The 60,801-nt window shown below is 41.0% G+C and overlaps 3 protein-coding genes across 3 annotated transcripts; all 3 read left to right on the top strand.

Annotated features, from left to right (window-relative positions):
• The first annotated feature begins 1,879 nt into the window (after positions 1-1,879).
• Positions 1,880-15,857, top strand: LOC127556762 (zinc finger protein ZFP2-like). Its single transcript, XM_051990173.1, has 3 exons — positions 1,880-2,430; positions 7,065-7,191; positions 13,039-15,857. Exons 1-3 carry the CDS (start codon positions 2,398-2,400, stop codon positions 15,018-15,020), a joined length of 2,142 nt encoding a protein of 713 aa, XP_051846133.1. The 5' UTR covers positions 1,880-2,397; the 3' UTR covers positions 15,021-15,857.
• Positions 15,858-24,198: 8,341 nt separating this feature from the next.
• Positions 24,199-52,668, top strand: LOC127556755 (zinc finger protein 665-like). The gene is made up of 3 exons (XM_051990166.1): positions 24,199-24,364; positions 45,173-45,299; positions 47,399-52,668. The coding sequence occupies exons 1-3, from the start codon at positions 24,332-24,334 to the stop codon at positions 49,537-49,539; spliced, it is 2,301 nt and encodes a 766-aa protein (XP_051846126.1). The 5' UTR covers positions 24,199-24,331; the 3' UTR covers positions 49,540-52,668.
• Positions 29,429-32,019, top strand: LOC127556759 (zinc finger protein 260-like). The gene has a single exon (XM_051990169.1). The coding sequence runs from the start codon at positions 29,462-29,464 to the stop codon at positions 31,691-31,693; it is 2,232 nt and encodes a 743-aa protein (XP_051846129.1). The 5' UTR covers positions 29,429-29,461; the 3' UTR covers positions 31,694-32,019.
• Positions 52,669-60,801: the final 8,133 nt, after the last annotated feature.

Here is a 60,801-nt window from a genome sequence, read left to right as displayed (position 1 = left end):
GGTCTGGTCATCGGCCTTGGCAGGGCTAGAGCTGGAGCCCAGCAGCTCTCTGCCTGTGGAGTCCACCAAGCTCCCTTCAGCTCCACCAGGTGTGAGGTCAGTACGGGAGGCTTGTCTGCCCATCCCGGGTGGCCGGGGGTCATCACCACATCACCACAGACCTTGCTGGAGAGAAGCACAAAGGGATGACCGCCCCAGCCCCCAACCCAGTGAAAATCAAGCTCCTTCCCCCACCTGAGGACAAATCCCCCTTTCTGCCTCTCCTGCTCTTTCCAGCACATGGGGATCAGGAAGCGGGGCCTGCTGAAGCACAAATGGATCTAAATGGACTCCTCCTGGTTTGGGGGTTTTGTCTTTTCCCCCCAAAACTCGTGACAAGATAATTTCATCCCCTTCTCCCACAAGAGATCAGATCATCGAGCTTTATGGAGAGGGACCCCACACGACACGGTCGGACCCGCCAAGGGCGGGATTTGCGGGAGATTCGCAGTTAGCCAGAAATCTCCCTCCCTGGCTCCCCCAAGCGGGAGGGGCCGATACAGCCTCTTAGCCCCGGATCTTCCGCGCTGAGGAAAGGACTTTGCTCCTAAAAGCGCCGGCGCGGACGTGAAAAGTAAAAACACGTGGGGGTTTTACCCCCTTCTCAACGGGGCTGAAGGAGGCGCTTAAAGGGGGGCCAGAGACCCGTGTTTCAGGGGGACAGCTTGGAGGGAGGCTCACTCCCCCCCACGGACGGAGGGATGAGCGGCTGCCCCGGGGGAAATGTCCAAAGGAACAGAAACGGCATCAAACCCGCGGCGGGGCCTCTCCCTGTGCCCCCTCACCGAAGGGGGAGAGGGGGAAGGGCGCAGGTCCCGTGGCCCCTTCCGGGAGAAGGGGGACCGAGCCCTCATTTGGAATTATGCAAATGATGGAACACAGAACTTCCACATGCACTTTTTCATCAGGAGTTTCCCATCACATCCGGGTCTCTTGTAGGGAACCCCCCCACCCACCCATTCCATCCCCAGCTCATCCCAAAGGTTTGGGAACCTCCTGGAAAGAAGGAGGGACGGAGCCAGGAATAAAAGGAATCGGGATAGTCTTCACTGCGTCAAAGAAGGTCTCGTAGGGACGTCACTCCCGCCTCCGCCCCTGGGCTGCTGTGCCCCAGGGCATGCCGGGAGTCCCTTGGGGGGGGGGGCAGGCGCTGCTTTCTGGGTCTCGGGTTTATTTCTGTTCTTCCTTCTGCGCTGGGAGAATGGGGGAGGGGAGTAGGGCAGGAGGGCTTCTTGCGCAAGCGCGTGCTGGGACTTCTCGCTTCCTTCTTGAGGCGCTTCCCCTTCCGCACCATTCGGGGTGGTCTTATGGTAGAGTGGAAATCCGGTGCGGGGGTGCAGGCTCCGAGTGGGGGGGGGGTGTAAGAGACGGGAGCTGGCGGAGAAGTTTTGCAGAAGCGCAGTAGGTGAAGTGGGGGCGTGTAACTGAGCTGCGTGCTTGCGCGGGGGGAGGGGGGGTGTGCCTGAGTGCACGTGGGCGGGGCTGCACTGGGGCCTTAGCCCTGAGTGATTTCACCTGCTTGGGGTGAGATGGGGGCGGGGCGTGCTTGTGCATCCATGTGGCTTGGGGGGGGAGGGGGAGGCACTGCAGAGTGTTTCTTGGGGAGCCCATCTGACCGCCACTGAGGCCCCAGTATTGCTTGTCGCCTCACCGGCCGCCAGTGGGGCTTTGCACACTTTGGGGAATGGTGATGATTCTGTAGCTTTATGCCATTTGCCTCAGTTTCCTCCAGTGCAAAAAGGGGTTGAGAGCAGCCCGTCCCCCCCCCCCATTTGTCCCTTCTGTAAAGCAGTAATTACAGGGCCTGGTATCCAGCAAGCTCCCTACATGCAGCTCTTAGTGCAAACTGCCCAGTCCTTGGGTTTGCCTGGAGCACTGTGGGGTGCTGGTGGTTTACTGATAGGAGGGGGAGGGGGGCTCCCATCCAGCTCCGCTCCTTGACTGATTTCCCTCCTGGTGGTTTTGGGACATCTGTCATCATTTCTGGTGCCTTTGGCAGGTGTGAGTTCCATGTTACAGATGGAGAAACTGAGGCTTGGCCAGGGTCACACTGGCCTTCCAGAGTTTCAGATGAAGGCTTTGTGATCTTGACCCCATGGGGGTCATGCTCCCCGAGCGACCCCTCCCTTCAGTGTGCAGAAGATCTTAGTGCCCAGAACTGGGGGTCCTAGGAGGGTCTCCCTGCCCCCACAGGTGACCTCTCTCGGTCTCCTCGTGGGGAGCAGCCTCTCCCCACCGTCCCTGCTCTCAGGACTCTCTCTCTCTCATTGTGGGCAGGTCACACCAGCCTAGGCAGAGAATCTTCAGACTCTCTTCTGCACCCCAGCTGGCAGAGGACCCAAGCAGGGAACCAGAGACATGGCCCCTGGCAGCCAGAGCCCCTCAGCCCAGGTGAGTGCGGCCCCTGCCCAGAACTGAGCAGCCTCAGCACAGGTTAAAGTCCAAGAGAGCCCAGGAAGCTTCCTCCTGTCAGAGGGAGGGTGCCCTGACAGGGCTGGCATCGACCTCCTGGCGCTGCCCATTTCCTGCCCCCTCAGGCGGCTCCCAGGGCTCTCTGAGTCCCCAGTCACCTTTGCCAAGACTTGGATCAAGTCAATAAATGTTTAGAAATTGGCTCCTCTGGGCCAAGCTCCGGGCGAACCCCTGGGGATGCAGAGGAAGGTAAAGAAAAAAACCAGATCTGCCCTCACGGAGCTCCTGGGGGAGAAAACACCTCATGAGCTGTGTCCACACCTGCGCTGGACAGTGTAGATGGGAGCTACTCTCCGACGGAAGGGTCAGCCGTTTGGGGGCAGGAAAAGCTGTTACAGAAAGGGAGAATTTAGCTGAGATGTGAAGGAAGCAGGAGGGGAGGGAGGAGGCCGGTGCCAACAGGACAGAAGCCAGTGAAAAGGCCCAGGGTCAGGCTATGGTTCCCATAGCCAATTATAAAGAAGTTTTAACTGAGACCAGGTTAGGAGCCAGATACAAAAAGATACATTTGCTTGTTTGTTTTAAATGATTATCTATTACTTGTCATGACAATTTGTAGCTTTCGTCTTCATAAGATTTTAAGATGTAAATTTTTCTCCATCCCTTGCTCTTCTTTCTTCCTAAAATGGTGGGCAGTTTGATATGGGTATAAACATACTGTCATATAAAACATATTTCCCTGTAAATCAGAGTTGTGAAAAATGAAACAGATAAAAAGAGGAGAAAAAAAAAGAATAAAGTAACTAAAAGATATATTCTTCAATCACTTTCAGAGTCCATCAGTTCTTTATTTAGTGTGTGGAAAGCCTTTTCCTTCAAGTCTTTTATAATTGCCTTCGATTATTGTTCTCCTGAGAAGAGCTGAGTCCTTCATAGTTGATCATCATATTCTGTTGCTGATTCTGTATACAATCTTTTCCTGGCTCTGCTCATTTCAGTTTCCATTAGTTTGGTTTTTTTAGTTCTTTCTGAAATCGATCTCTTTGTCATTTTTTATTGCACAATACTATTTCATTATATTCCTATACCCCACTTTATGGGAATTCCCTCAATTTCTACAATGTTGTCTCCGGGGAAAGGACTGCTATAAATATTTTTGCACATGTAGGCCCTTTCCCTCTTTTTGTAATCTCTGTGGAATAATACAGACCTAGTGGTGCTATTGTTAGATTCTAAAATTTGCACAGTTTCGTTGTCCTTTGTTCATAGTTCTGAATTGCTCTCTAGAAAACTTGAATCATTTCACATTTCCTTTTCAGTGCACTAGCATCCCAGTATTCCCACATTCTTTCTAGCATTGATCATTTTTTGTTTTATTAGTTAATCTGATCGATGTGAGGGGGTACTTCTGACTTGTTTTTATTTGCATTTTCCTAATCAAAAGTGATTTAGAGCACTTCATTTTGCTACATCATTTTTGATTTTGTCATGTAAAAACTGTTCGTTTCGTTTGACCATTTCTCGATTGAGAAATGGTTTTTATTTTTGCACATTTGACTCAGCTCTTTCTATGTATTTGGAAAATGTGGCCTTCATCAGAGATACTGGCAGTGAAGCTCGTTTCCCATCTTTCTGCTTTCCTTGAAAAGAAGAAAATGTGAATTGAGAGTTCAAGTGTGAAGTCTTTATCATAGGTATTTATGTCAGAGCAAGAAACACAGGAAAAAAAATAACTGCTTATTAAATCAGATAGTTTGGCAACATTTGTTCAGTTCTTTGTGCCTTCTTAGACAGTAACAGGACTGGAAGTGAGTGTACTGAGTTTTCTCAAAGTGATTGGGTGATTAAAGATACTGAAGGGGACATCTAATACATTGATAAAAGAAGAGCAGCATAATATCAAATGAAGTCAGTGATCTTTTCTCCAAAATTCACTTTGGAAAACTCTTAGTACTAGATGTGTAAAAGTCTGGGTCATACGATTTTGGGGGCATTGATTGTACTTCCCAGAGTTAAAGAAAGAAAGAGATTGGGATTAGGTGCAAAAAATAATGAATGGGAAGCAGTCACAGAATAAGAATTGGGCAGATTCTAAAGTCTCCTCAGCCAGGATAGCCTGACCTCTGGGTGGGCTCTAAAAGGCTCAGTGAAGTCAGAATGAGGGTAAGAATGTGGCATCAAAGGCCATTTCTTATTCCTTGGAGGTCGGACACTTACAACCTAGGTCAGCTGCCTAACCTCTCTGACCTCCTGGCTGAGACCTACCTGGGGAGTGCAAGCATAGCTCTGGATTTCTGGGAGAGGTAGTATCCCAATTAATCATCTCACACAGAACATATTCCATTAATAAGCTCACCTTATGAGAAGAGAGAAAGTTTCATCACTTGTCTAGAATGAGTCTTATACCAGCCAGTTAAGACCACATTATCTTTAAATTTCTTTTCCTATTTCCATCAGGTTTATATTTCATTTTAGATTAATGGGAAACTTTCTAGATAATTTCTTTGTTCTCTCCTCAGTGATCATTGCTAACAGTTTCTTCCCCAGAATACATAATATTTACCAGATTCTCACAAACTCTTAATAGATTTTTTTAAAAAATATAATCACTTATGACCCTTCTTGTGGTGAAGGATGTCACATCATTTTCTCTCTTTCACCTCTACAGGTTCTATGGAATTCATATAGTCTTCCTAATTTCATTGGGAAAAGCATTTTATAGTAAGAGATTTTACAACCTTTATTATCCAACATGACTCTCTCTCTCTTTTTTTTTTTTAATAACTTTTTATTGACAGAACCCATGCCAGGGTAATTTTTTACAACATTTTCCCTTGCACTCTCTTCTGTTCCGATTTTCCCCTCCCCCTTTCACCTCCTTCCTCCTCCACTCCCTCCCCCAGATGGCAAGCAGTCCTATACATCCAACATGACTCATTTCAAATGGAAAATACTTTTCTCAATGTTCTACTGGGTTCTTAATGCTTGGTTCCTAGTGTGGGCTCTGATACTCCTAAAGCTTATATGAGTTTTGGGCAGATCTCATCTTTGCTTTAGTTTCCTCCTCTAAGTTGCTGAAGGTTGGACTAGATAAATTCTGGAGGCCCTTTCAGCTCTAAATCAAGTGACTTTTTTTTTTTTAATAATTGCTTTTTATTTAGAAGTTATATGCATGGGTTATTTTACAGCTTTGACAATTGCCAAACCTTTTGTTCCAATTTTTCCCCTCCTTCCTCCCACCCCCTCCCTTAGATGACAGGATGACCAATACACGTTAAATATGTTAAAGTATAATTTAGATACATAATAAGTATACATGACCAAACTGTTATTTTGCTGTACAAAAAGAATTGGACTCTGAAATATTGTACAATTAGCCTGTGAAGGAAATCCAAAATGCAGGCAGGCAAAAATACAGGGATTGGGAATTCAATGTAATGGTTCTTAGTCATCTCCCAGAGTTCTTTCGCCGGGTGTAGCTGGTTCAGTTCATTACTGCTCCACTGGAACTGATTTAGTTCATCTCATTGCTGAAGAGGGCCACGTCCATCAGAATTGATCATCCTATAGTATTGTTGTTGAAGTACGTAATGATTTCCTAGCCCTGCTCGTTTCACTCAGCATCAGTTTGTGTAAGTCTCTCCAGGCCTTTCTGAAATCATCCTCTTGGTCATTTCTTAGAGAACAATAATATTCCATAATATTCATTTACCACAGTTTATTCAGCCATTCTCCAATTGATGGGCATCTACTCAGTTTCCAGTTTCTGGCCACTACAAAGAGGGCTGCCACAAACAGTCGTGTACATACAGATCCCTTTCCCTTCTTTATGCTCTCTTTGGGATATAAGCACAGTACTAACACTGCTGGATCAAAGGGTATGCACAGTTTGATAACTTTTTGAGCATAGTTCCAAATTGCTCTCCAAATGGTTGGATGTATTCACAATTCCACCAATAATGTATTTATTAGTGTCCCTGTTTTCCCACATCCTCTCCAACATTCCGCATTATCTTTCCCTGTCATTCTAGTCAGTCTGACAGGTGTGTAGTGGTATCTCAGAGTTGTCTTAATTTGCATTTCTCTGATTAATAATGACTTGGAGCATCTTTTCATATGGCTAAAAATAGTTTCAATTTCTTCGTCTGAGAATTTTCTGTTCATATCCTTTGACCATTTATCAATTGGAGAATGGTTTGATTTCTTATAAATTAGAGTCAATTCTCTATATATTTTGGAAATGAGGTCTTTATCCGAACCTTTGACTGTAAAAATATTTTCCCAGTTTATTGCTTCCCTTCTAATCTTGTCTGCATTCGTTTTGTTTGTACAAAAACTTTTCAATTTGATATAATCAAAATTTTCTATTTTGTGATCAGTAATGATCTCTAGTTCTTTGGTCATAAATTCCTTCCTCTTCCACAAGTCAGAGAGGTAAACTATCCTGTGTTCCTCTAATTTATTTATAATCTCATTCTTTATGTCTAGGTCATGAACCCATTTTGACCTCATCTTAGTGTACGGTGTTAAATTTGGGTCGATGCCTAGTTTCTGCCATACTAGTTTCCAATTTTCCCAGCAATTTTTAAATCAAGTGGCTTTTGATCATTTAGGAGTTGGTGACAATCAAGGATATTATTGTGGACTTAACCGAGGAAGAGTGGGGGCTGCTGGAACCTTCTCAGAAGGAGCTGTACAAGGAGGTCATGCTGGAGAATGTTCAGAATCTGCTCTCCCTGGGTAAGGACCATTTCCTGTCTTTCTTAAAGTTCATCATCAGTTCAAAATGAACACAAACAACAGAGAATTAATCCATACTTTTTTATATCTCAAAAGAGGCAGTGAATGCTCAGTCATGTGAGGGCACCAAGTCTCCATCCATTTTGCTGCACCTTTTTGAGTTACATAATTTACCCTCAGTCAGGTGACCATACTGTCACATTTATTAGGTAAACTCCCTGAAAACCTGCTGAAAAGAATGGGAAAGGGTTCTGGTAAGATGACACAATAGAACAGGAAATATTTAGCTCCCTAAGAATCTCCCCTAAAACAAAAAATCAATGCCTCACAATTCATTTTGAGGATCAAAATCACCAAAGTCCAGAAGTTGTCAGGATCCTAACAGGATCTTAGGAAGGACCTCATCTCTCTTGGTAGAAATTTGGTCCAAATGAAGGGCGGGACACTGTAGGCAGACTCTGTTAAATTAGCAAAGAACAAGGCCTGGGAGCATCTGCATTGGCCTGGGGTCTCAGCCTTTGTGGTATTCTCTTCTTTATAATATAATGGTTCTCTCTGAGCAGGTTTCTTGGGGAGGTTTTCTGGAGGCAGCCTTAGTTTCAGTTTAAAGTAATAATCACCTCAAAGTACAGCCAGCTGATAAAATCCAAACGCTTATTTCTCCAAGAGCTCTTGCAGCTTTATCCTTTGCTTCTGCCTCTGCTTTCTTCATTCTCCAGACAGCACAAAGGAAGAAGATGGAATAAATCTGACTCCACTTGCGAGAGTGGGCTTGTGGGCTTCTTCCCAGAGTCCTCCATGTCTGTCTCAGAGTGCCTCTGTGTCTGTCCTAGAGTGCTCTTGGCCCTAAGAGTTTCTTGCTTATATGAGCTCTCTAAAGGTGTGAACACAAGCATTGTTTCTATCAGTTCCACTTAGTATCTTGTTTCAAGTTCTGGCCCATAACATCTCCTTGTAAGATCAGATCTATCATACTGAACCATGCTAAATTATATAATTATTGTTTCTGTCAACTCTAGTGAGTTAACACTTTGTAAAGATTCCAACATCTCCCGCTTTCTTTTGTTTTAGAACATAAGGTGGTCATGACCTCCCTGACTTCTCAAGGAGGTGAGAACCTCAAAAAGAAGGTGATCACACCTTCCCTGACTGCTCAAAAAAGAAGTGAAAACACCATAAAAAGAAGGTGGTCACACCCTCCCTGACATCTCAGGAAGGGAGATGAAAACACCAAAGGAAATGGGAAATCAAATCAGATTAGTGGGTTTCTGAAGGGACTCATTTGAAACAGGTACACATAAATCCATCAATATGAGAGGCATTATACATAATTACATAAGCACATAGGAATATAACACAGGCTAGTAGTAATGTAACAAATAACATGAATCAACATGAGAATTTACACATGTCCATAAGTACTAGAAATATTCCAAAAGGAATCCATTGTCCATTAGTTCATGTGCCAGGAATCCAATAATTCCTGCAAGCTTTGAAGTACTGCAATAACCTCATCGACAATTTTTCATCTCAAGGAATCCAATGATTCCTGCTGATTTTCAAGAACTGAAAGCTGAAGATTTTAAAGTTCTTTTAACAGTCTCATTGTCAGCCATACTCTTTCCGTGTCAGATGTTTCTTAAATCTTCTCCTTTGTTTTGAGGTTTTTCTTTTTCTGTTTCTCTCTGATGGACAAGGTGAATACGGCTCATTGGCAACCCATCTGATTCCTTCTCCTCTTGTAGAAATACAAGCAAACCCTCTCTCCCAAGCAGTTAACCTATCTAATTCCCTTCTATTTATCATTTTTGGGATTTCTCCTCATCATCTGACAATTACATCGGAGCTGTTTGCACTGGACACTTCCCTGTTGGATTAAAAGCCCGTATTCTCCCCAGTTGTAATCCTGATTACTTTTCTGTTGGTTGATCATATCAGAGTCCTGAACTTCTAAAGACTCTCTGGGTGTAACCTCAGCTGCTATCATGCTCTATCTGCCTTTTGTATGATATCTAGGAACTGGCCTTGCCTCTCATTTCTCTGGGTCAATTTACATTCAGAGCCCCAGTGAAAGCCTCGGTTGCATTTTGGACATGGGGTTTGGGGTTTTATTCTCTCACCCTGTCTTCTCTTTCTATCTCCATTTCTACAGTGAGCTCTCAAATGTCCAACTTTTCCATACTGAAAACATCGACGAGTTTCTCTAGAAGTCCCTTGCCAGGAGGGACTCTGTCTTCCCATGTTCATCATAGTTTGGGTACAATAAGCATTTGTGCCCACTGTGGCACAGTGCCTTATGATCCCCTCTAAAGGAGCATTTTTGTCTAGTTCCCATATAATTCTTTTGCAAACCTCATTGACATTTTCCTTAACCAGATGTCTGGTTGTTATTTCTGTGGCAACATTAATTCTCCAATGGTTCTTATTACAGCTGTTTGCAAATGTCCCAGAAAATCATCAAAGGGTTCATTGGGACCTTGCTCTATTTTTGTGAAGGCTTTACATCCATCTTTCTGTCTAGGGAGAGAACTCTAAGCTTTTATTGCAGCCTTAGAAATTTGTTCATACACTGTTATGGGAGAATAAATCTGTTCTGAATTCTCTCCATAATGACCTTCACCAGCTAGTTGGTCAAAAGTGATTTGTACAATAGCTCTTGTTTGCCTATTGTGTTGGGCTTGAATCCTACATAATTCATGAAACTCTGAAAGCCACAACAAATTCTGTCCAGGTTCTAAACATGTTCTTGCTGTGGATTTCCAATCATTCGGGGTTAAGATTTCATAAGACAAATTATCTAGTAACATTTTAACATAAGATGATGTAACCCCATAAAGAGTGCAACCCTTTTTCAAATCTTTAATTTTTTCCAAATTAAAAGGAGTGTATTTTCTCTCTTTTTGACCTGAAGAGTCAAGCTCTTCAATCACAGGATATGCATTTATAAAATTAGCTATATCTTCTCCTTCATTTTTTTGCCTTAATTAATGCCTTTTCTAATCTTGTCATATTCTGCTTCACAGGAGTTGCTGATTGTGTTTTTGCTTCTATCTCACTCCCCCTTCTTCCTTCACCCATGAAGGGTTAATTGAGGGAGAGGGTCATGAGATGTGGAATGATCTAATTTCTCCGGCTGTGAAGTATCACACTCAGAATTGTACTTAACTCTATTCTTATTTGATTCTTCCTCCTTTTTACCTAGTTTATTTGGCACCTCCCCTTCTTGCTCTTTCTTCTTTTTCCTTATTTTAACACTTATAAAATTTCCTAAAGCCAGTTGAATTAAATTACATGTATTAAATATGTCATTGAAAATTGCATTTTTATTGCAGAATTGACAAAGAGCCTCTCCTTCTAATTTCCACTGTATTGCGTTTGGATTAGAATTGTAGTATTCACCCAATTTGTCTCCTACTAATTTCCACTCATTTGGATCCAATTCTTTTTCAGTAGAGAACCAAGAACATATGTACTTAACAGTTTCTAAAAGTTCAGTGATCTGCTCCAAAATTATAATCAAACCTTGGCTTTCCATAACCTTGACAATGCTCTCTAAACATTTTCCTTGAACAGAAACAAAAAGCTGTTTTCTAAACATCTGTGCATCTTAGCTGAAATTCTACTTTAACTCTTTTAACAAAATTTCTTTGTTGTACTCACCCTAATTTCGGGGTTGAGGTGACTTTTTACTGGATTCAGGATCAGAGGCTTTTCCACTGAAATTAGGATCGGAGACTTTTCCACTGAAATCCACTGAGGGGCCTGTCAGTCCCTGTTTGGGCGCCAAAATGTGGTATTCTCTTCTTTATAATATAATGGTTCTCTCTGAGCAGGTTTCTTGGGGAGGTTTTCTGGAGGCAGCCTTAGTTTCAGTTTAAAATAATAATCACCTCAAAATACAGCCAGCTGATAAAATCCAAATGTTTGTTTCTTCAAGAGCTCTTGCAGCTTCTTTGTCCTTTGCTTCTGCCTCTGCTTTCTTCATCCTCCAGCCAGCACAAAGGTGGAAGATGGAATGAATCTGACTCCATCTCCGAGAGTGGGTTTGTGGGTTTCCTCCCAGAGTCCTCCATGTCTGTCCCAGAGTGCCTCTGTGTCTGTCCTAAAGTGCTCTTGGCCCTGAGAGCTTCTTGCTTATATGAGCTCTCTAAAGGTGTGAACACAAGCATTGTTTCTATCAGTTCTACTTAGTACCTTGTTTCAAGTTCTGGCCCATAACATCTCCTTGTAAGATTAGATCAATTATACTGAACCATGCTAAACTAGATAATTATTGTCTCTATCAACTCTAATGAGTTAACACTTTGTAAGGATTCCAACAAGCCTTCAAAGCTTTCACCTTTGGCACAGTGAGGGACTGATCAGATAATTGAAGGAGAAAAACAAAGGGCCCAATTCTAGAGAAAACTTCTCAGATAAAGATCTCAGTTCTCAGATACTCAAAGGGACAGGAACAGGTAGTTTCTGATGAAGAAATTAAACCTATTTATAACCTTATGAGAAAATATTCTAACATTATTGATTAGGGAAATGCAAATCAAAAACACCATTTTGATATCACGTTGGGGACTGTAAAATATTGTTGCTGAAATTATGAACTGATCCACTCATTTTGGAGAACAATCTTGAATTATGATGAAAGAGTTATAAAACTGTGTGTATCCTTTGACTCCAAAATCCATTATAAGGTCTGTTTGCCAAAATAATTAAGGGAAAAAAGAAGCAAATTTCTTTGTTTTAAATGATTGACAGCAGTTCTCTTTTTGGGTGACAAAGAGCTAGATTGTGGGGATTCCATTAATTCATGAATGGCTAAAGAGAAATAGAATATGACCTAAGATCAAAATTAATAGCTTCAGCAGTGGTTGATGATGGTGTGTTGAGAACTTTATGAAACAGTTCAGCCCATCTCTTCTATTATCACATCCTTATCACTAATCAATGTAGCTCCATTACCATTGGGCACCTTAGATAGGTCTTTGGTCCATAAATAGTCTTTAGCGCATCATAAAAGAGCTTTGCATTGTTACACTCAATATAAACATGAACTTTATATATCTACCTTCTTTACTGGGCCAAACATCCAACATTCCTGTAACCTTTGCTTATATTTTTGAGAGAGTTAATCACTGCCTTCCTAGAAATGATCTAAATTACTTGTAATCTTGTAAATCATTTTTTCATTTAATACCTTCTTAATTCCCCATTATTTTCATCAAAACAATTTAGATGTTTACTTTTTACCCAGATGAGTATATGTGGTACTATCCAACAAATCTCTGAAAGCAGTCTATTACAATCTACTACTGTCTGCTCTACAATTTTCAACTATGTTTTGGCTCAGTTTTCCCTCTAAATTAGCAAAAACAATTCCAACACAAAGAAGACTCTAATCTAGTGGCATTGAGTATTTGGTAGCCATCTTGGCCTTGGGCCCCTGCCTTTGCTGAAAAAAATATTTCATTGGAAGAGGATAAGTTTCTGATTTGTCCAGTACTTTGGGATGCAGGTGTCACATAGGTCTTTTTTCCCCCCTACGGCATTTGGGGTTAAGTGACGTGCCCAGGGTCACAAAGCTAGGAAATGTTGTATCTGAGGCCAGATTTGAACTCAGGTCTTCTTAATTTCAGGGCTGGTGCTCTATCCACTGCACCACCTAGCTGCCTCCAATCTGTCTCTTCTTTAAAATGACTTGGAGTATTGAAAGCCGTTGTTTGCACTGAGTACACCTATAAAGTTTTGTATATTGAGTTTGGTGATAAGCTACAATGACTCTTAAGTAACATCATTATTAGTGTTTATTTACATGTGTATGTCTTTTTGCATATATATGTTTGTCTTCTTCAGATGTAGAAATTGGATTCAAGGTAAATGAGATGAGTAAAAGGCTGAGAATTTTTGTGGAAGAACATGATCTGCAAAAGTTTATGGATGATGGTCCCTGTGACTTCTATTTGAAGAAAATGCATGATTTTATTCTGGAAGTAGATAGATATCCAAAGAGTTATTGGGAAGTTTGTGAAATTGGAAAGAGATTCAGATGGTCTTCTATCCTAAATAACTGTAAGAAAATGACCTCAGGAAGTGATTATCTTCAAGGTGGTAAATACAAGAAATGCTTCACTGAAGAGGTAGAGACGTTGGTTCCAGGTAATCAGTGCGACATGGCTGTGAAGTACAGTTCAGATCTCCATGGTGATCAGAAAAGTGATACTGAAGAAAGGCTTTCCATAAGTAATAAAAGTGAGAATGTTTTCAGTCAGAATTTTAATCTCATTACTTATCAGCAAATGCACATTGGAAAAGAACCTGATGAACATAATGTATGTAAAACGTCATCCTATTACCACCCTGGAATGAAAAGACATGAATATGATCAGTATGGGAAAGCCTTTGGTTGGAATCCAGCTCTTGCTAGCCCTCAGAAGGCTCATACTGGAGAGGTGTCTCATGAATGTAATGAATGTGGGAGAAGTTTTTATTATGACTCATTCCTGCTTAATCATCAGAGAATTGACCTTAGAGAGAAGCCTTTATGTGTTCAGTGTGAGAAGCCTTACGTATGCAATCAATGTGAAAGAACTTTTAGAGATATCTCCAGTCTAGCAAAACATAAGAAAACGCACACTGGAGAGAAAGCTTATGAATGTAATCAGTGTGGAAAGAATTTTAGATCAAGCTCCCATCTTGCTAGACATCAAGGAATCCACACTGGAGAGAAACCTTATAAATGTAACTATTGTGGAAAGACTTTCACGGTGAAGGGCAATCTTGCTAGACATCAGGGAATCCACATTGGAGAGAAGCCTTTTAAATGTAATCAGTGTGGAAAGGCTTTCACGCAGAGTTCCAATCTTGGTTTACATCAGAGAAAGCACACAGGAGAAAAACCTTTTAAATGTAATCAGTGTGAAAAGGCTTTCATATGTAATTACAGGCTTGCCGAACATCAGAGAATCCACACTGGAGAAAAACCTTTTAAATGTCATCAATGTGGAAAGGCTTTTAGATGCAACTCAAATCTTGCTGCACATCAGAGAATCCACACTGGAGAGAAACCTTTTAAATGTAATCAATGTGGAAAGGATTTCACACACAGTTCCAATCTTGCTTTACATCAGAGAAAGCACACTAGAGAAAAACCTTTTAAATGTAACCAGTGTGGAAAGGCTTTCAGATTCTCCTCCAATCTTTCTAGACATCAGAGAATCCACACAGGAGAGAAACCTTTTAAATGTAACCAGTGTGGAAAGGCTTTCACACAGACTGCCCATCTAGCTTTACATCAGAGAAATCATACTGGAGAGAAACCTTTTAAATGTAATCACTGTGGAAAGGCTTTCAGATTCTCCTCCAGTCTTGTTACACATCAGAGAATCCAAACTAGAGAGAAACCTTTTAATTGTAATCAGTGTGGAAAGGCTTTCATACATAATTACAAACTTGCAGAACATCAGAGAATTCACACTGGAGAGAAACCTTTTAAATGTAATCAATGTGGAAAGGCTTTTGTATCCAGCTCCCATCTTGCTAGACATCAGAGAATCCACACTGGAGAGAAACCTTTTAAATGTAATCAATGTGGAAAGGTTTTCAGATTCTCATCCAGTCTTGTAACACATCAGAGAATCCACACTGGAGAGAAACCTTTCAAATGTAATCAATGTGGAAAAGCTTTCAGATTCTCCTCTAATCTTGCTACACATCAGAGAATCCACACAGGAGAGAAACCTTTTAAATGTAATCATTGTGGAAAGGCTTTCACACAGAGTTCTATTCTTGCTAAACATCAGCGAATCCACATTGGAGAGAAACCTTTTAAAATGTAATCAATGGGGAAAGTTTCAGATGGAGCTCCCGTTTTTGCCAGACCGCAAAGGATCCACATTGGAGTGAAATTTTTTTTTGACAATTGTTGGTTGTTGTTGTTGTTATTGTTGTTGTTTTTCCTATTTTGGGTAGGAGAGGTTAACAGTGGGAAGTATACTAGCCATAATATTGTCATTCCTCTGATCCTCTAATCTAAAATAATACAGAAGGCATTATTGCAGTAATGATACATGTAATAGAACAGAAGGACTGAAAAAGCTTTGAAAAATGTTTTATGGAATTCATTACTACTCAAATAAAAAATTCAGGCTTTGCAAATTTTTCTTGATATATTTTTCTGTTTTGTGTAAATTTAAAATGTTCATTTGATTTCATTTGTATGAATTTCAAAGTTAAAAAAGAAATCAGATTCCAACAATGAGAGGATCCAAATCAGTTCCGATTGATCTGTAATGAACAGAACCAGCTCCATCCAGAGAAAGAACACTGGGAAATGAGTAGGGACCAAAACATAACATTTCCACTCTTTCTGTTATTGTTTGCTTGCATTTTGGTTTTCTCTTCTCAATTATTATTACCTTCTTTCTAAATCCGATTTTCCTTGTGCAACAAGATAACTGTGTAAATATGTATACATATATTGTATTTAACATATACTTTAACATGTTTAAGATGTATGGGACTACCTGCCATCTAGGGAAGGGCATGGAGGGAAGGGAGAGGAAAGTTGAAACAAAAGTTTTTGCGGGGATCAATGTTGAAAAATTGCCCATGCATATGTTTTGTATGTAAAAGGTTATAATTTTTAAAAATTAAATAAAAAGAAATCAGATATTGATGGTTTCCTGTTGTCATTTTCATCAATATTGAATCATAAAATTGTTTTCATGACATTCTCTATCTTTTAAATCTGTATCTCGAATCAAGAATTCTCCTAGCTACACTTGTAGATTATAACTAACACTTTTATTTTAAAAACAAATGTTTTAATAGGAAAAAAGTCCTTGTACCTCTCTCACCTGCCTGAAATAAAGAATGGCAAAAAAGGAAATCTTCACATTATAAATGTTAATAACCAGTGCAAAACTCCAGTTGTCTAATCCCAAAATATATTTGTGTCAAATATATTCTTGAATAGTTCTTATTTAGAAGATGCTGTAAATCTTTTCCATTGTAATCTCTGGCATCTTGAGTCTTGTCTTTTTTTTCAATGACAGTCATTCAAAATTGAGGTAGAGTCCTGTTCTTTTTTTTTTTTTTTTTTCTGAAGCAATTGGGGTTAAGTGATTTGCCCAGGGTCACACTGCTCGAAAGTGTTATGTGTCTGAGGACAGATTTGAATTCAGGTCTTCTTCACTTTAGGGCTGGTACTCTATCCACTGAGCCACCCAGCTGTCCCTACCACTCCCCTTTCCTATTCTTTATATGATTAATTTCATTTTCTGTGCCTTTTCCTTGAAAAGATTTTTCTCTGTTTCTCTTTTGTCATTCCCCATTTGTCATTTTTTCTCTATTTCTCTTCTTTGTCATTCAACATTTGTCATTTTATTTTTTGATTCATGGAACTTACACTGACTTAGATCTTTTTCATTCTTGGTGTTCCTTAAGGCATCAGGACTTTGGAGGCATTTTGGCTTCCCTTTCCTTTTTCTTTTAAAATTATTTATTTAATATTTTTCTCCAGTTACATTCAGACCTAATTTTTTACTTTTGTTTTTAAGATTTTTGAGTTCTAGATTCTCTTCCTTATTGTCAACCACAATGAAGAAATTGCAAGTGAAATTATGCAAAACATTTCTATAAAAGTCAAGTTTTGATGGAGCAGTTAGTTGATGCAGTGGATAGAACACCAGTTCAAATGTGATGGGGTTCTGTCACCACATACTGGGGAGATGGAATTTAGGACCCCCAAAGTATATTGGGGTTATGGCGAGGTATCTCAAAAGAAATCATGAGCTTAGATGACCTGCAGCTCCAGAGATAAACCTTTTATTGTGCTGTTGGTGGCAGGCTAAATCCATATGAGCTTTACTAAAGAAAAAGGGATTGAGCAAGCACCAAGGGGGAAGACACACCGTAAGGCACAAGAGGCCATTAGGGGATGAACTCTAAAGACCTGACACAGTTAAGAGAGACATCTCTGTAAAGTGGGTTGGGTCTGGGGAGGGGGAGAGTAATAACTGGGGAATCAGGAAGTGCCACTTCACAGAAGTAGCCTCTGAGTAGAGTCCGGAAGGGAGGCAGAGGGGAAGGCAGGCAGCACCTGGGGCACACAGGGAAAGGAGGTGTTGTGGTACCAAGCAGGAATATCAGCTACGACTGAAGAGTGAGTGAAAGGCCAGTGTGGCTGGAACAGAAGTCTGGAAAGAAAAGCTGATGGAGGCTGATGGGGCCCAACAAGGGGGATTATATTTTTTTCTGAGGACATCCTGGAGCTGTAGTCAAAGAGGGATGGGTTGGGTGTGGGAGGAGAAGACACAGATTGGAGAAGCATCAGGAAGGAAGAGCTCAACACATCTTTGGAGCAATTCTCCCAAAGTGACGCTAGCCTCTTTCTGAGCTCTTTCTTGGTTCTTGGAGGAAACTTCTGGTCCCTCTAATTGGGAAAAGTGGAAGAACATGGATCAGAAACACAATGTCTTCCATCTTTGAAACCACAGCCAGCCTCATCCCTTTCTTTTTGGAATCTCTTACTTTACTTAATTCTCTGACTTGATTTACTCTTTTTTTTATTATTATTATAGCTTTTTGTTTACAAGATATATGCATGAATAATTTTTCACCATTGATCCTTGCAAAACCCTCTTTTTCAATTTTTCCCCTCCTTCCCCCTCTCCCCTAGATGGCAGGCAGACCCATCCATGTTAAATATGTTAAAGTATATGTTAAATACATATATTGTATTTATGATATGTATACATATATCCATACTGTTATTTTGCTGCACAAGAAAAATCGCACTTAGACATAAGGTAAAAATAACCTGAGAAGGAAATAAAAAACGGAAGTAGACAAAAACAGAGGGAGTGGAAATGCTATGTTGTGGTTCATCTTCATTTCCCATAGTTCTTTCCCTGGATGTAGCTAGTTCTCTTCATTGTTGAACAAATGGAACTGATTTGGTTCATCTCATTGTTGAAGAGAGCCATGGACATCAGAATTGATCATCATATAGTATTGTTGTTAAAGTATATAATGATCTCCTGGTCCTGCTCATTTCATTCGGCATTAGTCCATGTAAATCTCTCCAGGCCTTTCTGAAATCATCCTGCTGGTCATTTCTTACAGAACAATAATATTCCATAACATTCATATACTACAACTTATTCAGCCATTCTCCAATTGATGGTTGTCCATTTAATTTCCAGTTTCCAGCCACTATAAAGAGGGCTGCCACAAACATTTTTGCACATACAGGGCCTTTTCCGTCCTTGAAGATCTCTTTGGGATATAAGCCCAGTAGTAAAACTGCTGAATCAAAGGATATTTACAATTTGATAACTTTTTGAGCATAGTTCCAAATTGCTCTCCAGAATGGTTGGATTCGTTCACAATTCTAACAATGCACTGACTTGATTTACTCTTAACAGATTTCTTTTCTGGTCCTCTTTGGAAGGATCATCATCCTTCATCCTTCCTGAGTAGTTTCCCAAAGAATTTTAGGGTCTTCTACTCTTCTCTTTCTAAACACTCTCAGTAGTCTCATCAAATCTCATGGATTCAATGATCTTTTTTATAAAGCAATATGGAACCCATTTCCACCTAGTCTTTCTCCTTTGTGAACTTCCCCATTTCTATTAAGGATACCTCCACTGTTCTAAGTTCTTAGGTTCCTGTCTTATACCAGATTGCCCATTTATAGATCAGTCCCTTATTTTTTAGCTCTGAGTGGAAGGTGAGAGCTGGGGGAAAGATTTATTTTCATGAAAACAAAGAAGTTTGTATGAGATTCGGTGCAGACTGACAGGTTGTTTGCTCCAACCAATCTACTAGTAACAAACTTCACTTTGTACACAGCCTATATAGTTAGGAAGCTGAGTTCATCATTTCTACTCAAAATAAAGCTGCACCTTATAGGTGATAGGTCTTAAGTGGGGCTGGAAACCTGAAACCCTGAGTGTTGCTCACCCATTGTTCCCCATTCCTGCAGAAATTGCCTATTATTTTCTAAGTTAATTTGTTTTTAATACACATTGCTTTATAAGAAGTTTCCTATTTTTGATGGAGGATAGCTTTCCATGATGTCTATGGAAGGTTTCAAAATGTTCCAACCAATCAACTTCATTGCTGATGTTTCTCATTTTTGTCTAGAAGAATTCTTCAGAAACTCTGTTCTGGGCCACAAGGATAGAGGAAGTAGTTGACCTGATTTAAGGACAATTAATAGAACTAGAGATCCTTACTGATCACAAAAGAAATAGATACTTTTGATTATATTAAGTTAAAAAGTTTTTGTACAAACAAGTATTGCAGGCTTCCCTTAGAAGATAAGCAATAAAATGGGAAAACAGTTTTACATTCAAATGTCCCGATAAAGGCCTCATATGTAAAATATATAGAAAATTGACTGAAAATTATAAGAATTTAATCTATTCCCCAATTGATACTTGGTGAGAGGATACAAACAGAAAATTTTTAGATGAAGAAATTGAAACTATTTCTGCTCATATGAAAAGGTGTTCCAAATCACTATTGATTAGAAAAATCCAAATTAAGACAACCCTGAGATGCCACTACACACCTGTCAGATTGGCTAAGATGACAAGAAAAGATAATGATAAATGTTGGAGAGGATGTGTGAAAACTGGGACACTGATACATTGTTGGTGGAACTGTGAACGGATGCAACCAATCTGGAGAGCAGTTTGGAACTGTGCTCAAAAAGTTATCAAACTGTGCATACCCTTTTGTTCCAGCAATGTTTCTATTAGGATTATATCTCAAAAAGATCTTAAAAGAGGGAAAAGGACCTATATGTGCAAAACTGTTTGTGGCAGCCTGTAATGTTTTCTGTTTCGGTTTTTTTTTGGGGATCTCTGGCAGCCTTTGGTTCAGTTCAGTAATCACCACATGAGTACAGCCAGGTTTTAAAGTCCAAATCCCTTCTTATCTCCTTCAAAGTCTTGTCTCCTTTCTTGGGGCCTGGTTAGCTTTCTTAAAGACCTGTCTGTCTTCTTGGTTCCGAGAGCTTGAGCTCCTGCCACCAGTCCTTTGTGTTTTCTTCCTCTGAATGAACCTCGCTGAGTTTGTCCGAGCTCCTATGCTCTCTCATCATAGGTGTAAATATTGTAGAACTATAGTAAGTACTAAGTACATGTACTGAGCTAACATTGTCTTTATCAATTCCACTGAGTTAGCACTTTGTAAGAATCCTTTGTTTCAAGTTCAGAGTTCTGGCCCATAACATAAGCCCTTTTTGTAGTGGCTAGAAACTGGAATCTGAGTGGATGTCTGTGATGTTCTTTTTCTAAAATATATGATGGTTCTCTGGGAAGCAGGTTTCTTGGAAAGATTTTCTGGATGCAGCCTTAGTTTCATTTCCAAGTAATAATCACTTCAAATACAGTCAGGAGTTAAAATCCAATCTTTTATTGTTTCTTCCAAAATAGCCCAGTTAGCTTTGGTTCCGAGAGCTCTCGTTGCTAGCCTTTTGCCTCTGCTGGCTTCTGCCTCTAGCTCAACTCCGACTCCTGGCAATCTTCCGAAATGAACTCACTTTACTAACTCAGCTCTTTTTATGCTCTTTTAGAGGTGTAAACTCAAAGGTTGACTCCTCTGAGAGTGGGATTATGGAAGGTGTGAATTCACAAAGTTACAAAGTTAACTTTGTGAATCTCCCATACTTGTGAGCTCCAATGTGTGAGCTCTAATGTGTAAACTCTCTTAAAGGTGTGAGCTCTAATATGTGAATTCTCCCGAAGGTGTGAACTCCAAAGGTATAAACCCAAGCACATAAGTATTGTTTCTATCGATTCATTGGGTTAGCACTAGGATTCTAACTGATGTCCATCATTTGGAGAATGGCTGAATAAATTAGAGCATATGAATCCTATGGAATATTATTGTTCTGTAAGAAACTGCCAGCAGGATGATTTCAGAGAGGTCTGAAGAGAATTACATGAACTGATGCTGAGTACAATGAGCAGAACCAGGAGATCATTATGTATGGCAACAAACAAGACTATTATGATCAAATCTGATGAATGTGGCTCTCCAACACTGAGATGATTTGAATCAGTTCCACTTGTGCAGTGATAAAGAGAACCATCTACACCCAGAGAGAGAGAACCATGGGAACAGAGGGTGGAACACAGAATAGCATTCTCACTCTCTCTGTTGTTATTTGCTTGTATTTTGTTTCTTTTTTCTCATTCTTCCTTCTTGATATGATTTCCTGGGCAACCAGATGATTGTGTGAATATGTGTACACATATTGGATCTGGCATGTATTGGACTGCCTGCCGGGTCGGGGAGGGAATAGGTGGAAGAAAGGGAAAATTTGCAGCAGGGGGTTATGCAGGGGTCAATGTTGGAAAAATTACGCGTGCATATGCTTTGTGAAGAAAAAGCTTTAATAAAAAGAAAAAAAGAATTAATACACGACACTGAAAATCAGATATCAAGGAAAATTTATTAAAGTATAATCTTAAGGAATCGTCTTAATATTTCTGGTCAGAAGGGAACTCTACTTTTATTATGGGAAGAGGAAACTCTGAGTACAGAATTGGGGCAATCTTTATACTTGTTCTGTGATGCAGCTCCTCCCTTCAGAGAACAAGTTGGTCCATTTCTTCCAGGTTTCCATCTTTCTCATATGCCCACTACATGTTCCCCTTAATATGTATAAAACATGTTCTCATCATATATCCCAGGTTCAAAAATGGCAGAAAACTCCACCTCTGGGGTGTGTTGTTTAATATTCAATTAGCCTATTAAATAGTGGCACAGTAGTGATTTGGTCTAGTCAGGTCATTAACCCCTAGGCTGGGCTGGGTGGGCTATTAGCTTAAGTTTGTGGTTTTCTGAAAACAAGACTCTTTCTGATTCTTGAAGCCACTTGTGCCTCCCCAGACCTCCCCGCCCACCCCCCATTCCTTGTTTGCTGGAGGCTTCCTATCCATCACTTAATTGTTCTGTGAATCCCAACCTTCCTTACCCTCTCACATTCTGAAAAGCTCTTCAACAATGGTATCCGCTACCCCACACGACCTCAAAGCTTGGAACACTGTGGAAACCCGCCTTTTCAGCATTTCTCGCAGGTATTTGCTAAATCTCACAGCCAATGAGCCAATGAAGCAGGAATGGGTCACTGAGTGACGAACAACATAAGGCTTTTCCTCCCCAAGCCCAGAATCTACCCCAACTTGGAGCAGTTCCTTGGCTCTAATGACCCATTTCTGCAGACCCAAAGCACCGGCTCTGAGGTACCCGGGATAACGTTTCTGGGGGTTTTCTGGGGGATGGGCCAGTGAAAACCTTTCTGGTTCTCAGGGCTGACAGAGCTGGGGAAAAGTGCTTAGTATATGTAATTAGAAAGAAAAAAGTCCCCCCCAGGGGGCCTCCCCGTCACGTGTTCTTCTCCCCCTTCCTCCTCCCCAGCCCGTGCCTGGCAGGTTGGGCTGCTCTCCAGGCTCAAAGGCACCTTGGACCAGAAGGGCCAGTCCCAGTCCCACCCCTCCACAGGGGCACCCACAGTCCCAGGGTCCCAGAAAAAGGGAGGCTGCGCAAAATGAAACCATCAATCTGAGCGCCCCCGAATAAATCCCACCCACAGCACCCCACTTCGTACTGGGTCACCTCACACCCCGAGAAAGAAATCTGCCGCCCCTGCTGCTCAGGAGGAGTGGGACTTAAAATGGGGGACCCCCCTCCTTCTGGGTGAAGGGACGAGCGGGCCCCTGGTCCTCAGGATCTACGCAAGCTAGGGCTGCACGGGGAAAAGAGCGGGAAGACCTGGACCAGAAGAATGACGTCACAAGCCCTCCCTAAGCGGGAGCCTAGGAAGCCTCGAGCACGTGGCCAAGTAGGGTGACTCCCGGAGACTTCACGCCCCGCCCCACCCCGCCTCAGCCCCTCCTTTGCTGAATCCCAGGGCATGCTGGGAGACTGCTGGGGCGCAGGCGCAGATTCCTGAGTCCCGAGTTTCCTCATGTTCTCCTTTCAGTGCTGGGGGAATGGGGGAGGGGAGGAGGGCCGGCTCGGCTTGGAACTTCCCTCTTCCTCCTTAAGCTCCTCCCCTTCCGCACTTGTCCAGTAAAACGCTCTTGGCAGAATCTGGAAATCTGGTGCCAGTGGGAAGCTCCGAGTGTGGGGGTGCGCGTGCAAGGGAGGGGTGCCGGTGGACAAGTTGTGCAAAAGTGCTGTAGCTGTGCGTGGGGGCGGGTAACTGAAATGCGTGTTTCCGCGTGGGGGGAGGAGTTTACCTGACGGCACGTGGATGTGTAACTGTAGCTGGGAGCTTAGCCCTGAGTGGTTTCCCCTGTGTGGGCGGAGACGGGGGAGGGGCCGGTGCTGGTGCTCCGCTGCAGCTTGGGGGGCTGCTGAGTGTTTCTTGGGGAGCCTAACTGACCCCTCACCCACCGAGCCCCGGTCCCCCTTGGCCCTTTGTACACTTGAGAGGGGGCGAGGATCCTGAAACTTGATCCCCATTTACCTCTGGTTCCTCTAATGTAAAAAGGAGGTGAGAGCAGCCTGTCCTTCCCAGTGAGAGCGCCCTCTACAGGCGGCTCTTAGTGCAAACTGCCCAGTCCTCCCCTTTCCATGGAGGGCAGGAGGAGTGGTAGAGGAGGTTCCCAGGCAGGACTCGAAGGGGGAGGGGCTGCTCAGGGTCTAGGCCTCCCATCCAGCTCTCCCCTTTGACCCTTTTCCCTGTTGGTGGTCTTGGGACATCTCTCAACATTTCTGGAGCCTTTGGGAGGAGGGGGCCTTGTGTTACTCTTGGGGAAAATGAGGAAGGCGGGGATGAAAGTGTTGGCCAAGGTCTTACTAGACTTCCAGGGATTCTGGTGAAGGTCCTGTGACCTTGACCCCGTATGGTTTATGCCCCCAAAGAGCAGGAGACCTTAGTGTCCAGTCCTGGTTTCTGGGAGGGTCTCCCCGCCCTCACAGGCGAGATCTCTCTGCTTCCTTCTCTCTGACATCGCTCAGCCTCCTCCTGGGGAGCAGCCGCCCCCCACCTCCCTGCCCTCAGAGCTCTCTCTCTCTCATTGTGGGCAGGTCAGCACCAGCCCGGGAAGGGAAGCCTCAGACCCCGGCCTCCCTCTCCCTCCCCCGCCCGGCCGGCAGAGCGCCCAAGCCCGGAACCAGAGACATGGCCCCCGGCAGCCGGAGCCCCTCGTCCCAGGTGAGTGCGGCCCCTGCCCAGGGAGAGCCCAGGAAGTTTCCTCCTGGCAGAGGGAGGGCCCCGGCAGGGCCGGCAGCAGGGCAGGAATCGCCCCCCTGGCGCTGCCCATTTCCTGCCTCTCAGGCGGCCCCCAGGGCTCTGAGTCCCTCTGCTTTGCCAGGTCTCAGAACAAGTCAATAAATAGCTCCTCTGGGCTAACCACTAAGGATGTAAAGAAAGGGGAAAAACCAGACCTGCCCTCACGAAGCTCCCGGGGGAGAAAACACCTCGTGAGCTGTGTCCACACCTGCGCTGGGCAGTGTAGATGGGAGCTACTCTCAGAGGGAAGGGTCAGCAGTTTGGGGGCAGGAAATGCTGTTTCAGAAAGGGAGAATTTAGCTGAGATGGGAAGGAAGCAGGAGGGGAGGGAGGAGGCCGGTGCAAACAGGAGAGAAGCCAGTGAAAAGGCCCAAGGACAGGGGACAGAGGGTCCTGGTTAAGTATAAGCCAGGAGGCCAACGTCCCTGGGGCAGAGAGGAAGACTAAGGTGTGAGAAGGCCGGGGCCGGTGTTGTGGTGTCTGCCACGTGCCGGGAGCCACATAAAGATGGTCTCATTGATCCTGTTGTGGGAATTGTCAGGGTCCTTGGTAGGGAAAGTCAGGGAGCTCAGGGTCCAGCCAGAGAGTAAACTGTGGATTATTTATCCTCGGGAGGGTGTGACAGACGCCATGACTGGGGGGTTACATTTCCTCAGATGTCACAGACACAGTCTCTCCCCCTTACCTGACCTGGGCTTTTGATAGAATCTGTTGGTTCTCATAGCCAGTTATAAAGAAGTTTTAACTGAGATCAGATTAGGAAGCAGATACAAAAAGCTACATTTGCTTGTTTGTTTTAAATTATTATCTTATTACTTGTCATGACAATTTGTAGCATTTATCTTTATCAGATTTTAATTTCTAAAGTTTTCTCCATCCCTTTCTTTCTAAAATGGTAGGCAATTTAATATGGAATAAATGTGCTGTCATTTAAACCATATTTCCCTATAAATAAGAGTTGTGAAAAATGAAACTTTAGTTTCCTTCTTGAATCTTTTGTAATTGCCTTTGATCATTGTGCTCCTGACAAGAGCTGAGTCCTTCATAGTTGATCACCACCACCACACTCTTTTGCTAATTCTGTATACAATTGTTTCCTGGCTCTGCTCATTTCTGTTGTGGTTGTCTTTTAAGAGCTCAAAACATATAAGCTATTTGATCTCAGAGGTGATTTGAGGTGGGAGACTCATAGCTTGTGAAGAGCTTCACTTTATTATGCTGTAACAGCCTTGTTGAAATAGATTGTAGCAAGAGTGGTCAGCAAGTGAACAGTAGGCAATCCCTAATCATGATTCAGAGAAGCAACTGCTCCACTTTGGTATGCATGGTGTTTACCAATGAGATGACAGTGAGAGCAAGGCCCTCACAGGCCAGAGGCCCTGTCAAGGCATTCCTACCCATGAGCTGTAACCCTCAGCTTACTCCTCTTCCCATGATCACAAATCATTGTTCCTTGCTCAATAAGATGGCCGAAAATTTGTGTGTCAAAGGTCTAGGTGGCCTTGGTACTACTTCTTGGCGGGGTCCCATAATGCAGTTTGTTTCAATTTGTGTCAGTTTGGTTTTTTAAGTTCTTTCTGAAATCTGCCTCTTCATCATTTCTTGTTGTACAGTACTATTTCATTATATTCATATATCACAGCTTGTTCAGGTATTCCCCAGTTGATGGGAATTCCTTAATTTCCACAATGTTGCCTCTAGGAAAAAGGCTGCCATAAATATTTTTGGGCATGTAAGCCCTTTCCCTTTTTTGGTAATCTCCTACAGACCTAGAAGTGCTATTGGTAGTTCTAAAGATTTGCACAGTTTAGTTGCCCTTTGTTCATAGTTCAAAGTTGCTCTCCAGAAACCTTGGATCACTTCACAATCACTTCACAGAAATTAGGATTGGGTGGCAAAAAATAATGAGCAGGAAGCAATCACAGAATAAGATTGGGCAGGTTCAAAGGTCTCCCCAGCCAGGATAGTCTGACCTCTGGATGGGCTCTAGAGGGCTGAGTGAAACAGGAAGCAGGGCAAAAATGTGGCATCAGAGGAAACTTCATGTTTCTTGGAGGCTGGGTACTTATAGCTCAGATCAGCTGCCTGACCTCTGACTTTCTGAGTGAAACCTATTTGGGGAGTACAAGCACAGCACTGGATTTCTGGAAACAGTGTCCCAATTAATCATCTCTCACAGAACATATTCCATTAATAAACTCACCTTATGAGAAGAGATAAAACTTCATCACTTGTCTGGAAACAGTCTCATACCAGATAGTTGAGGCCAAAAACTCTTTATAATTCTTTTCCTGCTTCCATGTAGTTTATTTATTTATTTTTTTCCCATATAGTTTAGATTTCATTTTAGACTCATAGGAAATGTGCTAAATAATTTCTTTGTTCTCTCCTCAGTGATCATTGCTAATCGTTTATTCCCAGAATATTTCAACAAGGCTGTTACAGCATAATAAAGTGAAGCTTTTTCACAAGCTATGAGTCATCTTTACAGGTTCTATAGAATTCATATAGTCTCCCTTACTCCACTAGGAGAACTATTTTATCATAAAACAGTTTTACAACTTTTATTATCCAACATGAAACTCATTTCAAATGGAAAATGTTTTTCTCAATATTCCATTGGTCTCTTAATGCCTGGTTCCAAGTGTGGGCTCTGACATTTCTAAAGGTTATATGAGTTTTAGAGAAATCCTATCTCTGCTTCAGCTTCCTCCTCTAAGTTGATGAGGGTTGGAGTAGATGAATTCTGGAGGCCTTTTCAGCACAAAATCAAGTGACTTTTGATGATTTAGGAGATGGTGTCATTCAAGGATATTATGGTGGACTTTACTGAGGAAGAATGGGGGCTCCTGGACCCTTCTCAGAAGGAATTGTACAAGGAGGTCATGCTGGAGAGTGTCCAGAATCTGCTGTCCCTGGGTAAGGACATTTTCTCTCTTTTCTTGTTCATCATCACTTCAAAATGAGCACAAACAGCACAGAAGTGATCCACACTGTGTTGCTTCTCAGAAGATGTATTAAGTGCTCAGTTATCTGAGTGCACCAAGTGTCCATCCATTTTGGTCGTAGCTGCACCTTTTTGAGTTACGTAATTTACCCTCAATCAAATAGCTGACCTTACTGCCACATTTGTTGCATAAACTCCCTGAAATTAAGATGGCATAATAATATAGGAAGTACTTCGCTCCCTAAGACTCTCCCCTAAAATAAAAAATCAATGCCTCACAATTCATTTTGAAAGTGACTAAAACTCCAGAAGTTGTAGGGACCCTAATAAGATCTTAAGAAGGACCTCATCTCCCTAGACAGAGATTTAACCCAAATGCACTCTAGGCAGACTCTGCTAAGTTAGCCAAGAGCAAATACTGGGGGCATCTACATTGGCCTGGGGTCCCAGTCTCCAAAGATTTCAATTCTGGCACAGTGAACTTTAGGGTCAGGCAATTGAAGGAGAAGAACAAAGATCCCTGTTCTAGAGAAAACTTTCCATTTGAAAATCTCATGTCTCAAAATACTCAAAGGGATAGGAACAGATAGTTTCTGATGAAGAGAAATTAAACCTATTTATAGTCTTATGACAAAATATTCTAACTTATTGATTAGGGAAATGCAAGTCAAAAACCATTTTGATATCATGTTGGGAACATTAATATATTGTTGCTGAAATTGTGAACTGATACACTCTATTTGGAGAACAATATGGAGTTATGACAACAGTGTTATACTCTTTGACTCCAAAATACATTATAAGGTCTGTTTACCAAGATAATTAGGGAAAAAAGAAGCAAATGTTTATGTTTCAAAAGATTGATGGCAGCTCTCTTTTTGGGTAATAAAAAGCTAGAGACTGTAGGGATGCCATCAATTCATGAATGACTAAAGAGGAATGGAATATGACCTACTATCAGTGATTAATAGCTTCAGCAGTGGTTGATGATGGTGTGTTGAGAACTTTATGAAACAGTTCAGTCCATCTCTTCCATTATCACATCCTTATCACTAATCAATGTAGCTCCATCAGCACTGGGCAGCTTAAATAGGTTTTTGGTCCATAAATAGTCTTCAGGGCATCATAAAAGAGCTTTAGATTGTTATACTCAATACAAAAATGAACTTTTTCTGCCTTTATTTACTGGCCAAAAATCCAACCTTTACTTAAACTTTTAGGAGAGTTAAATAGTGCCGTCCCAGAGATGGATGATCTAAATTACTTGTAATGTTGTAAATCTTGTAGAGTTCTCATTTTTTCATTTAAGACCTTCTGAATTTCTCCATTAATTTCATCAAAACAATTTGAATGTTTACTTGTTTTCCCAAATGAATAAATGTGGTACTATGCAAAAAATCTCTGAAAATTGTCTGTTCCATTTCTGCTCTACAATTTTCAATTTTGTGTTGGCTCAGTTTTCCCTCTAAATTAGCAAAAACTATTCTAGCACAAAGAAATATTAAGTATTTGGTAGCCATCTTTGCCTTGGGCCCCTGTTTTTGATGAAAAAAATATTTCACTGGGAGAGGATAAGTCTCTGATTGGTCCAGTACTTTGAGATGCGTATCTCACATATCTTTTTTTTTTTTTTTTTTTTTTGGCTGACGCAATTGGGGTTAAGTGACTTGCCCAGGGTCACAAAGCTAGGGAAATATAAGTGTCTGGGGTCAGATTTGAACTCAAGTCTTCCTGATTTCAGGGCTGGTGCTCTATCTACTGCACCATCTAGCTTCCTCCAATCTGTCTCTTCTTAAAAATGACTTGGGGTATTAAAAGCCATTGTTTGCACTGAGTACACCTATGAAATTTTGTATATATAGTTTGATGCCAAACTGCAATGACTCTTATGTAACATTGCTATTTGTGTTTATATATGTGTCTGTCTTTTTATATATATATGTTTGTCTTCTTCAGATGTAGAAACTGCATTCAAAGTATATGAGATGAGTAAAAAGTTAGGAATTTATGTGGAAGAACATGATCTGCAAAAGTTTATGGATGATGATCCCTGTGACTTCAATTTGAAGAAAATGAATGATTTTATTCTTGAAGTAGATCGATATTCAAAGAGTGATTGTGAATTGGATGAAATTGGAAAGAGATTCAGATGGTCTTCTATCCTAAATTACTGTAAGAAAATGACCTCAGGAAGTGATTATCTTCAAGGTAGTGAGTGCAAGAAATGCTTCACTGAAGAGGTAGAGCTGTTGGTTCCAGGTAATCAATGGGATATAGCTGTGAAGTGCACTTCAGACCTTAGCAGCCATCAGAAAAGTGATACTGACGAATTGCATTCCATGACTAATAAAAGTGAGAATGCTTTCAGTCAGAACTCTAATCTCCTTACTCATCAAAAAATGAATATTAGAAAAGAACCTGATGAACATCAAGTATGTGAAGCAACCTCATCCTATCTCTCATCTCTTCCTTACCACCTAGAAATGAAAAGATCTGGTTTTGATCAATGTGGGAAAGCTTTTGGTTGGAATCCAGCTCTTGGTAGCCCTCAGAAGGCTCATACTGGAGAAGTGTCTCATAAATGTATTGAATGTGGGAGAGTTTTATATTGTGGATCATTCTTGCTTGACTATCAGAGAATCCACCCTAGAAAGAAGCCTTATTTATGTCCTCAGTGTGGAAAGCCTTACATATGCAATCAACGTGGAAAAACTTGTTCAGATTTCTCCAGTCTAGCAAAACATAAGAAAACCCACACTGAAGAGAAAGCTTATGAATGTGATCAATGTGGAAAGACTTTTAGATTGAGCTACCATCTTGCTAGACATCAGAAAATACATACTGGAGAGAAACCTTTTAAATGTAATCAGTGTGGAAAGGCTTTCAGATATAATTACAAGCTTTCAGAACATCAGAGAATCCACACAGGAGAAAAACCTTTTAAATGTAATCAGTGTGGAAAAGATTTCACACGAAATGACAGTCTTTTGGCCCATCAGAGAATCCACACAGGAGAGAAACCTTTTAAATGTAATCAATGTGGAAAGTCTTTCACACAGAGTGATAGTCTTGCTGAACATCAGAGAAAGCACACTCGAGGGAACCCTGTTAAATGTCATCAATGTGGAAAGGCTTTTAGTTGCAAGTCAAGTCTTGCTAAACATCAAAGAATCCACACTGGAGAGACACCTTTTAAATGTAATCAATGTGGAAAGGCTTTCAAATTCTCCTCCAGTCTTGCTACACATCAGAGAATCCACACTGGAGAGAAACCTTTTAAATGTAATCAATGTGGAAAGGCTTTCACACGAAGTGACACTCTTTTAGCCCATCAGAGAATCCACACTGGAGAGAAACCTTTTAAATGTAATCAGTGTGGAAAGGCTTTCAGATATAATTACCAGCTTGCATCCCATCAGAGAATCCACGCTGGATTGAAACTTTTTAAATGTAGTCAATGTGGAAATGCTTTTACCAAGAGGAATGTTCTTGCTGAACATCAGAGAATCCACACTGGAGAGAAACCTTTTAAATGTAATCAATGTGGAAAGGCTTTCATAAGGAGAGCCAGTCTTACTTTACATCAGAGAATCCACACAGGAGAAAAGCCTTATAAATGTAATCAATGTGGGAAAGCTTTCATACAGAAGGCCCATCTTGTTGTACATCAGAGAAAGCACACTGGAGAGAAACCTTACAAATGTAATCAATGTGGAAAGGCTTTCAGATTTTCCTCCAGTCTTGTTACACATCAGAGAATCCACACTGGAGAAAAACCTTTTAAATGTAATCATTGTCAAAAGGCTTTCCCACAGAGTTCCATTCTTGCTGAACATCAGAGAATCCACACTGGTGAGAACCCTTTTAAATGTCACCAGTGTGGAAAGGCCTTTAGTTACAGCTCAAGTCTTGCTAAACATCAGAGAATCCACACTGGAGAGAAACCTTTTAAATGTAATCAATGTGGAAAGGCTTTTGGATTTTCCTCCGGTCTTGTTATACATCAGAGAATCCACACTGGAGAGAGACCTTTTAAATGTAATCAATGTGGAAAGGCTTTCAGATATAATTACCAGCTTTTGGCCCATCAGAGAATCCAAGCTGGAGTGAAATTTTTTAAAGGTAATCAATGTGTAAATGCTTTCACCAAGAGGAATGTTCTTGCTGAACATCAGAGAATCCACACTGGAGAGAAACCTTTTAAATGTAATCAATGTGGAAAGGCTTTCACACAAAGTTCCATTCTTGCTTTACATCATGGAATCCACACTGGAGAGAAACCTTTTAAAATGCAATCAATGTAGAAAGAGTTTAGATACAACTTGCATCTTGCCAGATATCAGAGAATCCACACTGTAGTGAAACTTTTTTTTTGGGGGTCATTGTTGGCTTCATTTCTCTTTTGGGTAGGAGAGGATAGCAGTGGGAAGTGTAATAGCCATAGGATTGTTCCACTCCAATCCTTTAATCTAAAATAAAGAAAACATAATTACAATAATGATACCTGCAATAGAACAGAAAGAATGAGAAAGCTTTGAAAGATGTTTTATTGAATTCATTACTATTCAAAAAAGAAATTGAAGTTTTGCAGAATTGTTTCTTGACATTTTTCTGTTTTATGTAAATTTAAAATGTTCATTTGATTTCATTTGTATGAATTTCAAAATTAAAGAAATATATTTGTTTTTTGTTGTCATTTTCTTCATTGATAAAGATTTTATTACAAGAAATCATAAAATTATTTTTGTGACAATCTATCTTTTAAATCTGTATCTTGAATCAAGAATTTCCTAAGCTATACTTGTAGATTATACCTATCACTTTACTTTCATTTTAAAAAGAAGTATTTTTATAGGAAAAAATTTTTATACCTCTCTCGCCTACCTGAAATAGAGAATGACAAAAAACCTCAGCAAATCTTCCCATTTTAAATGTTAATAATCAATGCAAAATTCTAGTACTAATCCCAAAATATATTTGTGTCAAATATATTCTTTTTTTAAATATTTGATTTTTTAAAATTTTATTTTATTTAATAATAACTTTATATTGACAGAATCCATGCCAGAGTAATTTTTTTACAACATTATCCCTTGCACTCGTTTCTGTTCCGATTTTTCCCCTCCCTCCACTCCCTCCCCTAGATGGCAAGCAGTCCTATATATGTTAAATACGTTGCAGTATATCCTAGATACAATATATGTTTGCAGAACCGAACAGTTCTCTTGTTGCACAGGGAGAAATGGATTCAGAAGGTAGTGTGTCAAATATATTCTTATTTAGAAGATTCCATAAATCTTTTCCATTCTAATCTCTGGCATCTTCATGTTTTTTTTTTTTTTTAATAACTTATTCAAAATTGAGGTAAAGTCCCCTTTCCTATTCTTTTTTTTCCCTTGGCTAAAGCAATCAGGGTTAAGTGACTTGCCCATCTAGGAAGTGTTAAGTGATTCCAGATTTGAATGCAGGTCTAACTCATTTTAGGGCTGGTGCTCCATCTAGTGAGCTAGCTGCTCCCACCTTTGCTATTCTTTAAATGATTAATTTCATTTTCTGTGCCTTTTCTTTGAATAGATTTTCACCTCTTTCTCATTGTTCAAATCTCTTTATTTTTGGATTCATGGAACTTCACTGAGTAGAGTTTTTTCTTTCTCTGTGTTCCTCAAGGCATTAGTATGTTAGAGGTATTTTGGTTTCTCTTTAAAATATATATATAATTTTTACCCAGTTACTTTCAGATCTAACTTTTTACATTTGTTTTTAAGATTTTTGACTTTTAGGTTCTTTCCTTTATTCTCATCCACAATGAAGAAATTATAAGTAAAATTATGCAAAACATTTCCCTAAAAGTCAAGTTGTGATAGGGGCAGCTTTTTGGTGTATTGGATAGAGCATCAGGTGCAATGTGATGGAAGTTCTGTCACCACATATTGGGGAGATGGAGTATAGAACCCCCAAAGCATATTGGGGTTATGGTGAGGTGTCTCAAAAGAACTTGTGAGTTTAGATGACCTACAGCTGCAGAGGCAAAGCTTTTATTGTGCATTGGTGGTAGGCTAAATCCATATGAGCTTAAGAAAAAGGGATTGAGCAATTAGCAAGGGGAAGACACAACATAAGGCAAAAGTGGCCATTAAGGCATGACCATGAACCCTAAAGGACCTGACACAAGTAAGAGGGACATCTTCGTAAAATGTGTGAAGTCTGGAGAGGGGGTTAATAAATGGGGAATCAGGAAGGGCCTCTTTGCAGAAATAGCCTCTGAGCAGAGTCCGGAAGGGAGACAGAAGGGAAGGCAGGCAGCACCTGGTGTACAAGGACAGCCCTAGTTGTACCAAGCAGGAAGATGACTGAAGGGCATAAGTGAGTGGAGGCCAGTGTAGCTGCAACAGAACCCTAGAAAGAAAGTGATGGCGGCTGATGAGGGCCCAACAAGGGAGATTATATTTTTTCCTGAGGATGTCCAGGAGGTGAAGTCAGAATGGGATGGGTTGGGTGTGGGAGGAAAAGAGACAGATTGGAGAAGCATCAAGAGTGGAGAGCTCAACTCATCTTTGGAGCAATTTTCCCAAAGTATTAAGACTCTTTCTGTGCAAAGAGCTCATGTAGTTCTAGGTCCTTGGAGGAAAATTCTGATGCCTCTGGGAAAACTGGAAGGACGCAGATCAGAAAACATGATGTCTTCCATCTTTGAGATCACTAGGCAGCCCCATCCTCTTCTTTTTGGAATCTCTTTCCTTGGCTCTCTGACTTGATTTACTCTTGACAGGCTTGTTGTCTGGTCCTATTTGCTTGAATCATCATCCCTCTCCAACTTCCTAACTGAAGAGTTTCCCAAAGTATTTTAGGGCCTTCTACTCTTTCTAAATATCAAATCTTATCAAATCTCATGGATGCAATGATTTTTAAAAATAGCTTTTTATTTACAAAACATATGCAAGGGTAATTTTTCAACATTGACCCTTGCAAAACCTGTTCCAACTTTTCCCCTCCTTTCCTCTACCCTGTCCCTTGGATGGCAGGCAGTCCAATACATGTTTAATATGTTAAAGTATATGTTAAATACAATATATGTATATATATTAATAGTTATCTTGTTACACAAGAAAAATCTGATGTAGAAGGTAAAAATAACCTGAGAAGGAAAACAAAAATTCAAGCCAACAATAACAGAAGGAGTAGAAATGCTATGTTGTGGTCCACACTCATTTCCCATAATTCTTTCACTGGGTGTAGCTGATTCTCTTTAGTACTGAACAATTGGAACTGATTTGGATCAAAGAGAGCCTCGTCCATCAGAATTGATCAAATGATCTTTTTTATAAAACTTGTCCCCAAGTCTTTCTCCTCCTTGAACTTTCCTGTTTCTATATAGGACGCCTCCATTGTTCCAGTTGGTTAAGTTCCTATTTTATAACAGATCGCCCAATTATGGATCAGTCCCTTATTTTTTAGCTCTGAGTGGAGGCTGGAAGGTAAGAGTGCGGGAAAGATTTATTTTCATGAAAACAAGTTAGTATGAGATTCTGTGCAGGCTGACAGGTTGTTTGCTCCTACCAATCTGCTGGAAGCAAACTTCACTAGTTAGGAAGCTTAAGTTCCTCATTTCTTTTTTTTTTAAATTTAATTTAATTTTATTTAATAATTACTTTATATTGACAGAATCCATGCCAGGGTAATTTTTTTACAACATTATCCCTTGCACTTGTTTCTGTTCCGATTTTTCCCCTCCCTCCCTCCACCCCCCCCCCCAGATGGCAAGCAGTCTTATATATGTTAGATATGTTGCAGTATATCCTAGATACAATATATGTTTACAGAACTGAACAGTTCTCTTGTTGCACAGGGAGAATTGGATTCAGAAGGTAAAAATAACCCGGGAAGAAAAACAAAAATGCAGATAGTTCACATTTGTTTCCCAGTGTTCTTTCTTTGGGTGTAGCTGCTTCTGTCCATCATTTATCAATTGAAACTCAGGTCTCTTTGTCAAAGAAATCCACTTCCATCAGAATACATCCTCATACAATATCGTTGTCGAAGTGTATAATGATCTCCTGGTTCTGCTCATTTCACTTAGCATCAGTTCATGTAAGTCTTGCCAGTCCTCTCTGTATTCATCCTGCTGGTCATTCCTTACAGAACAATAATATTCCATAACATTCATATGCCACAATTTACCCAACCATTCTCCAATTGATGGGCATCCATTCATTTCCAGTTTCTAGCCACTACAAACAGGACTGCCACAAACATTTTGGCACATACAGGTCCCTTTCTCTTCTTTAAGATCTCTTTGGGGTATAAGCCCAGTAGTAGCACTGCTGGATCAAAGGGTATGCACCGTTTGATAACTTTTTGGGCATAATTCCAGAATGGTTGGATTTGTTCACAACAGAGTGCCAGTCTTGCTGAACATCAGAGAATCCACACTGGAGAGAAACTTTTAAATGTAATCCATGTGGAAAGAGTTTTAGATGCAACTCACAACTTGCCAAACACGAGAGAATCCACACTAGAGAAAAACCTTTTTTTTTGGTGATTGTTGGGGTTTTTTTGTTTGTTTTTATTTTTATTTAGGAGAGGATAGCAATGGGAAGTACTAGCAATGGGACTGTCCTGCCCGTGATCCTCTAACCAAAAATAATACATGCAATAGAACAGAAGGATTGAGAAAGCTTTGGAAAAAATATTTTTTAATTCATTACTACTCAAAGAAATCAACCTTTGCAGATTTGTTTCTTGACACTTTTTTTTGGTTTTCTGTATATTTAAAATATTCATTTGATTTCATTCGTTTGAATTTCAAAATTAATAAAGGAATCCGATATTGATGGTTTCCTGTTGTCATTTTCCCCAGTGTTGAAGACTTTATAATAAGAAATCATAAAATTATTTTCGTGACATTTCCTATCTTTTAAATCTATATCTTGAATCAAGAATTCTCCTGGCTACACTTATAGATTGTATCTGTGTTTACTTTTTTAAAAATCTTTTTATCAGAAAAAAATTCCTTGTACCACGGTCATCTACCTCAAATAGACAATAGCCCAAAAAAAGGGATATCTTCCCATTATAAATGTTGATAATCAGTGCAAAATTCTTGCATTTTCTTATCCCAAAGTATCTTTGTGTCAAATATCTTTTTGAACAATTCCCATTTAGAAGATGACATAAGGGGGCAGCTAGGTGGTGCACTGCATAGAGCACTAACCCTGGAGTTAGAGAGAACCTGAGTTCAAATCTGACCTCAGACATTTAATGCTTCCTGGCTATGTGACCCTGGGAAAGTCACTCAATATCATTTGCCTCAGCAAAAAAAAAAAAAAAAGAAGAAGAAGAAGATGCCATAAGTCTTTCCCATTCTAATCTTTGTGGCATCTTGCTCATGTCTTTTTTTTTTTCAGCAACATTCATTCAAAATTGAGATAGAATCCTCTTTCCTATTGTTTATAGGATTAATTTCATTTTCTATTCTTTGTCCTTGAACAAAATTTTCACTATTTCTCTTCTTTATCTTTCTTATTATTCAAAATTTGTATTTTTGGATTCATGGAACTTACATGGAGTTAGATCTTTTTCATTCTCTCCCCCTCATCCCTTCCAACATTCTTCAATATCGTTTCCTGTCATCTGAGGCAATATGATAGGTGTGGATAGAGTAAGCTCATGGTAACTTAATCCAAAGCCCTCCCTTAGGAAGCCAGGACATACTAAAAACTACTCAGAGAACAGAAATGGCCCCTGTGGGGGTGGAGCGCTCTGAGGCCCAGCTTAATTCCTGAGGAACAGGGGACTGAGAAAGAAACAGTCCCCCTGAAGGCATGAGAGGGACTCTATGAGAGAGGACTGACAGTCCCTCAGGAGGCAGCAGCAGAGCTTTCCCATGCCAGGCTTTCCTTCTCCAAGGTGCCCTTCCAGAACCTCAGAGAGCCCAGAGCCCTTTCTCCAGCCTTTCCCTGCCTCCTCCCTCCCTGGAGGTGCCTTCCACTTCTCTCTGCAGGGTTTCAACTTGGCCCTTTCAGGCTCCCCATGGGTGAGGATGTTGCTCTCCAACTGCTGACCCTGGCTCCCGAATGGGCAGTCGGCACGTAAAGGAGGCAGTGCCCCTGAGCATGTCTTTGCTTCCATTGTGGGCACCCCGGGCATCAGGGTGTCATGGTGGGTGAGGGTCGGGAAGAAGGTTCAGTGGAGGATTAGGCTGAGAGCCGGGGAGGAGTTCTGACCCCGAAATACCCCACTGAACATGGAATAATCACCACTTGGAGGGGTGTGGAGAGCTGGGGCCATGCTTTCTATAATGTATTCCATGAGACCACCAAAGAGCTCCCTGTGCTGCTCACAGAAGGCCCCTGGCCCAAAGGAAAGAAAGGGTGACAGATTATGTTTGAGACCTCCAATCTCCTTCCAAGTTCACTGCCATCCTGCCTGGCTGTCTCCCTGCTTCTGGCTGTACCCCTGGGGTTGTGATCGACTCTGGGGATGATGGGACCCACCCAGTGCCCGTGTGTGAAGGTGACATCCTTTTAGGATCCAAACTCTTCCTCGTTCTGACTGGCTGGGATCTGACAGACTCCGGCATGAAGATTTGGACCCAGGATGTTTTCCCTCCTGCAGCTACTGAGAGCTAGAAGATGTGACATCGTGAGCCGTGGCTCAGGGGCCCGGATTTTGTGCAGGAGCCACATGCAGCTGCCTCTGGAAAAGGGCACTGAGCTCCCTGAGGGTCTGGTCATCGGCCTTGGCAGGGCTAGAGCTGGAGCCCAGCAGCTCTCTGCCTGTGGAGCCCACCAAGCTCCCTTGAGCTCCACCAGGTGTGAGGTCAGTATGGGAGGCTTGTCTGCCCATCCCGGGTGGCCGGGGGTCATCACCACATCACCACAGACCTTGCTGGAGGGAAGCACAAAGGGATGGCCGCCCCAGCCCCCAACCCAGTGAAAATCAAGCTCCTTCCCCCACCTGAGGACAAATCCCCCTTTCTGCCTCTCCTGCTCTTTCCAGCACATGGGGATCAGGAAGCGGGGCCTGCTGAAGCACAAATGGATCTAAATGGACTCCTCCTGGTTTGGGGGTTTTGTCTTTTTCCCCCAAAAACTCGTGACAAGATAATTTCATCCCCTTCTCCCACAAGAGATCAGATCATCGAGCTTTATGGAGAGGGACCCCAGACGACACGGTCCGACCCGCCAAGGGCGGGATTTGCGGGAGATTCGCAGTTAGCCAGAAATCTCCCTCCCTGGCTCCCCCAAGCGGGAGGGGCCGATACAGCCTCTTAGCCCCGGATCTTCCGCGCTGAGGAAAGGACTTTGCTCCTAAAAGCGCCGGCGCGGACGTGAAAAGTAAAAACAACCGTGGGGGTTTTACCCCCTTCTCAAGGGGGCTGAAGGAGGCGCTTAAAGGGGGGCCAGAGACCCGTGTTTCAGGGGGGCAGCTTGGAGGGAGGCTCACTCCCCCCCACGGACGGAGGGATGAGCGGCTGCCCCGGGGGAAATGTCCAAAGGAACAGAAACGGCATCAAACCCGCGGCGGGGCCAGAGAGGGCTGAGCATGGGCGGGTTCTCTCCCTGTGCCCCCTCACTGAAGGGGGGGATGGGGGGAGGGCGCAGGTCCCGTGGCCCCTCCCGGGAGAAGGGGGACCGAGCCCTCATTTGGAATTATGCAAATGATCGAACACAGAACTTCTACGTCCACTTTCCCATCGGGAATTTCCCATCACATCCGGGTCTATTTCTTGTACGGAACCCCACATTTCCTCCCCAAAGGCTTGGGAACCTCCAGGAAAGAAGGGGCGGACAGAGCCAGGAATAAAAGGAATCAGGATAAAGTCTTCATTGTGTCAAAAAAGGCCTCCTGGTGACGTCCTGATCTGCCTTGTACCCTGGGCCGCTGAGCCGCAGGGGATGCTGGGAGTCCCTCGGGGTACAGGCGCTGCATCCTGCCTCCCTGGTTTATTCCCATCCTTCCTTCGGTGCTGGGAGAAGGGGGAGGGGGAGGAGAGGAGGACAGGAGGGCGTCTGTGCGCAGGCACGTCCTGGGACCTCCCCTTCCTTCTTAAGGCTCCTCCCCTTCCGCACCAGTTGGAACCCACTCCTGTGGCAGAGTTTGGAAATCAAGGGAGGGGCGTCGGTGGATAAGTTGTGCAAAAGCGCAGTAGCTGTGAGTGGGGGCGTGTACCTGAGCTGCGTGCTTGCGGGTGGGGAGGGGGTGTGCCTGAGTGCACGTGGGTGTGGCCTTAGCCCTGAGCGATTTCTCCTGCGTGGGATGAGAGGGGGCGGGGCTTGTGCCTCCCTGTGGCTTGGGGGAGGGGGGCGGACACTGCTGAGTGTTTCTTGGGGAACCCAACTGACCCCTCCCCCACTGAGCCCCACGTATTGCGTGGTTCCCTCACCAGTCGCCAGTGGGCCTTCGCCCACGTTGGGGAGGGGGAGGATTCCGTGGCTTTACACCATTTGCCTCCAGTGCAAAAAGGGTGTGAGAGCAGCCCCTCCTCCTTCCCCTCCGTGAGATCCCTTTTGTAAAGTACTAAGTACAGGGCCTGGTAGACAGGAAGCGCTCTCTATGTGCAGTAGAGAACTTAGTGTGAACTTTGCCCAGTCCGTCAGTTTGCTTGGAGGACAGTGGGGGTGGAGGCAGGAAGGGGGGGAGGGGGGACTGGGGCTCCCATCCAGCTCTGCTCCTTGACGATGACCCTCCTGGTGGTCTTGGGACATCTGTCGTCATTTCTGGGACCAGGTGTGGATTCCATGTTATAGATGGAGAAACTGAGGCAGGCAGGGATCAAGGGCTTGGCCAGGGTCACACTGGCTTTCCAGATATTCTGATGAATCTTGTCATCTTGACCCCATGGGGCTCATGCTCCCAGGGCTGCCCCCTCTGCGGTGTGCAGGAGATCTTAGGGTTCAGAAAAGGGAGTCCTGGGAGGGCCTCCCCACAGGGGACATCCCACTACCTCCTCTGAGCTGAGATGTCTCCTCCTCCTCCCGGGGAGCAGCCGCCCCCCACCTCCCTGCCCTCAGAGCTCTCTCTCTCTCATTGTGGGCAGGTCAGCACCAGCCCGGGAAGGGAAGCCCCCTCTCCCTCCCCCGCCCGGCCGGCAGAGCGCCCACGCCCGGAACCAGAGACATGGCCCCCGGCAGCCGGAGCCCCTCGTCCCAGGTGAGTGCGGCCCCTGCCCAGGGGGGGCCCAGGGAGCTTCCTCCTGGCAGAGGGAGGGGCCCCGGCAGGGCTGGCAGCAGGGCAGGAATCTCCCCCCTGGCGCTGCCCATTTCCTGCCTCTCAGGCGGCCCCCAGGGCTCTGAGACCCTTTCCTTTACCAGGTTTTAGATCAGGTAAATAAATGTTTAGAAAACAGCTCCTCTGGGCCAAGCTCTGGGCGAACCCCTGAGGATGCAGAGGAAGGAAAAGAAAAAAACCAGATCTGCCCTCATGGAGCTCCCGGGGGAGAAAACAGCTGCTGAGCTGTGTCCACACCTGCGCTGGGCAGTGTAGATGGGAGCTACTCTCCGAGGGAAGGGTCAGCAGTTTGGGGGCAGGAAAAGCTGTTAAAGAAAGGGAGAATTTAGCTGAGATGTGAAGGAAGCAGGAGGGGAGGGAGGAGGCCGGTGCAAACAGGAGAGAAGCCATTAAAAAGGCCCAGGGTCAGGGGACAGAGGGTCCTGGTTAAGCATAAGCCAGGAGGCCAAAGTCCCTGGGGCAGAGAGGAAGACTAAGGTGGGAGAAGGCCGGGGCGGGTGTTGTGGTGTCTGCCATGTGCCGGGAGCCACATAAAGATGGTCTCATTGTTCCTGTTGTGGGAATTGTCAGGGTCCTTGGTAGGGAAAGTCAGAGTCAGGGAGCTCAGGGTCCGGCCAGAGAGTAAACTGTGGCTTATTTATCCACTCGAGGGTGTGACAGACTCCGCGAATGGGGGGTTACATTTCCTCTGATGTCATAAAGACAATCTCTCCTTACATGACCTCTGCTTTGGGTTGGATTTGTTGGGTCTCATACATTGTTAATAACGAAGTTTTAGATAAAATCAGGTTAGGACTCAGATACAAAAAGGTACATTTGCTTGTTTGTTTTAAATTATTTTCAATTACATGTCATGACAATTTGCAGTATTCATGTTTATAAGACTTTGAGCTATAAATTTTTCTCCACCCCTTTCTCTCCTTTCTTCCTAAAATGATGGGCAGTTTGATATAGGTATATACGTGCTGTCATTTAAAGCACATTTCCCTATTAATCAAAGTTGTGAAAAATGATACAGATAAAAAGAGAAAAAAGAATAAAGTAACTAAGAGAGATTCTTCAGTTGCTTTCTGAGTCCATCCATTCTTTCTTTAGTGTGTGAAAAGCCTTTTCTTTCTTGAGTCTTTTGTAATTGCCTCAGATCCTTGTGCTCCTGAGAACAGCAGAGTCTCTCCACACTCTGTTGCTGATTCTGTATTGAATCTTTTCCTGGCTCTGCTCATTTCAGTTTGTATCAGTTTGTTTTTTTAGTTCTTTCTGAAATCTGCCTGTTCAGCATTTTTTATTGCACAATACTATTTCATTATATTCATACACCACAGCTTGTTCAGCCATTTCCCACTTGATGGGAATTCCCTCAATTTCCACAATATTGCCTCCAGGAAAGGGGCTGCTATAAATATTTTTGCACATGTAGGCCCTTTCCCTCTTTTTTTAATCTCTTTGGAATCATACAGACCTAGTGGTTATATTGGTAGATCTAAAGATTTGCACAGTTTGGTTGCCCTTTGTTCATACTTCCTTCCAACTTACTCGCCAGAAAGCTTGGATCAATTCCCGATTTCTCTTCAGTACACTAGTATTCCCACCTTCTTTCCAACATTGATCATTTTTTTGTCGTACTAGTTAATCTAATCGATGTGAGGGGGTGCTTTTGAGTTGTTTTTATTTATATTTACCTAATCAAAAATGATTTAGAGCACTTCATTTTCCTACATTATTTTTGACAACATTAAAAATTCTTTATATATTTGGGAAATGTGGCCTTCATCAGAGATACTTGCAGTGAAGCTCATTTCCCATCTTTCTGCTTTCCTTGAAAACTACATTTTTACCAAAAGAAGAAAATTTTTGAATTGAGATTTGCAGTGTGACGTCTTTATCACAGATATTTATGTTAGAGCAAGAAAACACAAGAACAGAGAAATAACTGCTTCATTACTCAGGTACTTTGGCAACATTTGTTAAGTCTTTTGTGCCTTCTTAGACAGTAACAGGACTGGAAGTGAGTGCTCTTGAGTTTTCCCAAAGTGATTGATTCAGTGTCAAAGAGATACTGATGGAGAAGTCTAGTATATTGATAAAAGAATGGCAACATAGCATTAAATGAAGTCAGTGATGTTTTCTCCAAAATTCACTTTGGAAAACTCTTAGTACTAGATGTGAAAAAGTCTGTCATAAGATTTGGAGGACATGATTGTATTTCCCAGAGTTCAAGAAGGAAAGAGATTGGGATTGGGTGGCAAAAAAATAATGAGAGGGTAGCAGTCACAGAATAAGGATTAGGCAGGTTCAAAGGTCTCCCCATCCAGCATAGCCTAACCTCTGGATGGGCTCTAGAGGGTTCAATGAAGTAGGAATCAGGGCAAGAATGTAGCATCAAAGGCCCCTTCTTGTTCCTTGGAGGCCAGGCACTTACAACCCAGGTTAGCCGCCTGATTTCTCTGACCTCCTGGCTGAGACCTACCTGGGGAGTGAAATTACAGCACTGGATTTCTGGGAGAAGTAGTGTCCCAATTAATCATCTCACACAGAACATATTCCATTAACAAGCTCACTTTATGAGAACAGATAAAGCTTCATCACTTTTATGGGAAGAGTCTCATACCAATTAGTTGAGGCCAGATTCTCTTTAAAATTCTTTTCCTACTTCCATCTTGTTGAGATTTCATTTTAGACTCATAGGAAATTTGCTAGAAAATTTCTTTGTTCTCTCCTCAGTGATCACTGCTAATGGTTGCTTCCCCAGAATACAAAGTATTTACCAGGTTCTCACAAACTCTTCATAGAATTTTTTTATATATAATCACTTAAGACCCTTCTTGTGGGAAGAGATCTCTCATCATCTTCTCTCCTTCACTCCTACAGGTTCTGTAGAATGCATATATTCTCTTATTATGTCTTATACTAAGACATTTTTCCAACTTTTATTATCCAACATGAATCACATTTTACATGGAAAGTATTTTTTTCAATATTCCATTGGGCTCTTAATGCCTGATTCCAAGTGTGGGGTCTGACACTCCTTAAGATTATAAGAATTTTGCTAGGCATTGACCCATACTTAACACCATACACCAAGATAAGGTCAGAATGGGTTCATGACCTAGGCATAAAGAATGAGATTATAAATAAATTGGAAGAGCATAGGATAGTTTACCTCTCAGACTTGTGGAAGAGGGAGGAATTTGTGACCAAAGAAGAACTAGAGATCACTATTGACCACAACATAGAAAATTTTGATTATATCAAATTGAAAAGTTTTTGTACAAACCAAACAAATGCAGACAAGATTAGAAGGGAAACAATAAACTGGGAAAACATTTTTACAGTCAAAGGTTCTGATAAAGGCCTCATTTCCAAAATATATAGAAAATTGACTCTAATCTATAAGAAATCAAACCATTCTCCAGTTGATAAATGGTCAAAGGATATGAACAGACAATTCTCCGACGAAGAAATTGAAACTATTTATAGACATATGAAAAGATGCTCCAAGTCATTATTATCAGAGAAATGCAAATTAAGACAACTCTGAGATACCACTACACACCTGTCAGATTGGCTAGAGTGACAGGGAAAGATAATGTGGAATGTTGGAGGGGATGTGGGAAAACAGGGACACTGATACATTGTTGGTGGAATTGTGAACACATCCAGCCATTCTGGAGAGCAATTTGGAACTATGCTCAAAAAGTTATCAAACTGTGCATACTCTTTGATCCAGCAGTGTTTCTACTGGGCTTATACCCCAAAGAGATACTAAAGAAGGGAAAGGGACCTGTATGTGCCAAAATGTTTGTGGCAGCCCTGTTTGTATTGGCTAGAAGCTGGAAAATGAAAGGATGCCCATCAATTGGAGAATGGTTGAGTAAACTGTGGTATATGAACGTTATGGAATATTACTGTTCTATAAGGAACGACCAGCAGGATGAATACAGAGAGGACTGGCGAGACTTACATGAACTGATGCTGAGTGAAATGAGCAGAACCAGATCATTATATACCTCAACAATGATACTGTTTGAGGATGTATTCTGATGGAAGTGGATCTCTTCGATCAAGAGAGCTTTAATTGATCAAAGATGGGCAGAAGCAACTACATCCAAAGAAAGACCACTGGGAGATGAATATAAACTGCTTGCATTTTTGTTTGTCTTCCCGGATTATTTATACCTTCTGAATCCAATTCTCCCTGTGCAACAAGAAAACTGTTCGGTTCTGCACACATATATTGTATCCAGGATATACTGTAACCTAGTCAACATGTAAAAGATTGCTTGCCATCTGGGGGAGGGGGTGGAGGGAGGGAAGGGAAAAATCGGAACAGAAGTGAATGCAAGGGATAATGTTGTAAAAAATTACCCTGGCACGAGTTCTATCAATAAAAAGTTATTAAAAAGAAAAAAAAAAGGAAGAAAAAAAAAAGGGAAGATTATAAGAGTTTTGGGCAAATCCCATCTGTGCTTCAGTTTCCTCCTCTAAGTTGATGAGGGCTGGATGAATTCTGGAGGCTTTTTCAGCACTAAATTGAGTGACTTTTTATGGTTTAGGAGATGGTATCATTCAAGGATATTATGGTGGATTTTACTGAAGAGGAGTGGGGCTTCTTGGACCCTTCTCAGAAGGAGCTGTACAAGGAGGTCACGCTGGAGAATGTCCAAAATCTGCTGTCCCTGGGTAAGGACTATTTCCTCTCTTTTTGATGTTCCTCATCAATTCAAAATGAGCACAAACAGCACAGAAGTACCATACTGTGTTGCGTCTTAGATGTTGCAGTGAGTGCTCAGTCATCTGAGTGCAAGTCTCCATGCATTTCAGTCTTGGCTGCATCCTTTTTGAGTTACCTAATTTAGCTCAGTCAGGTAGTTGACCTTGCTGCCACATTTGCTAGGTAAATTCACTGGAAACCTGCTAAAAAGGATGGGATAAGATTCTGATAAGATGATACAATACTTAGCTACCTAAGACTCTCCCCCAAACAAAAAATAAATCCTCACAATTCATTTTGAGCATGAAAAGTGACTAAAACTCCAGAAGTTGTTGGGACCATAACAGGATCTTACAAAGGATCTCATCTCCTTTAGGTAGAGATTTGATCCAAATGAAGTGCTGTACACTCTTGCCAGACTCTGTTAAGTTAGCCAAAAGCAAGCCCTAGGGGCATCTGTGGCCAGGGGTCTCTGCTCCCAAAGCTTTCAGCTCTGGCACAGTGAGGGTCGGGATCAGGTAATTGAAGGTGAAGAACAAAGGGCTCTGTTCTAGAGAAAACTTCTCAGATAAAGATCTGGTGTCTCAAATACTTAAAAGGATAGGAACAGGTCATTTCTGATGAAGAAATTAATTTATAGCCATATGAGAGAAAATATTCAAGCTTATTATTGATTCAGGAATTGTAAATCAAAAACACCATTTTGATATCATTTTGAGGACACTAATATATTATTGCTGAATTTATGAACTGCTCCACTCAATCTGGAGAACTATCTGGAATTATAACTTATAAACTTATAAATACATAGACTTATATATATAAAAATATATAGACTTATAAAACTGTGTATCCCCTTTGGCTCTAAAATACACATAAGGTCTGTTTGCCAAGATAATTAGGGAAAAAAAGAAGCAAATTTTTATGTTGTAAACGATTGATAGCAGCTCTCTTTTTGGTAACAAAGAGATATGGACTGGGAATGCCATCAGTTCTTGAATGGCTAAAGAGCAATGGAATATGACTTTAAGATCAATGGCTAATAGCTTTAACAGTGGGTGATGATGGTGTGTTGAGAACTTCATGAAACTGATCAGCCATCTCTTACAGTATCACGTTCTTATCACTAATTGATGTAGTTCCATCTGCATTGGGAAGCTTACACACATAGTTAGTCATTTAATTTCTTCAGGACATCATAAAAGAACTTTGGATTGTTACACTCAATATAATAATGAACTTTATGTGCCTTGTTTTCCTGGGCCAAAAATCTAATCTCTGTAACTTTTTGCTTATACTTTTGGGAAACTTAAACACTGCCTTCCTAGAGATGGATGAACTAAAGTACTTGTAATCTTGTAAATCTTTTAGAGTTCTCATTTTTCATTTAATGCTTTCTGAATTTTCCCATTATTTTCATCAAACCAATTTGGATGTTTACTGTTTTTGCTCAGGTGAGTAATTGTGGTACTGTCCAACAAATCTCTGAAAGCTGTTTACTCCTTATCTGCTCTACTATTTTCAAATGTGTGTTGGCTCAGTTTTCCCTCTAAATTAGCAAAAACTATTCCAGCACAAAGAAGACTCTGATCTACTGGCATTAAGTGGTTGGTAGTCATCTTGGCCTTGGACCCCTGCCTTTGCTGAAAAAAATATTTCATTTGGAGAAGATAAGTCTCTGATTGGTCCAGTACTTTAAGATGCACATCTCACATATTTATCTCTTTTTAAAAATTATTATTATTATTATTTTTACTTTTCCTGAGGCAATTGGGGTTAAGTTACTTGCCCAGGATCACACAGCTAGAAAGTTTTAAGTGTATGAGGCCAGATTTGAACTCTGGTCTTCCTGATTTCTGTGATGGTGCTCTATCTACTGCACCACCTAGCTGTCTCTTCTTAAAAATGACTTCGGGTATTAAAAGCCACTGTTTGCACTGAGTACGACTATGAAGTTTTGTATATTTAGTTTGGTGACACGCTGCCATGACTCTTATGTAACATTGCTATTTGTGTTTATGTATGTGTGTATGTCTTTTTTACATATATGTACATTTGTCTTTTTCAGATGTAGAAACTGGGTTGAAAGTAAATGAGATAAGTAAAAAGCTGGGAATTTTTGTGAAAGAACGTGACCAGCAAAGGTTCATGGATGATGGTCCCTGTGACTTCAATTTGAAGGAATTCCACGGTTTTATTCTTGAAGTAGATAGATATCCAAAGAGTGATTGTGAATTGGACGAAATTGGAAAGAGATTCAGATGGACTTCTATCCTAAATCACTGTAAGAAAATGAACTCAGGAAGTGATTATCTTCAAGGTAGTGAATACAAGAAATGCTTCACTGAAGAGATAGAGCCATTGGTTCCAAGTAATCAATGGGATATTGCTGTGAAATGTAGTTCAGACCTCAGTGGTGATCAGAAAAGTGATACTGAAGAAATGCTTTCTGTAAGTGATAAAAGAGAGAATGTCAGTCAGAACTCCAATCTTCTTACTTATCAGCACATGCATATTAGAAAAGAACCTGATGAACATAATGTATGTGAAGCAACCTCATCCTATCTCTCATCTCTTCCTTACCACTCTGGAATGAAAAGGTCTGGATATGATCAGTGTGGGAAAGCCTTTGGTTGCAGTCCAGCTCTTGCTGGAGAAGCATCTCATAAATGTACTGACTGTGGGAGAGCTTTCTATTGCAGATCATTCTTGCTTGACCATCAGAGAATCCACCCTAGAAAGAAGCCTTATTTATGTCTTCAGTGTGGAAAGCCTTACATATGCAATCAATGTGGAAAAACTTTTACAGATGTCTCCAGTCTAGCAAAGCATAAGAAAACCCACACTGAAGAGAAGGCTTATGAATGTAATCAATGTGGAAAGACTTTTAGATCGAGCTCCTGTCTGGCTAAACATCAAGGAATCCACATTGGAGAGAAACCTTTTAAATGTAATCAGTGTGGAAAGGCTTTCACATTCTCTTCCAGTCTTGGTACACATAAGAGAATCCACACTGGAGAGAAACCTTTTAAATGTACTCATTGTGGAAAGGCTTTCATACAGAGTGCCCATCTTGGTTTACATCAGAGAAAGCACACTGGAGAAAAACCTTTTAAATGTAGTCAATGTGGAAAGGCTTTTAGATGCAGCTCAAGTCTTGCTAGACATCAGGGAATCCACACTGGAGAGAAACCTTTTAAATGTGATCAGTGTGGAAAAGCTTTCATAAGTAAATACAGGCTTGTAGAACATCAGAGAATCCACACAGGAGAAAAACCTTTTAAATGTAATCAGTGTGGAAAGCCTTTCATAAGTAATTATAGACTTGCAGAACATCAGAGAATCCACACTGGAGAGAAACCTTTTAAATGTAATCAATGTGGAAAGGCTTTCATAAGTAATTACAAGCTTGCAGAACATGAGAGAATCCACACTGGAGAGAAACCTTTTAAATGTAATCAGTGTGGAAAGGCTTTCATAAGTAATTACAGGCTTGCAGAACATCAGAGAATTCACACAGGTGAAAAACCTTTTAAATGTAATCAATGTGGAAAAGCTTTCATAAGTAATTACGGGCTTTCAGAACATCAGAGAATCCACACTGGAGAGAAACCTTTTAAATGTAATCAGTGTGGAAAGGGTTTCAGATTCTCCTCCAGTCTTGGTACACATCAGAGAATCCACACAGGTGAGAAACCTTTTAAATGTGATCAGTGTGGAAAGGATTTCATAAGTAATTACAGTCTTGTGGCCCATCAGAGAATACACACTGGAGAAAAACCTTTTAAATGTAATCAATGTGGAAAGGATTTCACACGGAGTGCCCATCTTTCTTTACATTGGAAAATCCACACTGGAGAGAAACCTTTTAAATGTAATCAGTGTGGAAAGGCTTTTATAAGTAATTACAGTCTTGTGGCCCATCAGAGAGTCCACACAGGAGAAAAACCTTTTAAATGTAATGAGTGTGGAAAGGATTTCACACAGAGTTCCAATCTCGCTTTACATCAGCGAATCCATACTGGAGAGAAGCCTTTTCAATGTAACCAATGTGGAAAGGCTTTCACACAGAGTGCCAGTCTTTCTTTACATCAGAGAATCCACACTGGAGAGAAACCTTTTCAATGTAATCAATGTGGAAAGGCTTTTACATCCAGCTCCCATCTTGCTAAACATCAGAAAATCCACACTGGAGAGAAATCTTTTTAAATGTAATTAGAATGTGGAAAGAGTTAAATGCAGCTCCCATCTTGCTAGACATTAGAGAACCCACATGGTAATGAAACCTTTGTTTTTGGTAACTGTTGGATTTTTTTTTTCTATTTTGGATTAGTGAGGTTAGCATTGGGAAGTGAACTAGTCATAGGATTGTCCTGCCCCTAATTTTCTAATCTAAAAGAATAAGGAAGGATTTATTACAGTGATGATACATGAACAGAACAGAAAGACTGAGAAAGCTTTGAAAAATGTTTTATTGAATTCATTAGTACTCAAAAAAGCAATTAAGTTTTGCAGATTTGTTTCTTGACATATTTTTCTATTTTATGTAAATTTAAAATGTTCATTTGATTTCATTTGTATGAATTTCAAAGTTAAAAAAGAAATCAGATATTGATGGTTTCTTATTGTCATTTTCACCAATATTAAAGATTTCAATACAGGAATTCATAAATTTTTTTCATGACATTCTCTGTCTTTTAAATCTATATCTTGAATGAAGAATTCTCCTAGTTACAGTTGTAGATTATACCTAACACTATACTTTTTATTTTAAAAACATATTTTTAATAGGAAAAAAATCCTTGTACCTCTCTCCTACCTCAAATAGAAAATAAAAAAGCAAAGCTTCCCATTATAAATGTTAATAATCAATGCAAAATTCTAGTACTGTCTAATCCCAAAATATATTTGTGTCGCATATATTCTCGACTAATTTTTATTTAGAAGACACCATAAACCTTTTCTATTTTAATCTCTGGCATCTTGCTCATTTTTTTTTTTTTTTCAGTGACTTTCATTGAAAATGGTGATGGAGTCCTTGTTCATATTATTATTATATTTTTTGTCAATAAGTTGTTCCAATTTCTGTGCTATTATTATAGTTAAAAATTTCAAAGTTCATGATGAAGATTGGTATGTAATTTCTTTTATATTCTAGCCCTTCCTGGTTTAGATGTGAGCAACAAATTTTTGTCATAGAAGGAATTTAGCAGGACTTTTTTGTCTATTTTCCCAAATAGTTTACATAGTATTGGAACTAAATTTTTTTTTTTAAACTTTGGTAGAATTTAAAAAAAAAAAAAAGCTTTGATAGAATTCACTTATACATCCATATGGTCCTGGAAATGTTTTTATTAGGGAGTTAGGATCATAGGCAAAATAGTCAATAACTATAGTAATCAAACCCAAAGAACCCAGGTTTTCAAATAAGACCTCATTATTTGACAAAAACTGCTGGGAAAATTGGAAACTAGTATGACAGAAACTAGACATTGACCCACATCTAACACCACATACTAGAATTCTGTGTCTTTCATCCACTCAGGTATTTGCTTCCATTTTATGGGAAAGTTCATCCCATTCACATTCACAGTTATAATTACCAGTTGTGTATTTCCATTCATTCTATTTTGTCCTCTCTAATTTGTTTCTCCTTTCCAGTTTTGTTTCTGACCCACCACTCTCTCCTATTGTCCCTCCTCTCTTTTCTTACCTTTCTCCTAGTGTTTCTGCCCTCTCTTCTATCCAGTCCCTTTTTTTCTTTCTCCTTTCTCCTCAAACTTCTTTATGGGGTAACATACATTTCTACACCAAACTATAAATATGTTCTTTGCTTTCTGAGCCAAAACTGATGAGATTAAAATTCAGACACGGTCAACCCCTTCCTTCTTTCCCTCTACTGTACCAAGTGTCTTGTTCCTTTTCATGTGATCTACCTTTTACCTCCTTTTTCGTCTTGTCTTTGTATAATCATTTTCCCATATTTTAATGTCTTTTTCTTTGATTTCATCACATTGAAGTCAATTTATATCCAAAGCCTCTGGTCATATATACCCCCTGCAACTGCTCTATTAAAAGACACAGTTCTAGAGCATGACCCAGCTGTATCATTTTCTAGTTTAGGGATGAAAGTTTAATCTTTAAATAATAGTTTCTTTCCTGCCTGTTTTTCTATACTTTTCTTGTGTCCTGTGTTTGAAGATAAGAATTTCTATTTATTTCTGTTTTTTTTTTCAATAAATATGATTGAAATTCCCTTACTTCATTGAAGATACATAAACTCCCCTGAAAAATGATGCTCATTCTTGCTGGGTGATTGATTCTTGGTTATGGCATTCTTGCTAGTACTGTACACAGTGTTTTCCTGGTTCTGCTTGTTTCACTCAGCATCAGTTTGTGTAAATCTTTCTAGGCCTTTCTAAAATCAACTTCTTCACCATTTTTTATAGAACAATAATATTCCATTATTTTCATATACCACGACTTGTTCAGCCATTTCTCAAGTGCTTGGTATCTACTTATTTTTCAATTCCTTGCCACCATACAAATTGCTGCTACTAACATTGTTGCACATTTTAGAACTTTGGGATACAGACTCAGTAGTGATGCTTCTCCACCAAAGGAATTGCACAGTTTTATAGCTTTTCGGGCATAGTTCCAAATTGCTTCAGAATGGTTAGATGAGTTCACAACTTCACCAAAAATGCATTAGGATCCCAGTTTTCCCACTAACCCTTCAACACTTATTACCTTTTGCTGTAATTTGCTGTAAATTTGCTGAGATGTGGGAAGTGGCACCCCAGGATTGTTTTAATTTGCATTTCCCTAATCAATAGTGATTTAGAGCATTTTTTTCATATGACTATAGATGGCTTTAATTTAGCTAAAAATTGTCTGTTCATGTCCTTTGACCGTTTATCTATTGGGAAATGACTTGAATTTTTGTAAATTTTACTCAATTCATTATATAGATTAGAAATAAAGTCTCTATCAGAAACACTGGTATGAAATTTTTACCTAACTTTCTCCTTCCCTTCTATTATTAGCTGTGTTGATTTTGTTTGTGCAAAAGCTTCTCTCTTCTCCAAAAATCTGACTGGCAAACTATCCCTTGTTCTTTTGTTTTTTTTTAAAATATCATCCTTATGCCTAAATGTATCCATTTTGATCTTGTTTTGCTCTGGGGCATGAGATGTGCCAAATTTCTGATGTGTTGTTTTCCAGTTTTCTTAGCAATTTTTGTGAAACACTGTGTTCTGATCCCAGAATGTGGAGTTTGGGGGTTTATCAAATAGTACATTGCTATAGTCACTTCTTATTGTGTCATGTATATCTAGCCTATTCCATTGATCAAAATCATATATGATGTTGATTTTTTTGTGTGTTATAAGGTAAATAGGACTGCTGTACAGGAATTGCATTAAAACTCAGGAATTTAGGATGATCCCTATCCACAAGATAAACCTTCCCATTTGGGGGGGAGAAAAGATTCTCATAGGAATTAAACCACAGCACATAATCTTTGTAACCAGATTGTGTAAACAGCTAGAATCATCAACACCTCCAGCTGATAACAAGGGCCAAGAGCAATTCGATGTTCAATAGGAGCCACAGAAATGAGACTGAGGGAGAGGCATCCATGGGTGAGGACATTGTTCAGGGATAAAATTTTTAGTAAGAGCACAGTGAGTGCTGTTTGTAGTGGCTAGAAACTGGAAAATGAATGGATGCCCATCAATTGGAGAATGGCTGGGTAAATTGTGGTATATGAATGTTATGGAATATTATTGCTCTGTAAGGAATGACCAGCAGGATGAATACAGAGAGGCTTGGAGAGACCTACATGGACTGATGCTAAGTGAGATGAGCAGAACCAGGAGATCATTATACACTTCGACAACGATATTGTATGAGGATGTATTCTGATGGAAGTGGATTTCTCTGACAAAGAGACTTAACTGAGTTTCATTGGAGAAATGATGGACAGAAACAGCTACACCCAAAGAAGGAATACTGGGAAAGGAATGTGAACTATTTGCATTTTTGATTTTCTTCCCGAGTTATTTTTACCTTCTGAATCCAATTCTCCCTGTGCAACAAGAGAACTGTTCGGTTCTGCAAATATGTATTGTATCTAGGATATACTGCAACATATTTAACATATATAGGACTGCTTGCCATCCTGGGGGGAGGGGAGGAGGGAGGGAGGGGAAAAAACGAAACATAAGTGATTGCAAGGGATAATGTCGTGTAAAAATTATCCTGGCATGGATTCTGTCAATACAAAGTTATTATTAAATAAAATTAAATTAAAAAAAAAAAAAAAAGAGCACAGGGAGTGAAGGGAAGACCTAAAAAGTAAAGTTACACTTGGACTGACCTCCTGCCACAACATAATTATAAGGATTAATAACAATTAAATCAATGCAACAAGTACACTGTAGAAAAGAATTAGAAGCATTACAAGTACTATCAATATTCACACACCAAGGAAAAGAGGTTAAGCCTGTAAAGTATATTTGTAATGGGTAGTATTAAATCAAGTGTCATTAGAGGATCCTGAAGTGGGAGCAACTATTCCTGAAAAATTTGCAAGCAGCAAGCAAGAAGGGCAATTTTCCCCCAATTCTAACAGGCGTTAGATCCAAGGTGGATCATAAAATAAGGTCCAGAAGGAGTTGTCTCCTATAGAAACAACTGAAAGAGAAAGAGGGCAAGAAGAGCTCTCATGGCAGATGACAGAAGTCTTGTGTCCCCTCCATTTTCTTTTCGGTGTCTTCATTGATTGAGGCATCCCCAAGGAACCGGACTCTCCTGATTGGCATCCATACTTCTTCACCATTTCTAGAAAGACAGACAAATTCTCTCCCTTGCATTAAAATCCAAAAGGAACCTTCCCAATTTGCCTGATCATTTTCCCACCTGGCAACTTAGCATGGTTGAATTCCTTCTGTAAAAGAACTCCTGACAAGCTTGCCTATAGTAGGCAGTTCATATGAAACTTTAACAAAATGCCGCATAGCAGGAGTCAAATCTGAAGCAACCTCAAAGGAAAGAAAATTATAAGTATATGTGGCCATCTCAAGATCTTTCTGGCCAATTTGGCCTGGCCCACCTTTTTGTTTTAGCCAGGAGCGCCTTTAATGTGCAATTGGCACGTTCCACTGTTGGCTGACCTCTGGGATTATAAGGTAGACCAGTGATATGATGAATGCCAAAAGAAGCAAAAAAGCCCTGTGGAAGAATATGCAGGGCCATTGTCAATCTTAATTTCATGGGGGACTTCAGAAAGAGCAAAGCAATGTACCAGATGATTTTGTACATTCTTCACTTGTTCCCCACCTTGAACTTTGACAAATCTAGAAAGAGTATCAATGCCAACATGTAAAACAGACTTACCATAATGTGTAATGTCAATTTGCCAGAGATCTAAAACAAACCTCTAGGATTGATTCCACGATCCTTCGGGGATGAGGGCACACACTGGCACACAGCTAGAGCAAGATTTAATAATCTGTCACTTGTTCCTTAATCAGACCGTATAAATGATGAAGAGAGTGTGCAGCAAGATGAAAATGAGAATGAGCATGCAAAGAGGGTAAGACAGTGGGATAAAAAGCCTTAGCAACAACATAATTGCCTTGAAAAATAGGACCAAGGCCATCAGTGTGACAGGGAACATAAATCACATAAAAAGGTGAACTATGAAAGGAAATTACTGACTACAGTTAATTAGTCAAAAAGAAAAGACTGCTCCATATTTTTTACAAGATTTACAGCATAAAAGTTGTGTCTTTAATAATACTTAAAAGCCTGTGGATATTTTTGAAGGACAAGAATAATAGCATAAGGTTCATTTTTCTGAGTGGACTCATAAGAACTATTCAGAACCATAAGATCCTTGGTAGACACATTAAATATTACAGCTTTATGATTTTTAGTCCCATCAGTGAAAATATTAGGTCCTGCAACTGGAGTAGCAGAAGTAACCTGAGGGGGTATCCAGGTTAATAAGGAAAGAAAAGAAAAGGAAATCAAAGAACTAGTAGCAGAAAAGGTAGCAATCTGGGTAAGACGCGCCCAAATAAAATTATTGGTAGCAAGCTCATTGATCACAGTGAAGGAGATAAGGTGAGATCTTTCAAGATAGTTGTGAAAATCGAGTAAGGCTTCATCTATTTCAAAGTTTGAGTAGGCCTGAAGGACTTTAAGCATTAAGTCAAGGGCATACTTAAAGTGTTACTTCCCTGCTATTCTCCTAAGGACATACTTAAAGTCTCCTCTCTGTTTTCCCCCTAAGGACATACTTAAGCCCCCTTCTTGCTATCCTCCCTATTTCAACCAAATATGGGCAACTGTGTACTTATTGGTCAAGTTCAATTTCTTGGGCACTTCGCATGTTTAGAATGTAAGATCCTTAGCCAATAAGGATGAGGGTCAGTGCTGGGAGAGGGAATTTGCGTTAGGGATTAAAAGCCTTGACCCTGCCCCCTACAGTGCTTCCTCCCTTCGCTTGTCTGCTCGATCGATGGGACACCCGATTCTCGTGAGAATTGCTTTGCTTCTAGAGAACTGTCCAGTCTTTTTTTTTATTAATAGTTTCTGACCCACACAACAGGGACTTGCAACCCCACACAGATCTTTGGAATTTTTCCTGAGATAAGTGTGGCTCTTTTTACAATTGTCAAGCAAAATGAGATTAAATATTGAATCGTTTCTTCTAGCACTATATGAGAAGTGCTAGGATATATCTGTTCTAAAACCTCATTCCCTTGATGCAATGCAGCAAAAAGAATAGTGGAGCAAAAAACAGCAACCTCCAAAGGGAGTGATGGAGAAAACCATCCTGTGGTAGCTGAAGTTACAAAGGCAATAATTTTTGTTACTGCCTCTTTTGCAGCAGTATTCCAAAAATGTGGCAATTTAAGATTAGAATCTCCCTTCAAAAGAGAGTATAAGGATGCCATAAGGGAAAATGGGATAGATATATGTATTCATAGCCATTGTATGCTGCTGACAAGTTTCTGAAAATCATTTAGGGTTTTATAGCCAGAAAAAATGAACAGAAGGAGAAGATTGCATAATTTTGTTATGTACAAGAGTATATCTAAGGTACAAAAATGGTGGAGCTTTCTGTACCTTATCTGGAGCAACAAAAAAGCCATGCTGGGCAAATATTTTGATAACCTCCTTAGTTGCTTGATAAAGGTGGGAGGGATCTGCATGGGCTAAAAGAATATTATCCATATAGTGTATGGCAAAGAGAGAAAAGCTTTCTTAAACCTTTGGAGCACACAAACCACTGACACAAGGTTGGGCTATCAATCATTCCCTGAGGCAGCACTTTCCATTGGTATCTCTTTGCGGGAGACTGGAAGTTAAGAGAAAGAACAGTAAAGGTAAAGCCATGGCAATCAGCAGGATTCAAATGAATACAGTACAAGCAACCTGCAATATCTATGATCCCAATATGAAAATGTCTAGGAATCATAATTGGAGAGAGCAAGCCAGGTTTCAAAGAACCCATAGGCTGTAAAGCATAGCATACTTGCCAGATTTTTTCTTAATCATGAACACCGGAGAATTAAAGGGATTAAAGGATTCCTCAATATGTCCTTGACTCAATTGGGTAGAAATATTTTCTTGAAGTGCCTCTAATTTATCTCTAATTAGGGACCATTGCTCCACCCAGATAGGCTTATCTGTTTTCCAATTCAGCAGGAGTACTTGTATTTTTTTCGCTGGGCAAGGCTTTGGCAATGGTCCCCATTAAAAATGCTCAGGATCTGTTTTCATTATCATATTTAAAGATTTCATAATATTGAAATGGACAAAGTACTGGCCTCCCCTCCTCTCCCTTAGTCTTAGCTTAAAGAGCCGAGAGAAGGGTCTACTCAGCTAGATTAGGGGACTTCTTTTGCACTTCAAAGGGCCAGATCAACAATGCTCCTAAGGATATCTGTTCCCTGAGGGTAGTCACCCACCCTGATCCCGATCTATGTTAAAACATCTGTCTTTGTATCTTTTGTCCTGTAAAGTAGAGTTACTGTTTAATGTCAAAGGTGCCAGCAAGGGTGAACAAGAATGCTTCTAAGGCTGTCCCTACTTCAGTTGGGCACGGAACCATGCCAGAATCCTACTGGAGGTCCGTCCTGGCCATGCACACCATCTAGGCCAGTTACAAATAAATTATTTCTAAATTATGAATTACTATGGCTGTCTCGAATTTTATTGCCTGGGCTATTTCAATATCTCTTCTCCATAAATTGAACCTAAGACCTTCAACCACCAAAGGCTGTATAACTCCTGTACGCTCTTCAAATTGCTAATGTAAAGGGTGGGCTGACTCCTGGGAGGATTGAAATCCCCCTACACCTTTCACCATTAATCCAGGATTAACTAGAGGCCACTGTGGAGGCCACTCTCTGCTAATAATAACTGATCTGTCTGCCTCTGTTTCGAAAGTTCCTTTAAACATTGTCTCTTCAATTTTTATCATTTCCCAAGGTTTATTGTGAGTAATATATTGTGTTAAATTTATATTTACAGAGTTTGAAAGTAATCCTTATGCTAAAATGCATGCTTGTTCTATATAAATAGTATACTCAAGAGGGTTAGTTACAATAATCTTATCTCCTTCTTGTTCTAAAATGCCAGAATGAACTATCCCTGGGGTATAATCGTAATTACTCCTTATCAACATTGCAACCTGAACAGGGTGGATCAGGACCTCAACAGTAGTCAATTTGATAGTTGCCAAGACTTAATCACCACACCAGTTTTTCTCTGCTCCTCAACTTCTGATATTGTGTGAGTATAGCCTCCCACCCAGAGATTACTGGTTATCAGTCTTGGCTAATGCCCAGGCCTTCAGGAATCTTATCCAATCACAGATCTTCTCAGATTCCTGGCCACTGCCCCTCTGAGCAGTGGTTCTCATGTCCAACAGAGCACCCAGACACTGGCATGCGAGCGCAAGTCTTTATTCCAAGTGTTCACATGCTGCACTCTCCTTCTTTCTTATTGACCTCCCCCTGAGCTCCCGGGGACTCTTGTAGAACTCCTCCTAAACTCCACCTACTTCCTGGTCCCCACTGCTTATATAGGGTCTATGAGGTCACACGCACAGCCAAAAAGGGAAGGAGATGTCTCCTGTTGATGATGCATTTTCAAGGTGACCAGACCTTTTGCTCAAGAATCTGTTAGTACTAAATACAGAGATTACATCAGGGTACTTCAGACTTTAAGTCTCTTTACTTCCTCTTACACTTTGTAAAGTTCCTCTTCTGACCTTTACATGTGAGGAGTGAACCCTCACAGTTCATGGATCCTGAGTCATTACTGGGAAGGCATCCTCATTTGGATCAATTGGGGACCCCCCCTGCCTGTTTCCCGACTTTCCCTTTCCTTTCTGTCTACACTGTTTAAATTACAGTGGTTCTCAAACTTTTGTTTTCAGTGTCTATCCTATTAAAAATTATTGAGGATATCTCCAAAGCAGTTTTGTTTATCTGGATTATATTTATAGACATTTACCATATTGGAAATAAAAACTATTTTTGAATTTGTAGACCCTCTAAAAGGGTTTCAGAAACACCCAGTATTCTCTAGACCATACTTTGAGAACCATTGTTTTTTTCCACAATTAAAGCAGGTGGGTACTTTTCCTCCCATTCCATTTTTACATTGTGCCTTAAAATGTCCTAACTGGACACACTGATAACATTTTTTCATCTACTGCCTTCTTCCTTGTGGGACCTGTCCTTTTCAAGTCCCTGTTGCTATGGCATAAGCCATGACCTCTGATTGCCAGGTAGGTGTTCCTACTGCTTCACTGCGGGTCATTATTTCTTCTATGGGGGCATCAGGGGCAAGTCCCAACATTGCTTTTTGGCAAATAGCATTTGCATTTTCCCTGACCATTTCCTTAACTACTATTGCCCATCCATCAGCTTCACCTAGAGGTCCCTTTTGCTGCCGCTTGCATAGGGGAAATAAAGTCTTGAATCGGCTCCTCAGGTCCTTGTTTTATTTGACTAGATTCTTCCTTCCTTCCCCTGTCTTTGGAATACGACTCCATGTGCGTATAGCACCCATAGGAACAGCTATATACATTTCAGGGGCCTAATTAATTTGTTTGTGGGTTGGAGCATACCACCTGGATCCAGGAAACATATTAAAAGTATCAGCCAGATTAAGATATCTCTGCCTGGCAACCTGAGCATTGGTAACAGTTGTCAATTCAGAATGCCAAACAACAAACTGACTGGGGGTGAGGCATCCTTGTGCCAATGCTCTCCAATTATTTGGACAAATATACCAAACTTTATAGGTGTACTCTTAGAGCAAACAATGGCATTTAATACACAAGTCATTTTTAAGAGACAAATATGTGAGAGTGACAAAGGAAGTGTGCATCTCAAATAACTGGACCAACTGAACCCATGAGCACATTGCTAAGACTTTAATACACAATGAATTCTCTGAGAGAGGGTAAGTGATGATTTCAAGCTGAAAGCCTTCCCATTCTGGCGCCAAAGGAAACTGCTCCTCAAGTGGATTTCTCTAATGGTGCAGAAACTCTGAATTCCATTTCAGTGTCTTTTCTTGTTCATGATCAGGTTTTTATCTAGCATGAATTCTGAGGTGGGAAATAAAATGATTGTTACCTGAGGGCATGACCACCATGATATATTCACAACTTTTCTCTCCAGTGTGGAACTTTTTCTGTTAAATATGCTAAAAGTGGTAGGTTCTAAGTTGGCCATATTCATGAGTTTTCATTCTGGTGTGAATTTTCTGATGTGAAACAAGATTGCCTTTCTTTGCAAATACCTTTCCACATTGATTACATTTAAAAGGTTTCTCTCCAGTGCGGATTCTCTATTTGGGTAGAAAGATTGGAAAGTTGTGTGAAAGTCTTTCCACACTGATTACATTTGAAAGGTTTCTCCTCCAGTGTGAATTCTCTGATGTGTAGCAAGATGGGAGCTGCAGCTAAAAGCCTTTCCATGTTGATTACATTTAAAAGATTTCTCTCTAGTGTGCATTCTCCAATGGGCAGCAAGACTGCCACTCTGTATGAAAGCCTTTCCACACTGATTACATTTAAACAGTTTCTCTCCAGTGTGGATTCTCTGGTGTCCAGCAGGACAGGCACTGCGTGTGAAAGCCTTTCTACAATAACCACATTTAAAAGGTTTCTTTCCAGTGTGGATTCTCTGATGTACAAGATTGCACTTTGTATGAAAGCTTTTCCACACTAATTACATTTAAAAGGTTTCTCTCCAGTATGGATTCTCTGATGTACAAGATTGGTACTCTTTGTGAAAGCCTTTCCACAGTGATTACATTCATAAGCCTTTTCTCCAGTATGGATTTTCTTATGTTTCGCTAGACTGGCGATATCTGTAAAAGTTTTTCACATTGATTACATACATAAGATTTCTCTTTGTTATGGATTTTCTGATC

This window comes from Antechinus flavipes, chromosome 3 (assembly GCF_016432865.1).
Source record: "Antechinus flavipes isolate AdamAnt ecotype Samford, QLD, Australia chromosome 3, AdamAnt_v2, whole genome shotgun sequence".
Taxonomy (NCBI): domain Eukaryota; kingdom Metazoa; phylum Chordata; class Mammalia; order Dasyuromorphia; family Dasyuridae; genus Antechinus; species Antechinus flavipes.
Note: the sequence above shows the minus strand (reverse complement) of the source record. Positions and strands in the feature narration are given on the sequence as shown.

Bases quoted from the DNA above. Each gene is read 5' to 3' on its own strand.
- LOC127556762 (XM_051990173.1), top strand. From the start codon at position 2,398: ATGGCCCCTGGCAGCCAGAGCCCCTCAGCCCAG. The intron at 2,431-7,064 runs GTGAGTGCGGCC...TTGATCATTTAG, and splicing joins GCCAGAGCCCCTCAGCCCAG to GAGTTGGTGACAATCAAGGA. The intron at 7,192-13,038 runs GTAAGGACCATT...TGTCTTCTTCAG, and splicing joins TCAGAATCTGCTCTCCCTGG to ATGTAGAAATTGGATTCAAG.
- LOC127556755 (XM_051990166.1), top strand. From the start codon at position 24,332: ATGGCCCCCGGCAGCCGGAGCCCCTCGTCCCAG. The intron at 24,365-45,172 runs GTGAGTGCGGCC...TTTATGGTTTAG, and splicing joins GCCGGAGCCCCTCGTCCCAG to GAGATGGTATCATTCAAGGA. The intron at 45,300-47,398 runs GTAAGGACTATT...TGTCTTTTTCAG, and splicing joins CCAAAATCTGCTGTCCCTGG to ATGTAGAAACTGGGTTGAAA.
- LOC127556759 (XM_051990169.1), top strand. From the start codon at position 29,462: ATGAATGATTTTATTCTTGAAGTAGATCGATATTCAAAGAGTGATTGT.